A 72,089-nucleotide genomic window follows, 5' to 3' on the forward strand; every position below is an offset into this window, starting at 1 on the left:
TAGATTAACAAACAATAACAACAATTATTGATATACATAAATAAAATATGCCTCTTCTATAAATTGCTTTGCCTTACAATATTGAACTAAAATAATCAAGTCTTAAATAGCGTTACAAATAGTTTATAAATAATTCAACCTGAAGGTCAAAACGTTTAAATTATACCTAAAAGTGGTCATCGTGATCGAATCATTTTTCGACTACGTCACTATTCTATCAATGCAAGAAGTCCTATCGGATGAAGATAAACAGAAAATATTTCTATGTTTATTATTTATCCTTATCAATCTTCCAATGGCGTCCACATTGTACAAATATTTTTCACTTACGTCTGTATCACTATTCTGGACTGCTCAGAAACGCCGCACAATTCAGTGGCGGATCCAGAAATTTTTGTCAGGGGGGCATAGATCTTAAGGGTGATTTTGATATAGGATTTAGATTTTTGCACCTTTACGATTGATATGATTTGTGCCTCATCTAAGGGAATCATTTTCTCAATAATTATTTTAGGCGATATATTAAACCAATGAGAAGTTATTAAAACACAAATAGGTACCTTACGGGCGCAAAGAAGGGTACAATATTAAGGGGTCTTAAACTTAAACAAAAAAAGAAATAATTTAAACCCACATACTCTATGACAGTAAAATCAAGTGTACAAGACTAAACTAAAGGAAAGTTATTAAAATATAAATACTAAAAAATCAAAGACTGTCAATTTAAACTAGGTATTTTAAAGACAATTAATTTAAACCCACCTATCCTATAGCTACAAAATCAAGAACAAACCAAGGATAAATAAGTATAAACCAAAGTTAAGTAATTTAAATGCAATAACTCTTTGTAAGTGTAAACATTAATGAATGTATTTAACATTCCTAATAAACTCTATCTTATCGTTGGATATCCGATATCAATTTGTAAAAACATTCATTTATTCCTTATTGCTATACGAAGTGGAAACATGGACTCTCGGAATTACAAGTATGAGGCGCATAGAAGCCTTTGAAATGTGTGTTTTTCGAAGAATGCTGAAGATTTCGTGGACAGAGCACGTGAACAATAACGAGGTGCTGAGAAGAATGAGGACTGAGAGAGAACTCCTAAATATTGTAAACAACAGAAAAACGAGTTATCTAGGACATATTTACAGAGAAGAAAAATATAACTTTCTACGACTCATAATGGAAAGGAAAGTAGAAGGAAGAGGTCCAGGAAGAAAAAAATGTTCCTAGCCGAAGAATGTAAGAGACTGGACAGGCATGGACACACATTCGACACTAAGAACAGCTTAAGATAGAGAGCAATTTGTTGTAGTTATAGCCACCCTTCTGCAATGATGAAGAAACCTTAAGAATAAGTGTAAACAGCATTTTATTTAAAGTAATTTATTCAACAAAAAATGAAATTCAACTGAAAGCGACGGAAAAGGATTTTTAAAGAAGAGCTGCAGGAAGATCTAGGATCTAGGATAGAAGAGAAAGGATTACCAACGAACAACAAAGGAAATATTAAAATGGCAACCAGAAGGAAAGAGAAAACGAGGTAGACCGAGAAAAAGTTGGCAAAGTAGACAATCAATAAAGAACTGAGAGAGAGGTCCATAGAAGAAGACCTATGGAACAACCGGACTAAGTGTCGATTGGAAGTCGGAAAACGGCGGAGAACGTTATAAACCGACAAGTAGTAGTAGTATTCAACAAAAATCATAATATAATTACGGAATAGTTATTTCTATAATTAGGCATATAATTAGGCTATAAGTGAGTAAAATATTCTTTACTCGGTATTTGAAATTTGTCTCACGAATTGTCAGCAACAGCCGGCAATGAGTGGTAAATAAAAGTTCAGTGATTAAAAGTACTAAAAGAATAAGATAAGTAAATATTATATAATTTTATAAAAATGTATTCTTTTCGCCTATCCGATTTAATAAATCACTCTATGATTTCATCAACATCTAGAGAAATTTCAGGATGCACATTGATGAGTGCTAAACCAGTTAACCTTTCTAGTTCTAAACAAAGTCTTTAGACGCTTAAGCGTAGAACGCTCTGTTGTTGCTGCACTGACTGGCAGTGTAATTAATATTTGCAGAAATATTCTGATATTTGGATACATATGAATATCGCAGTTTTCTAATACTTCTAAAAACAATCTGGAAGTTTTCCATTATTTTGCACGACTCTTTTCCACTTTTGAATCCACAGTGAAAACTCTTGTTCTACTGCGGAATATGCAGTAAGTAGTTGGTTTAATAATATTCTGGTGTCAACAATTTTTTTAATGCAACTTTATCTTCTGGTGTGTGATCAGTTTTAGGTAAAATGACTTGAAGATTAAATAGATTCATAACTTTCGGTGAAAGTCGTTCTTCTAAATCAGTTAAGATATTGTCTAAAAGGGGCAAATAAATGGATCTTCGGAAATATTCTTCGCAAGAGTTAGCAGATTGGTTTTGACGACAGGTTTGACGAGAAACTATACGAGCCTCTGGCACTCAAATGAATTGACAAAATTTGAAAATCGCCTAACTCTGAATTCGTGGAAGTCTTAGTCGAGGTATTACTGTATTTAGAATTGTTGATTTTTTTTAAAGAGCAATTTAAAAAGGCTTCCGTATAATTCTACACTTACCCCTAGAATAAATGAGTTTGAATCATTTCAACTCTTGACTTTCTGCTTATAGGGTTGATGGGTTTTAAATGATTTTTTTTAGGATTATTTGATTGATATTTAATTTTGTTTTGGGGGTGGTCTTGCCCCCTGTGACCCCCCCTCTTGGATCCACCACTGGCACAACTACTGTTTAACCACTGGAAAAATTTCTAGGTGATCAGCTACAACCATATTATGCAGAGGATGCGGAAAATCTTAATCAATTATGACTTTGGCCAGGGAAGCATCCGATTAAAATTTAATTTTCCCACATTATTACTTTATAAAATATTACATAACAATTTTGGTGATTTTTTTACACAACATTAAAATTAAGAAAAATTTGCTTAAGGCATTGATGCTTGTATTTACTTCTTTCTACTTTATTAGTAAAAAAGGATTTTTCGAAATCGACGTCGATATGCAATGTTATTTTTTTATTTCAATTTAATAGTTATTATAATTTTTAAAAAATATATTGTTATTATACCTAAATATATTGTTAAATTCTTTTAATCTATTTACAAAAAAGATATACCTACTAATAATAGATTATTGTGTAGGAAGTAGGAGTACATGACATGTCTACTTTAATTGAAATAAATTTAGAATGTTGAACATCGCATTTGAACAATTAAAAGAGTAGGTTAAAGCTCAATATGTGATCATTATCGAGATGTTTAAACACAGAAAGATTTAAAAAGTATCATAATGAGGAATAAATTTCGAAGGTATTGCAAGGATTATTGCGAACACTCTAGCATAACTGGTTTCAATTATGTGGCCGAAGAAAGATCGAAAACAGAACGGTAAGTAGGAAGAACTTTTTATTCTCATTTAAATCTTGAGTTCTATTCTGTACACTTCTAATAAATTCTATGATGTTCTATTCTCTCCTGTTTTATTTGACTTTGTTCTATTTAATTCTATGTTTTACTCTGTTTCGTATATTTTGTTTTTTTCACAGGGTGTATTTATCACTATTTTCTTTATTTTAATTTAATTTATTTTAAAGCCTTGTATTCTAAGTTTTCCATATAATTTCAGAAATAAGTAACTTAGTACCTCTATTTTTATTAGTTATCACCAGCGATTCGGTTAAAAATCATTAGAAAGAGTTAAAATAAGCACTTAAAATGCTTAAAGTATTACTTGAAAAAGCATAGACTATGGACAAAAAATGCATAATAATTAAAAAAAAAAGCTTGAATTAAGAACAAAACTTTATTTTTTTCCAACAAAAAGAAAATCGTGAAATTACAAAATCATAAAATAGAACTAAGTTATACAAATAACAAATTTAACTTTTGTAAAAACAAGTAATAACCAAATGTTTGCTTAAATATTTTATTGTAAAATTTTGTCTTCTATCATTTAAAGGTAAAAAGTTTTTAGATAAAGGAGTTTGCGATCATCATGGCAATCTTTATATTGTTTGCAGCAGCGCAGAAAGAAAAGATGCACATATGTTGTGTTGAACCAGGTTCTGAGGTTCTTTAACCAGGATGTTCTTCTTTCTGGACCTCACTTTCTAAATATGTTTCGTTGCAGGATGGCTTGTAGGAAAGCATATCTGGAATTATTTCTCATAATGTGTCCTAAGTATTGTAGATTTCGAGATTTGATGGTGTTCAGTACCTATCGGTTCTTCTTTATTCTTCTGAGTACCTTCTTATTTATGACTCAGTCGGTCCACATCTCAAATGCTTTCAATCTTCAGCACATATCTTCGTTCAAGGTCCACGGTTTATTCATCGCCATAAAAAAAGGACAGATAGCATGGTAGCGTTCTTACTTTCATACCAAGAGAGAGGTTGTGGCAGTTGAAGAAGGCGTCTGGTTGAAAGTGGATCTAGCTTTTCCGATGCGCGTTCTTATCTCCTGATTGTTGGACCATTCTTCATTTATTATGATGCCGGGGTAGTTGTAGTGCGTCACCCTTTCTACTGGGTTTTGGTTAATGTAGAGTTGACTTTCTGTTCTTCTTTCTTTTTCTTCCTAATTATCATGGAATCCATTATATCCTTTTTTACGTTTATATTGAGTCCAGATTGTTGACTGTCATACGTGATTTTGTTCATAAGGATTTGTAGGTTTTCCAGGTTGTCCGCAAATACTATGGTGTTATCTGCATATAGGATGCTTCGCTACATATTCTTTCAGAGTATAGATTGAAGATTAGAAGAGACACAATACAGTTTTGCCTCACTCCATGCATGATTTTCACATATTTGGTGTGTTCACCTTCACTTCTGAGATTTGTGGTTTGATTCCAGAAATAGTTTCTAATTATTTTCAGATCTTGGTGGTTAATTCCTGATTCTTTTAGTATTTGCATGATCTTGGTGTGCTGTATTCGATCAATACCTTTCTCTTAATTAACCAGATATATGTAGACGTAACAATTGACATCTCTGCGTCTCTGTAATAAGACTTGTACTGAGAACAAAGCCTCTCTCGTACTAATAGCATTTATAAACCAGAACTGGTTGGGTAAATTTGACTTTTACACGGCTAGTAATTTTTTTATGGATTATCTTTAGGAACAATTTTAGGAGATGAATCGTGAGGCTTATCGTACGGTACGGTATTCTTTGCATTTATTGGCTCCTGCTTGTTTTGGAAGTACAATAAATTCAGACTTCAGTCATTCTTTTGGTCTTTCTTCAGAGTTGTGTATTTTGTTGAATATTTTCAATTTTGAAGTTGTGATTGTTGCTATTGATTCGTTGTCCGATAGTTTGAGTAGTTCTGCTTGTATGTTACTATCTGCTTTACCATCTTTTAACTGTGTTATTGTAGAATTAACTTCCTATTACAATATTCTTGGCCCATCATGTACTTGATCTTTTAGCCCAAAGATGTTGTGTCAGCTTCAGCATTTTATCTATAATCCATGATTTTTTCATGAATAATTTATCTGCTTTTAAGTGTTTTTACTTTACATTTTAAACTATTTCTGTAATTTGATCTTTTCTTCTTCGTTAGTTTCTAATCGCAGTCACTTTTGTTTAACATGACTTAAACCCATATTTTCTTATTAAGGTCTTTTAGCATACGTATATAATATGATCTTGGTTTCCTTTTCTGCACTCTTTTGAGTTTGACTCGGAATACTTCCACCAGTACAACGTGGTCTGTCTTCAAATCTGCTCCCGGATAAGTCTTGATAAGTGTGAAACTGTTTTGAAATCTTCTATTTACTAAAATGTAATCTATTTAATTTCTAATGATTCTTCAGGGTCTCTCATGTGGGGATTTTCATGTGTCAGCTTTCAAGGTGGTATTTGGAAGAGAATGTATTGGTGGCAACTAGTTCTAGGTACTAGGAACGTGATCTATCTCTATTATAGTTCTGAGTCTTCTGTGAATTTTTCTAGGAGGCTCTCTCGTTTCTGACTCCAAGCCCATGCTCTCCGATTTAATGTATCTTATCCCCAGCTCCAAGCATAGCATTAAAATCTCTCATTATGATGCGAACTTAATGTCGTAAAATTTTCTAAATGATACTATTACTTTGCTGATAAAACTCAATTGTTTTCTCCCTCTCTTTATCTGCATTGGGAGTACAAACTTGGATGTTGTTTATATTGATGGGGTTGGCTTGTACTTGTAGTAACATCTCTGATATTGGTGTAAAGTTAGTAACGCATTTGGCAACCTTGGGTGATATGACTACTCCGACTCCATATTCAAGTGATCCATCACTCCTCCCGAGTAGTATATGTTATGATCCTCTACTTATGTTTCTCCAGAATCCGGCTATCTCCTTTCTACTAGGGCCATGATTTTTCCTGCTTTTTATAAGGTTTTGATATTTCATGTGCACATCTTGATATTCTTTCTGCACTTCAATTTATTATCTTTTGGTGAACTCAAAACTGTCCTTCCCAAAGATCTGATCGGAGGACTTACTCCGGAATTATTTTAGTATTGAGCATTGTCATGATTAATTGACTACGGTGTATCGCTGTTGATCATTAATAGGGTGTTTGGCCTACGTAAGAAGCGGAAACCGCTTTGCACATCTTTTATTTGTGACAAAGCCTAACAAGGCCGCGGTATCTAAAACTCGGAGGGGAAAAATCAAAAGTATCAATCTAGGCATATAGAAAGACCCTTCTCAAGGCTGTGGAAGCTCATTAAGAGAACAGGGCTGGATAAAGAGCTTTAAGTGACAAAGGGACGCACAATATATCTGTAAAGGCCAAGAGCCGCTCTAATTGCAATCTGTAATCTGTAATCTTCTATCACTTAAAATGTTTTTATATGCCGAACACTCTTTTCTACATCAACACTGGTTGTGGACGCTTATTTAAATTTTACAATCATTCCGGGGTCATTTGTAACTTCGTATCAGTATTTCCTGCCAAAACCAAAGCACTTTTTTTTAATTTTTAAAAACCTTTATTTTCAATAATCATCATTATTAGCCATTTTGAGTCCACTGCTGACTATAGACCTCCCGTAAATAATTCCATTGCATCCTATCTTGGACACCTTGAATCCAGTAGTGCTGGATGCGCTTGATGTCCGACCATCTTGTTGGAGAACTTCCTCGATTACAAAAAGCATCATGTCTAGGTCTCTATACTAAAATTTTTTCGGTCCATCTCTATCTCTAACTCTGGCAACATTTCCTGTCCATTTCCATTTCAGCATTGTAATTCTTTTAACTGCGTCCGTAACACCAGTTTTTCTTCCAACTATTTGATTTAAAACTCTATCTCTGCGCTATATATTCAACATCGCCTTCTCCATTGCTCTCTATCCCACTTGTATTTTGTTGATTACTTTTCTGGTAAGGGTCAATGTTTTTGCTCCATACGTTAGAACTGGGAGTGCACACTGATCAACGACCTTTCTTTTTAAACATATGATCTAAAGACTTCCACTTAATTTTCCGTAAGCTGCCCATGTTAGTCCTATTCTTCCGTTCAACTCTGTTGTTTGATTGTTTCTTCCTAATTTGATCTCGTGGCCTAGATACTTATAGGTTTAATTTGCGTGCCATTAGTTGAAATGTTTTTGGCCAGTGCTAGGTTGATCATGGATTGTGTTTGGGAAAAAATAATTTTTAAGGCACTTTGTAATAAAGCGATGAATAGTCTAGGCGAGATGGTGTCTTCTTGCCTAGTACACTTCTCCAAGGAAAATGTGTTTGTGCCACCGTCGTGCATTCTGACTGCAACTGTTGCGCTATTACATATATTCCGAAGAAGCGTTGTGTACCTATGATCAATATTGCACTCTGTATGCAATCTTAACATGGAGTTGTTCTGGACTTATTCAAATACTTTCTGAAAGTTTACAAATATTGTATCATCACAATCATACAATATACAATCATGGCTTGTTGTATTCTATAACTTTATCTATTAAGGACTTTATTACTTGCAGGCTCCAAAGCCACTCTTAAATCCGGCTTGTTTTAGTGGTTGGTGAAAATATAGCTTAGGTTTCAGTCGGCTATAACGTCCTTCCTTGTTTCACACACGAAACTAAAATTACTCTTTAAATAAGCCAAATCGTTTTTTGCTTTTTCTAATTTAAGACCGTTGCTGACTGATTCGGGTAGGCCACAAACAACGTTTTTAAAATTTTTTAAAAATTTCTGCATAATATATTGCAGCATGCAACCACGTATCCCACCCATCAAAACAGGTTCAGATGGTAATGAGATGTTCAGGTACTCGTTCCTTAACAAAAACTGTTTTTTTTCATTTTCAATAAGTTCAATAATCAAAAGAAATTTTTGCCGTATAGTTTCCAACTCTATTTAAGCCACGAGCCAAGCACGTACAATGAATTAAATTTGGGTAAACTACAGATCCATGGAAGAAGTTATGAGAGGCGGCCAATGTCCAAACATGGACGATAGAAGGCTAAGAAGAAGAAAAAGAAATAAATTCGAGGTTTTTCGTATCCAATTTTCATATTTAAGATTTTCTATCTTCTGTTTTAACTCTGGAGAAATAGTAATTTTAAATTTATTATTTAATTGATTTATTTATCAGTCTTGTTGTAAATGAAGCGTTAAAGGCAAAGAAGATTTCCCAAAAACTTTGTAAACGATAGTGTAATTGGTTATTTTGACTTTTCAAAATAATAAACAAATATTTGACAAATATTGGATAATCTATCAAAGGTTTAAGAATGTTACTAGGGCGGTCCGATAAGTAAGGAAAACTAAAATTTAAAAAAAGTGGCGGTTTATATCTCAACATAGTCTCCTTTTATACACTTGACCCAGCGATGCTCCAACTTCTTTAACCCGTCTGAAAAATACGTATTCCCGAGGTCTGCAAAGTAGGCTTCCGTGGCGACGATGACCTCCCCATTCGACTCAAATTTCTGCCCGGCGAGTGCCTTTTTCAAGTTTGGAAACAAAAAAAGTCACACGGGGCCAAATCTGGAAAATTCGGTGGATGAGGCAACAGTTCGGTGTCCAATTCGACAATTTCGCCATGGCGACGGCGTAGGTATCTTATATATATATAGCTGTATCTCTTGTGGTATGAGCCGGTTTGTTGACATGACGGAAAAGAACTTTTCGTTAATTCGGCTTCGAATCGGCCCAATAATTCAGCATAATATAAACTCCTTCGAAATACGGTGAAATAGCGGTAAACACAGTTGCGCTAGTTGTTCGAAGTGAACAAACGCGGCACCCATCGCACCGATAGCTTTCTCATGCACAAAATTGTATGCTGGATACGACACACGCGGTCTTTTGAGATACCTACTATCTCAACTATTTCGCGACCCCTTTAGTGGGTGGTCTACCTATACGAGATCATGGATTTTTGTCACTTTATCCTCTATGGTAGCTATTTTCGGGACACCGAGGCATGTTTCATCAAAAACCAACATGCGACCACGTTGAAACTCATTAAACCAATTTTTTATGGTTGTCATCGAAGAAGAAGAGTCACCGTACACAGCGTCCAAGCGCTCTTTGATTTCGCTGCGTAATTTCCCTGTCAGAAACCACAATCGAATTACCGACCGATGTTGCTTTCATTTTTTCCATTTTTCTAAAATCCGCGGACACGCCCCCTTTCACAACGCCGTCAAAACAAAACTGCAAGTTCGATTCGCCTGAAATTTTGACATCAGCCATCTACAGGAATATATTACACGATCGTAGATTTCTCTTGAGATAGTGGAGCCATCTTGCGGTGAGGCTAAGTATTTATCGGACCGCCATGTAATACTTTACAAGAATGTTTTTAATTTCAATTTTTAATATGGTTATGAAACTGTTTTCTTATGGAATTTATACGTTATTTACTATATTTAACTTAAATTTTTAGAATAATATGGCTGATATTAATTGCGGTAGCATTAGCGTTATCTATCTATTTTATAAAGGAACAATACAACAAATATGAAGAAAATCCATTTATTGTAAGCTTTGCCACAAGAGATACATCTATATATGAGATACCGTTTCCAGCCGTCACAATATGTCCTTTTGCAAAGTCCAATCGTAGTATATTCAACTACACCAACGTTGTTCATAGGCTGTGGGATAATTTGACAATATCCAGATATGAGTAAGTACCAAAAGGCTTAAATATATTTTATATTATAAAATATATAATTAAATATTTTAAATATGTTACACTTCTGTATGGGAAGTAGTGTATATTATGTTATATATAGTACGTGAAGTAGATCGACAAACGCTGTTTGCGACATATGACGTAACGTTGTAGGCGGCGTACGGCGTTTATTGGATACCACAACCTTAGATAATCAATAACACGTTTAACTTACGCTGGGCAAAAAACCCAGTTAATATACTCAATATATAGATGGATCTTTAATGTTTCATATAACTTTAAGATTGGATGGAGCTTGGAGCAACCGGCGATTTTAAATGTCAGTTACGCGCGCGAAATTAAGTTAAAATAATATTTGTATCAATTCGATGGTAAAAATTCTATATCTTTTGATTACAGTGTCTTATCCGCAAAAATCAAAATGCGTTTTAAAGGTGAAGAATGTAGCTTTTATATGCAATTTTTGTATTTTACTGTAAATAAAGTCAGTTTCTGTAAATCTGTTTAATAAATAAACGTTGTCGATTTTTGCCATTTTTTACGATTCTCATGAGATCAATAAAATGTATCACTTCCATTGAGACCAGTCACAGTGGAATTTCCATTGGTAGAATCTAATCTTTAAAACCTATAACAAGAAATTTCGATTTTGTGTTTTGGCAACAATATTGTGTAGTTTCCAAAACTTTGTAATGTGAAAGTTTAAATTCAGCGTTTTTGGACATATTTCAAATGCATCATATTTGTTGCCAAAACTCAAAACCGAAACTTCATCATATTGGTTTTGAAGATTAAGCTCTACTAATTGAAATTCCATGGTGACCGGTCAATAGAATTATTATTAAATAAATCAAGTATTATTAAACAGATCAATAAAGATCTCATGAGAATCGTATAAAATGACAAAGATCCCTGGTAAATCGGTAAATTTTTTTTCTGCGGGGCGAGTTTTAGAGGGATGCCGGAGGATAGAAGTGATAAACTTTTTTGCATATTTTTTGGGGTCCCAAAATTGACACTCAGCAAAATTCAGCTTGTTCGTATGGCTTTTAGAGTTCAGTGGCATTTTCGTCTTTGACGACTAGAGTTTGTCTTCGCCAGAAGAATCTGAAATGAAGAATTAATCTAAAATCGATTCCAATTATCGGTAATAAATAAGTGACTACTCACCGTTTTGATGCTGTGTTATTTTACTATGTTGAGCAAACGTAAAGTACGCTGATTTGGAAATATTATACCAACGTGGCATAATAAAAATTACACCTGACTTCTTGATCTATAACGACGCGAATAATAAGTAAACATAATACAGATTCATTAGCAATTTTTTCGAAGTGATCTATGTTGGACTTGAATCGTTTTTAGTTTTGGCAAATATCGATCAGATTTTCGTCAAGATACTTCACCATGAATTTTGGTGGAACGAAAAACGGACGAAAGAATACGAATATATTTCTATTTGTGAATTTATTATTAACATTTTGGATATAATTAATCTTGGATCTAAGCCTTAGTAAATATTGTGGTTGCTTTTGTAATTTATTATATTTATTTGGTAATTTAAGGGATTGTTTATTAGGCAACAAAATGATTTTTGCTTTTTAACTATTTCCAGTTTTAAGAATACTGTTTAAGCATCACTTTAAATTAATGACTGAATAGTATATACTTTTGGTTAAAATATTTAATACTTAATCATTTTAGGATGGAAACGGCTCAATATATGTCTTTAATATGCAGTGAAAATCTGATAGATGATCACCAGTTTCCAACAAATTATACATTTACTAAGAACTTTTATAATAGACTTGACGAGGTAAGTGAGTATACACAATATGCAATTAATAACATAGGATATTTTTTTGTCAAGTAAATCTCAAATATTTTTTATAATTTATCTTTCAAGCTAATTTCTCTAGATCTAGTTAGAGCTAGCTAGTCTATAGAAGATGTCACACCGAGAGTGCAGTACGGCTAATATAGAAATGCACAATTGCCGGATTTCACGCCTTGTGTTTGGCGATACAAACAGGTCCAAGTGGTAGTCACAGAACCGTACCCAGATCTCTACGCCGGGCTCTGTTATTTATTATAAAATAATATATTGATAAAATAATTGCCTTCAAGTAACCAAATAAGAGGCATGAATGTGAATAAAAAGACCTTAAGTTTTTAGCGAGAATTTTATTATAAAACTGTATACTTTATTAAACTAACAAATTTATTTTAAATTACATTTCTTGATAGCTATAAATATACCGGGTGGAACCTCCGGTAACTCGATTTCCGTGCACCCAGCCCAATATCCAAGAAAAACTTTTTCTTTTGTAAATATCTGAAAAATTATCAGGAACGGGAATATCGAAAAAGCTTTGCAGATTTTTTAATCCCGGCGATGTTATTAAAAAAACAAGTTGCGCACTTGAATCACTGCGAAATTTTAACACCTACTATGAAATTTTTTTTTGTGGAAATCTGAAGTGCAGTTTTTGTCCTTGTTAAAACATAATGCAGTCTCGCATTTCTTACACACAACATAAGTTTACCTAGTTCCTTGGCATAGCAACCTGGTAGTTTTCAGCGAAACCTTGTGTTATTCCATATGGGATAATGGTTTTCCTTGCCCACACTTGACGAGATGAGCAGGTATAAGGTTTATAGTGTAAGTTATTTAACATTATATCATATTTATACTTTATTAAACTATCAAATATATTTTGAATTACATTTCTTGATAGCTATAAATATACAGGGTGGAACCTCCGGGAACTCGATTTCCGTGCACCCAGCCCAATATCCTAAAAGCCCATACTCTGATTGGACTGGTAAATGCATTTTATTGGTTATACAGTGTAAAATAATCGAGGTTACTCACAGATATTCAATTAATTATACTAAAGTCGTCCTCTACATCCGAGATGTCGGATTCCCTTTCGCTACTCTCCCCTGTGTTCGCGTGTATTATCAATTGGTCTACGTCATCTTGCAGGTTGTCCGCAGTTCACATCTCAGTTTCCGTTTTCTCAACAACATGAGTGACATAATTGCGCCAATTTTGCTCTGTGACGCGTGCGAAACCGTCGTCGATCAACTGGCGTACCTCGTCGTTTTTAAAAGTGGTATTATGGGTATCTGAAAGACTTAAACATTTTACAAAGGATATTGTTGGTCAATATCAATGCGGATTTACTGCTGGAAAGTCAACTACACATCAAATTCAAGCACATAGGCAGATTCTAGAAAAGTCCCTAGAATATAACATAGAAACACACCATCTCTTCATTGACTTCAAAGCAGCCTATGACAGTGTGAAAAGAACTGCATTATATAATGCAATGATAGACTTTGGGATCCCACCTAAGTTAGTTAAGTTGACCCACCTAACAATGCAAAACGTAAGCTCATGCGTTAGAATTGAAGGAGAAAACTCTACGTTCTTTGACATTAATAATGGTCTAAGACAGGGAGACGCGTTGGCGTGTCTGCTCTTTAATATTGCCTTGGAAAAGGCAATCAGACAATTAAATATTAGAATGAATGGAACTATTTTTAATAGATCGACGCAAATTCTCGCATTCGCTGACGATATAGTTATAGTGGGCAGAAGTATGAGAGACATGGTGCAGTGTTTTACAAGGCTTGCGGACGCAGCAAGTGAATTAGGACTTGTGGTAAACGAGGAAAAAACCAAATATATGTTGGTTTCTAAAAACCCTCTAAATATCCAACAAAGAATTCAAATTAACAACCATACCTTTGAGCAAGTCAAAGAATTTACATATCTTGGATCGCTAGTAAACGCAACAAACACGACAAGCGACGAAATAAAAAGACGCATAGCAATAGCAAACAGAACTGTTCACGGCCTCCAGAGACATTTAAAAAATAAAAATATAAAACGTGCACTAAAGCTTAATATATACAGGACCTTAATAAGACCAGTTTTGATATATGGGGCTGAAACGTGGATCTTATCTCAAAATGATAAAAGACTTCTTGGTATTTTTGAGAGAAAAATTCTTAGAAGGATTTTTGGGGCCGTAAATGAAAATGGGCTATGGCGTCGAAGATACAACTTTGAACTGTATCAGTTATACACCGATCCAGATATTGTGAAATTCGTTAAAGTGCAGAGACTGAGATGGGCTGGACACATTGCTAGGATGTCAGATCACGAATACACGAAGAGATTAACATTTTCACAACCAGAGGGCACAAGAAGCAGAGGACGACCACGAATGAGATGGATTGATGATGTGGAAGAAGACCTACAGATTCTAGGGGTTAGAAGATGGAGGGAAGTTGCCAGGAATCGACAGGAGTGGCGACTTCTTTGTGAGCAGGCCAAGATCCACAACGGATTGTCGAGCCACTTATGATGATGATTATGGGTACCTACATATCGCTTAACTTGGTTCCACACCATTTCTATAGGATTCAATTCGCAGTGATATGGAGGAAGCCTTAAAATATAAACATTATGTTGTGAAGCATACTCATCAAGATGATACTTATCGTATTGATCTTTAAAAGCACGCGCTGCTTCTAATAGCTCGGATTTCAAATAACACTCCTCGATAAAAATGTCTTTTTCCACTAGCCATTCCTTGATTGCAGCTTTATTCCAGGAATTGTAAGGGAATCTCTCTTTACGGGAGTAGTACGATGCATTGTCCATTACAATGACATTCCTGCGACCATTATTTGGTAAATTTGATATTAATGTCTCCTTAAACCACGACTCAAAATATGCGGCATCCATTTCATCGTGATAGTCTCCCTAATTTTTCTTTGCCAAAAAAATACGCTGTGTGCCAGGAAGGAAACCTCCTGAAAAACCTGCATGCAATAAAACATATCGTGGACCTCGTTTAGTAGGTGCTTTTAAGCCAGTACTTAAACCTTTGAGAAAAGAGTCACGACTGTTTTGTATCGTAGTATCGCACCAATTTATAGATTGGCCAACATTAACCCACGATTCGTCCAAATATATGATATTGCAATGGTCTTTTCGCAAACGTCGTATAGTTCTCAAATAATTATGGCGCCAATGAATAATATCCTCTCGCTCTAACATGATGCTTCTTCGGCCACGTTTCTTATAAACAAATCCAATATCTTTCAGAAGTCTGTATAAAGTAGAAAGAGACAACGGCTGTATATTCTCATTACCTTGTATGAAGTTATGTATATGCTTTAAGAATGGCGGCAAATTTTTCATGAAAAATTCACAATGAACAATTCTCCGTAGAATACTTCTTACACCCTCGTCATATGTGAATATTCTAGAATTTGATTGACACACTCGTTTTTTACGTTTTTTTGGCGATTTCAACGTTCCACTCTGTTCTTTTTCTTTTTTGAAATTGTAAATGCTTCTTTCGCTAACACCAGTCATCAACGAAGTACGTCTTACAGCAGCACTTACATTAAGTTGTTCCGTATTTTGTAAAAAACACAACACATTTAACACTACGAGTTTAGCGCAACCGTTAAATAATTCACCGGATTTAAACTTAGGGACTCCATGCTCTCTGTTGAAACTCGGACTAAATTTTGAAGTGTAGTTTCGTTTTTCAAAAGCACTTTCACCCCCTACCCATCCTTAGGATGGGTAGGGGATGAAATGGGGAAAGCTTGGAGTTTATCAAATACTAATTTTGACAAACAAGTTTATGGCCATATTTAGGTGATTATGTTAATGATGGTAATTTGTAGCAGAAGTTTTACAAAAGAAATGAAGACCTATTTATAGAAACAACATAACTGTATTTTTAATATTTTACATACAATAGAAAAAATCTAATTTCTATGAAAGAATTGGAAGTTTGAATATTATATATAATATCTATAAATAATATCATTTCCAAGTTTCCAAATTCTTTCCTAGAAATTATGTAGGTTTTTTCTATTTTATGTAAAACATTAAAACTACAGTTATTGTATGTTGTTCTTGTAAAGAGGTGTTCAAATGTTACTCTTATGAATATGATTCAATTGTATATCTCATGTTGACGTTTTATATGCAAAATTCATAGTTTTCGTTGTCAATAACTCATTAATGCCCTTTTATTCTACTGTATACGTATACATGATATAAAATATTTTACTCGTACTGCCGGCAGATGCATTTTATCCAAGCCGGTCCTGTGAGACAATGAGCAATCAACAGCTGGAGAAAACTGACAACCCTGCGCGTTTATTCTCCATAAGAAAAGCATCGCCGTATCTTACCCGTACTGCACTCTCAGTGTGACATTTTCTATAGTACAGCGGTTCTCAACCACCTTGTCGCGACACACTGGTGTGCCGGAAGAACCTATGAGGTGTGTCGCGAAATTTACGAATACGATATTTTTATTTATATTTTTTTACTTGTTATAATATACCAATCATGCATTCAACTATTTTTTTAACTATTAAGTATATACCACGTTATACCAATCAATAAAGTGCCAATCCGTAATTGTTTCCTCTCTGTTTTTAAAATTTAACCGACATAACTTGCGTTATGAATAGTTGCGCAAAGCGAGAGATCTTGTTTCTTATCTTTAAGACGGAGCAACACGTGACGTATGCCGACGCGATCCGATTAACCAGTTTTTGCTTTATGCTTTGCATTTGGAACAAAATCATCAAAGCGTTTCCCAAAAACCGCGCGAGTATTTTCAACATCTACGTTGTTCCATTCAATCATCCTCAGTTATAATGAAAAAATGAACAAAACTCCCAGATAAGGCACTTTTAGCATCATATAAAGTTTCTGAATTGATTGCCAAAAAACAGAAAGCCCATACTATTGGTGAAGAGCTTATTTTACCGGCATGTAAAGAATTAGTTGCTACAATGTTAGGCCCGGAAGCTGTTGAACAAATATCAAAGGTACCTTTATCAAATGACACAGTCCATCGACGTATATTAGATATGTCAATCGATATTAAAAGTAATGTTAGGGAGGTATTGGCAAATACACAATTTGCTTTACAACTGGACGAAAACACGGACATTTCGGAAAAGGCCCAATTGATATCTTTTGTAAGATTTGTGTACGGACCGGAAATTATTGAACAATTCCTATTCTGTCGTGAATTGGAAACAACAACCACTGGAACTGATATATTTTCTACTGTTGTACTCTTCTTTCAGGATCACGGGCTTAAGTGGACGGATTGTATTGCGAAATGTACAGATAGCGCTGCTGCAATGAATGACGGGAAATGTCAAAGGATTTTTAAGTTTCGCACTAAAGAAAAACCAGTTGATAATAATTACTCATTGCTTTTTACATCGAGAAGCTCTGGTAGTAAAAACTACGGATGGAAGCCAACTGGGTGAAGTTATTCATACTGTTGTTTCTATCATCAACCATATCAAAACTCGTACGGTGAAATCAAGGGTGTTTGAGAAACTTTGTAAAGACATCGGCGCAGATCATAAAGTCTTGTTATTTCATAGTAAAATTCGTTGGCTTTCGAAAGGAAAAATACTAAACAGAGTTTTAGAACCTAAAGACGAACTACTCGAATTTTTTAAAACAGAAGATGGCTAAAGTGGTTTTTGTAAAAATCATAAAAACCTTCTTTGGTGTGCTAAGTTGGCTTACCTTTCTGACATTTTTAATAAGCTAAATTCTTTGAATGCAACTATGCAAGGACGAAAGGAAACCATAATATCATCAACTGATAAAATAAGTGCGATCTCCAAAAAACTTACATTCTAGAACTCGGTTTTAGAAAAAAACGATTTGACTGCTTTTCCCGAAACCTCTATAACTTTAATTAATTTGAAATCTGAAGAACAGACTTTACTAAAGGAGAGCATGAAAGAGCACTTATGTAAAATGCAAGAAGGGATAACTAAATACTTTCCGTCTGTCTTGAGTGCTAACTGTGAATGGTTGATTGCATTTGACGAGAACAACGTAAGCAAGGCAGAAATAACCTATTCTGAAAAGGAACAACTTATTGAAGTGTATTCGGACACAGTTTTAAAATCAAAATTTAGAGAAGTAGCTCCGGATGTTTTTTGGATTTCAGTTAAGAATGAATATCCAAAATTAGCAAAGAACGCAGTATCCCTTTTACTGCCGTTTGCGACATCGTACTTATGTGAATCTGCATTTTCTACTATGAAAAATATAAAATCTAGCTACCGGTCTCGACTACTTGATGTGGACAGCGAGATGAGAGTGTGTCTGTCTACAATTCGTTCTCGGATAGATATACTTTGCAAAAGTCATCAGGGTCAAATTTCACACTAATTTTATATATTCTTTCTGTTTTGTTTTTTGCTTGTTATGTTCTTACGAAATAAAAAATAATATGTTTAATATATTCATCTGTACTTACCTACCACTAGCAAAAATTTGTACATATAAGGGTGTCGCGAATCTGTAAGGAGTACGTTAGTGCGTCGCTGAGTAAAAATGGTTAAGAACCGCTGGTCTAGTAGAACTATTTCAGAACAGAAACTTAATGGACGAGAAATTTAAAAAAATGGAAGATACCCTTCATATTTACTACAGAAACTCGGTCAGCAGAATATGGAAATCATATAAAATACACAGTAGAAAATGAATCAAAAGATGTGGAAGCTGAAGATTAATAGTTGATGCTGTTATGCATTACTGGAATTATTTTAAAAAAATTTCCGACAACAAAGAGATGCATTTATTATATGTATACCCTAGAAACGCTTATGACAGCATAGCTTTTTTTTTTAATTGCCGTATTGCCAGATTCCAGTAAGAGCCTAAGAAGGTACGGATTAACCGTGTTCCGGCTAAAACCTTAACCACCGTTCCAGAGAGGAGGTCTTGCCACTCAATGAACAATTAAAATAAAAAAAAATAAAAATTTATAAATAGCCATACCTGTTACCGTAAATCAGAAAATGTTTCAGACGTTAGGCCATAAACTAATAAATAATATTAACCATAAATTTCAGATACCTGGCTCAATTTCCTCCTCCTGCTCCTTTTTCCTCATCACCCCAGAAATCGGACAGTGTACTTCTCTCCATTCTTTCTCTCCCCTCAACATCATGTTTACAACGTTTCTATCATCCAGACTGAAACCCATTCGCCCCTCAAAATCTCCCCTCTCATTTGCCCATTTCTGGCAGTTAAAAATGTGGGCGGGAGCATCCGGTACCCTATAAACAGTACAGTCTGCCGAGATTTGCAGATTTGCCTATTCTATTTGTGAAGGTACCAAAACTACCATGTCTAGTCAGAAACTGCGCCAGGAAGTAGCCTAGTTTCCTGAACTTACATTCCCACCACGGCCTCAGATCGGGAATAAGCTCCTTCGTCCATCTTGCCTTTCCGCTATCATTCGTCCATTCTCTCTGCCACTCTACTATCGTTCTTTCTCTCTTATTTTCATCTACATTACATCCATCCTCCTCGCATACACCCTCGCTCGCTCTTTGCACAACAAAACGATCGGTATCACCGCTCCAATGACACATACATAGAGCCTCATTTGAAACTGTCCTTTATGCACTAGATACCCTCAGGAGCATTCGCCTTTGCGAAGTCTCCATCAGCTTAGCGTTTTTCGCAGTGTTTAGTACGCTACACCACATAAGCATAGCTTAGACTAAAAACTGTGGGAATCTGTATTGAAGATATTTTAAATTAGTAAAGGACTAAAGACTAAAGACACGTTATGAGAAATCAGCACTGTTACTCCCTGCTGCAGTCTGTATTGCAAGGTAAAGTCAAGGGTAAGCGAGGACCTGGTAGAAGGAGAATATCATGGCTGCGGAATTTATGAACATGGTTTAAGAAAACCTCAACGGAGCTGTTTCGAGCCGCAGCGAGCAAGGTCATGATTGCCAATATGATTTCCAACATCCGAAACGGATAGGAACCAGAAGAAGAAGAAAAAGAACTAAAGCAAGACTGTTTGTTATCTCTTATCAAAACTATTTAAAATATATTTGTGACAAAACTTAAAGCTTTGAAAATGTAAAGGTAAAAACATGGGCCTATCTATTAATAATAATACTATATTGAAATTGCTATTTGCGGACGACTAACTTGTATTACAGCATTATAAGCAACACAATTAGAAAACCTGTGCTAGGTGTGGTTCAAATCCCAGAAAGAATAAAAATGCTAAAAATTCTTTCTTTCTTTCTCCCCTTCCTTTTACCCTATCAGGGTGTCGGATTTGGGCTAGCTATTTTAATTTTCATCTACCCACCTCTTCCATTCTTTTCTGTTTCCTGCCATTATTTTCAATTCCTCGAGTGATTTTTGTTCAAGTTTTCCCGTCTCTACTACTTGCTGTATCCATTTTTTTCTTGGTCTGCCTCTTTTTCTTTTTCCGATGTTTTTTGCTTCATATATTTTTCTTGTTATTCTATTGGATTGCATCCTCATCAGATGCCCATACCAGTTCATTTGTCTGTTTGCTATTTTGTTCATTATCGGTTCCTGGTTGGCCATTCTCCTAATAGTCTCGTTGCTTAATCTATCCCATTTTGTCTTTCCAACTATCCTTCTTAGATGTCTCATCTCCATTGCGTTTATCCTGCTCTTTTGTTTTTCCAGAATTGTCCAGTTTTCACTTGCATAGAGCACAGTCGGTATCACTATTGTGTTGCTAAAAATTCAAGTGCCACAATATCTTGACTCGGACTAAAAAATAAATAGAGATGATGATTTTTTTCTTCCGGTTTTCATAGCATCCTCACGCCTTCGGGTTTCTAGTGTTCATTCTCGCCTCTCGTTCCAATCTTCATCTCAAAGATTCCTCTTCGAGATTGTTTTTTGAACGCCTCCTAACCATGTCTGTTTTTTGGTCTTCCGTTTTTCCTTCTTTCAACTGATACTCATTTTATTATTTGCTTAAGAAGCTCATTATCATCCATTCTTTGGGAATTGCCATACCAAATAAGTTGTCTGTGTTTAATTCTTTTAATAATAGTTGTTGAGACTTTCAACAATTGTAGATGTCGTTTTGGTCAGTGGGTATTTTTTCCACTCTTGATTTTCTAGCAGATCTTTGCAAGTCCATAGTGGTGTTTTCTTTCTGGATATATATCTTTGGACCGTGGTATTGAATTTAGACATCCTATAACCTTTTTCCTTCTTACTATCCTTTTTTCTATTTCCTTTTCAGTCGGGTAACTATAGTTAGTTGTTGTGCCCAAATATGTATACTCCCTACAAGCATTAATTAAAGTACTTTCATCCATGATCAGGTTTATTGTTGGGTTAGGTTGGGTTAGGTTGGGTTAGGTTCCCAAGGCACAGGTATTGTGTGTTTGACCAATTCACGTATATTCATTCATTCTTCATATTCTTTAGATAACTTTTTAGCCATGAATTCTAGAAGCTCTTTGTCTTGGTCTATAACCACTTGATCATCAGCGATATGAAGGGTATACAAAGTATTCTCCTCATTTATTTTCTCCACCTTCTCAGGGATTAGTTTAGATACATTTTAAAGAAAACCGGAGAAAGACAACATCCCTGTCTCAATCCTTTAGTTACTTCCGATACGGTATCTTCTATTTTAATTTTTGATTTAGATTGTAGAGTTGCTTTGCAACTGCAATAATAATTATTTATGGAGAATTTTCCACGACTTGTCATAGATTTTTACTGGTAATGTATTATAGGTCAACCAATTAGAGACAGATCTCTTGGTTCCTTCATATTTTTTTTCAGTAAGTTGAGTTATATTAAAAATATTATCGATGATAAGATGCTAGTTTACATTATTATAGGATTATAGGATTAGGATTACTTTGTTTTTCAGTTAGATACTACTGGCGAGTTAATAAAATCGTTTTTGTGTATTTATATGGGCACCATCCAAAATTGTTCCGAGATTTTTTCACCCATAATATTAGATGGAGGAGTTTGTTTTACTTTTAACATGCTAAACAGAGATGAAATATATAAACCTGACATGTAAGTAAATTCCAAAATTTCAGTTTATATACATCACTAGATACATGTTCTTATGTCTGAGATCTTACCTTTTACTTTATTACGTTTCTATTTATATAAATCTTACCAACTTCATTTACTTTTTTCTTGTACAATAACACTACCTGTATATTTATCTGCATACCATACCTTCATCATATCGATTTTTGGAATCATCCTGTGCTATTGTCAATTACCTTATTTTCTCCATTTAATCTCTTCTGAAGCTATCCTCTTTATTCGTCGTAACAAAAGATTTACTATTTTTTTAGTCATCAGGCGCTCTATTTTTTTTGAGATGTATTATACAAGTAACGTGACGTGGGAGGCAGTAGAAGGGCTAAAGTCTGTAAATTGATTAAAAATATATTAAAAAAAAACGGGTGTGGCATTCCAGTGGGACTGCCGGTGGAAGTTACACTTCTATACACGCATTCGCCGTTACAAATTTATTTGGGAGTCAATCTGCACAATCATTACATATGTAATGCTATAGGTAAGACATAGCCGAAAGAGAAACATAATTAATAAGACTACTAACAATTAATAAACAACTTTTGATCTGTAATAGGAGTATAGTAAATGTAGGATTGAATCAATATTTTGATGAAAATGTATATTTTTATTTTCATATATGTATGAAAGGAGTTGAATGCAAAAATTTTTTTACACATACTCTGCAGTAAAATTCATTGTTTATTTTGTTATTAATATAATAATACAATACAAATTAAAATGCAATATTCATAAGTATTTAAAAATGACAATAATATACATAACTTTTCTACTTACGCATATACGTTTAATTTACCATGTAATAATAATAATAAAAAAGTCCTCCCCGTCTGGGAATCGAACCCCGGTCTCCCGCGTGACAGACGGGGATACTGACTACTATACTACCGAGGACATGACACAAACGTATTTCAAAATTGACAGTTCTGAATCATACAGTGATTTATTGAGATTATTATTTTGAAATACAAAAGACTAATATAATTATGAACATTTAATAAATAATACAAAACATATCACATAAATAATAATATTAAGAAATATTTTATTATATATATAATATTATATGTATATATATCTTTATATAATATATATAATATTAAATTATATATACAAAAGGAACATTTTTATATTCGAGAGAGGAAGAGAGAGAAAATATATCTTCTGTCTCTCTCTCTCTCTCTTACTCATTATCTTACATATGTAATGATTTCACAGATTCACTGCCATACAAATTTTCAAACGTGGAGCCCGCGTATAGAAGTATAACTTCAAAAAGGAAAGAAACAGGAAATATAGACCAAATCCAGAAAAAAAGTGGAAGATTAACTACAAGCAACTGCAACATCTGTGCAGCTTTTCTGTGCTGATGAAAATAAGATAAAGATTGCTATGATGATCTTCAACATTTGTCACGGATAGGCACACTAGGAAGAAGAAGAACATCTGATGGAAAACAGGAAAGAGTTACTGGGAGAATTGGCGATGTTGACATTAATAACAAGGAGGAGATATAGTTAATAATTGAAAGTACTTAATTGAAAACCAAAATATTCCTACTTATAGAGTCATTAGCCAGTGGCGCACCGAGGGGGAGGTTTTGGGGGGTTAAACCCCCCGACCAAACCCCCCCCCCGAGTAGGTGTCATTAGCATCACTAGCTCGGTGGGAAGGATGCATGGCCGAATCATTAAAAAACGACTAGAACCAAGTACTACGGAGTAGGTAGTAGTAAACGTTGCTAGAAATCTTGCTCATTTTGTCTTCACAGATATCGAAAACGCCTACGACACAGTACCTTCAAAAATCTTTATTTAAAGTTTTGTAAATAACGGACCTAAAGAAAACGTATACCAGAGCTCTACACAAAAATTCCTTTTCATAACCATTTCTGCTAACAAAGGGCATTAAACAAGGATGTTGCCTATCACCTACTTCATTTAAAATTTATATTCAAGAGGAATTAAAGAAATGAAGACAAAAATGTCAGGTACGATAATCAAAGTCGGCGAGAGCTACCTGGTGACATTATTGTTCGCTGATGATTAAGTAATAGTAGCAAACTGTGAAGAAGACATTGGTTACATGCTCAGGAAACTTAAAAATAAATACGCACAGGGAATAATAAAGGTAAATGTAACCAAAACAGAATGTTTATGAATAGGGGAAGAAATTGAAGACCCAGAGTTAAAATTAAGACAAATAAGACGATGCAACGAATATAAATATTTAGTCAGAATTATATGTGACAAAGAAAATTAACAGAAAGTCAAAAGAAAAAAAAAGGCAATATACCAAGAATATTTGGCCATAAAAGAAGCTGTAAAATATTGGCAACATTTATTTCTTGGTAAAGAGTTTTTAGTATACTCAGATCACAAACCTTTAGAAAATTTAAACATAAAAGCTAGAACTGATGAAAAATTGGTAGACTTCACATTCTACTTATCTCAATATAATGTTCAAGGAAAGTATAATCCAGGAAAATATAACTAAGAAGCAGACTGTTTAAGTAGTAATCCAGTTCTAGAATCTTACGAAAATACAGATGAAATATTAAAAGTAGTAAACCAATCAATCTGGAAGATATAAAAAATGATCAACGCTCAAATTATGATCTACAAAATACTACGAATAAATAGAGGTTCACGAATGACATATATTATAAAAAGTCAAAAAGAAAAGGCAGAAGATTTAAGTAAAGTCTTACACTAAAAACTATACACGATACTCACCGCCACTTAGGAAAAACAAAGATGTTAAATAAAATAACACCATTTTACACAGCCAAAAATATGACTACTAACGTTAAGAATATGTGGAATAATTGTGATATCTGCATAGAAAACAAATCAAGAAGGAAATCTAGATATGGTTTAATGTCGCAGTTAGGAACAACGACATATAAATTTGAAATTATTTCCATCGATACCATTGGTGGTTTTGGAGGATCTCGATCAACAAAAAAATATTTACACCTTTTAGTAGACCATTTCTCAAGATACGCTTATATTTTAGCATCGAAAATACAAAATGCTGAGTTCATAAAAATAATTAAAAAGGTGACACAAGATCACGGAATTAAAACTGTGTTGACTGATCAATATCCTGGCATAAATTCCAAAGAATTTAAAGATTTTCTACAGAACAATCAAAGTAAAATGATATTCACTGCTGTTGATTTAGCATTTTCAAATGGTATCAATAAAAGACTATAAAAAAATGTATAAAACCTTAATTCGACCAATAGCATGCTATGGCAGTGAAAGAAATATCCAAAAGCAAACTCGATACATTCGAAAGGAAAGTACTGAGAAGAATACTAGGACCTGTGAGGGAAAAGGGAAACTTCAGAAGTCTATACAACAACGAGCTTTATCAACTTAATAAGGAAGCACCACTGTCAGACTTCATTAGAATACAAAGATTGCAATGAGCCCGACATGTGATAAGAATGGGAGAGGATAGGTTACCAAAAAGAGCACTGAATGCTAGAATGCAGAGAAAGAGACCGGTTGGAAAGCCAAGAAAGCGCTGGGAAGATACAGCAAACAGCGACGCACAAGCCCTTTTAGGAGTCCGTGTATGAATAAGATCAGCCACAGACAAGCAAGAGTGGAGGCAAAAAATAAAGGAGGCCAAGGCTCAATTTGTGCTGTAGTGCCGTAGAAGAAAAAGAAGAATCAATGAAAGACTAAACCAAACATTGGTTAATAAAATAAGATGCAAAATAAATGAAAGTGATAAGAAAACAGCATGGACAACAATTGCCCAAGAATATGTACAAAAACATAACGAGATACAACATACAATTACTGGAAATTATAATTCTTAATTAATGGAAACCGTCTAAACAGAAAGAAGTTAGATGTACTAAGGATTGGACCATACAAAACATTAAACAAGATTTCCAATTCTATCTACGAAGTTGACACTGGGTATAGGAGCATATGAAAACTGAATCAAACCTTTTTCATATCACTAAACTTGTGTTGAAAGAGAATATTCACTAAACAGTTGGTCGTTTTTATCCAAAGCTGGAGTAGGAGGGTAGATGTAAAGAAAAATAGAACACTGTTTTTGCAAAGAAACGCAACTGAGTTTTATTAATAAAACTTTGCTGATTGAAGACACAAACATTATTATGTCTATCGACCCAGTCTCCTCTTCGTAGATCTCTCTCTGATCTCTGATATTGCCTTCTGGACTCAATTAAGCTATGTTGTTTTCAGTCTTTCCCGTTTTTTTTACTCAGTGGCTCTCCAATATTATCATCCGTAGGCAATGATCTGTCATTCTCTATACATATCCGCACCGAGTAAGCTGTTTTTGTTGTATTTCTTCTATGGTGGTGGTTGTTCTCTCCAAGATTTGTCTTATTCTTTCATTTGTTGCGTGCATCACTCTGGATATACCTGCGTATCTGCGCCAAAAATCAATTTCCAGAACAAGGAGTTTTTGTTCCGTTCTCTTACTGAGTTGCCAGGTTTCGCATCCATAAAGTACAATACTTTTAAATAGTGCTATTATATACCTGTATATTTATATGTTTAGAGATAGTTTTTGACCAGAGTAGTGAGTGTAGTGCGCCTATTATTTTTTTCCTTTTATAATTCGTTCTTCTATTGCTGTTTCGGTGAGTCCATTTCTTTCCATCTATGCCTCTAAATAACTATATCCGGAACATGACGAAATAACGCTTCCATCTTCTATTCATCATATATGTGTATGATGTATATATGTATGTATGTATGTAACCATATTTTTTATTTTATTTCAGCTATCATTTTCAATTCTATCATTCGTTACAACCTCAAAGTGATTGGACGAATGATGAAGGATATCGGCCAGGTAGTGGCAAAGACGTATATCCAAGAAGAGCTTTACAATCAGGAGCGGACAATGCTTTAAATTTAATATTTATTGAAATGTCCCAAGATACAGATTATTTATGTTTTGAAGACGTTGGATACACTGTGAGTGCTATAAAAAATATAACACTAAAATACTTTTCACTTGACATTCTTAAAATTTGTAAAGGAAAGTGTAACTATAATTTATTTTAAAATCACAAACCCCAAAATTAAACTGCTATATTTGAGTTCCGCATATAGGATCTAAATTTTAACTTTATCGTTTCCTTGGTTGACATATCTTTAACAATACGTTAGTCCTTGTCCTTGTTTTCTAGTTCTATTCATATGTTGGTTCTATTTGGATCATTTTCAGTTGATTCTTTTGTGAGAAGGGCAAATAATTAATATCTTATTTTCCAGATTACTGTTCATGCTCCGAACGCAGTTCCACAAACACGTAAAGACTTTTTTATATTGCCTCTTGATAGTTCTTTTCATATAACGCTTCAACCGGAACTAATAACAACATCTAAAGTGGTAAAAGCATACAAAACCGAAGATAGAAAATGTTACTTTGCTGAAGAGAGAACACTAAAATATTTTGTTGCATATACTCAACAGAATTGCTTCTTGGAATGTGCAACCAACTATACGTTGGAGAAGTGTTTATGTGTTAACTTTTTTATGCCACGTAAGTAAGGATTTAGTAAGGTATCAATAGCTCTTCGACTTCAAACGTATATAGTTCATCGACGGTCTATATCAATTTTAAATATGCCGCCTTTGGAATTTATAATTTACATTTTTTAATGAACTTGTTAATTTTTGTTTCTTTATATAACAGAACTGACGAACTGATACAAATATTAAATTGACCGTCGAATAATAAAAAATAACTATTAATAACTATTACGAACAAACTGCAGCGGTTAGTGTTGGGGATCAATTAACGATGTAAAGATAAAAAGAGGTGTGCGACAGCGATGTATACTGTCCCCATTATCATTTAATATATATCTAGAATACATTATGAACCTAGCACTAATTGATATTGACGAGGAAATACTTATAAATGAAGAACGACTGAACAAAATAAGATACTCTGTTGATACTGTCACTTTTGCAGACAGTCTGGAAGGTTCGCAGACGCTTGTCTCAAGGATATCGCAAGTAACTAGTAGATTTGGACTTGATTTTAACATAAAAATAAACGACCGGTATCATAAATTACCAAATTGTGCTATTTGGCTGCGAATTAAAACGAATAATAGAAACACTCTACACTGAAATTACGATAAGGGTCGAGAAGACAAGATCAGCTTTCATTAAAATGCAAAAAATTTTAACGGTCACGATACAAAATTGAAAATAAAAATTGGTTTACTACAATGCTACGTATTCTCGGTTCTTCTATATGGAGTGGATTCATGGACCTTAACTGAAGAGACTCGAAGAAAGTGGTGCAATAGAAACATGTTGATAGATAAAGTTGCTATGTAAATCGCTATAATATGTGTTGGAACATTACGTCATCAGTGTTGGAGTAATGCTGTAATCGACGATTTTTTTTTAAATACGAACCAATGTCACGGGATATCTCTTTTGGAAGGTCTCCTAATCGCCCTTGCAAAGATGTATTATTCGAATATTTATTTCTACAAGGTTAACCAAAATTATGTACTTAGTTAATTAAAATGGAATTCACTAAATTAAATTACGTTAGGAAAGAATTTACTGCTCCGCTTTACATCGTTGTAAGGGCGATTAGGACGCCTTTCAAATAAGGTGTACCATCGTGACTATATATGTATATTCGAAAATGTTTATTTTCATCGTTAGGAAAAAAGTTATTGAGATTAATATTTCTAGGATGTTACACTAACATGTGACAATTTTACACACCACTCATAAAATGAGTTAAAAATTAAAAAATACATGGTGTAAAAAAATTTTTTAAATTGACAAATTATATAAACTGACACATTATTCATGTTTTCGGCAAATTTTCGCTGTTTTTTTTTTATTTTTAAGATACTTCGTTGATTAAAGTTACGTATTTTTTGTGGACTCTTTATTATCTACTAATTAATTAAAGATGCATATTTTTTATGAATTATTTGTGACACATAATAAAAAAACACTAATATGTTATGGATTAAATAATGGTATTAACTAAAATTAAGTCATTAAGGCATTCAATTTTTTTTTCTATTTCGAGCTCTCGCAATTCACATAATTTCAGAATTCAAATTCAAAATTTTACCAGAAAAAACATTTTGTCGAAAATTCAAAGTACACCACTAAATTTAGTTTTTTATCATTTTTTTTAAGTGTAGAATCTTTTTTTTTAATCTAATGTACAGGGTGTTTTTTTGAGTTGGAATATTTTTCCAATATTTTTTAATCCAATTACTATTTAAATGGGAATAAGCCACAAGGAAAAACATTTGTTAACATCTGTTTTATTAAAAAATGATTATCCTTTATCGTTTATAAATAAGGAATTTTCAACAATCGATCGAATAGAACAAAACACCTTAGAACGAGATCCTACAGCATATACAAGGAATAATACGAGGAAAATAACAATACCATACATAAAAGGATTATCGGAAAAGCTTAAAAGGATAGGAAATAAATTCAACATTTCAACAACATTCAAAACAACAAACACGTTGAGATCTATTTTGTCCAAAACCAAACCTAACAATGAACAAGAAAGGACAAAGAATTGCATTTATAAAATACCTTGTGAATGCGATCAGTTTTATTTAGGTGAAACATCAAGACGATTAAATGTTAGAATAAGTGAACATCAATCCTATATTAAAAATACAGAATTTGATAAATCTCAAATATGTAAACACGCATGGGATAATGAACATAGGGTTCAATGGAATGATTCAAATATAGTCCTAAAAAGAAACGGATGGTAAAAAGAGCAAAATCAAAGAAGCGGCTCTAATTATGCTAAATGAGACCAATTGTGTCGCGAATTCCTCGGCAGAATGTAGTAGGATCTGGTTACCCATATTGAAAGACGAAGTTATTAAAAGGAAAATACCAGTATTGGTAAGTCAGTAACATATAGAGAATACATCATTTATGTTTTTTAAATAACAAACATATAAAATCGAAATTTGGTGTTTATTGAAGGTAAACTAAATGCACGATCAAATACTTACCATGTCGGGATAGTATTATGAGGTTTTTTCCTGGTTTTTCCCTCATAATTTACTATGGAATCACTAACAGGAGAATTTTACTGTCATTATGGCATGTATTTGTCTTTTTAAAGACGAATTACATGTTATGATCTTTTCTGATGGATATTCTCAAGTTAAAGTTGATTTCATGTAATCGAATGAACTATCTTATAAGTAAAGTCGTCCCAGGAATGCAACTCAACAATATTGGCAATATCATTTTAAAGTCGTCTACTTTAAAATGTATAATGTATGTCTGAATTGTCAATATAGATGAGTCAGATAAAATTAAATTATTAGAAGAATTTTTCACTAAGTAACAAAAAACAAAATTTGTTTAATTTACTAATGTTTGTATTTTGAGAACGATTTCCGAAGTGGAAATTGAAATGTCAATAAACGTATTTTAACCTTTAATTGTGGCTTATTCCCATTTAAATAGTAATTAATTTAAAATGCCACAAGAAAATAGCTTCAGAACAATATTTTTTAATCCAGACCTGGATTTCTTATAATTATAAGTAATTTAATCGATTGGACACTTTAAAGAATATTCACGTGCCAAATATAAAGAAAATATACAGTGTGGTTAAAAAGTTATGAACCAAATAACTAGTTGGCAAAATAGATAAAACACCCAGTATCTTTTTATTAATGAGGTAAGACCCATTAAGTATGGAATTTTTAGATACCTAAGTGCCCCCTTCTTACACTTAACGTATGTTTCTTTCCCAAAGAAACACTTTGTATATAGAGTGTGTATTATAACCGTTTTTGTTGTTACTCAATGTCCTTAACGTTTATTCAATACATGCTTATAGAATGTGTATTTTAATTTTTATATATCGTTCTAGATGACAACACTACAGAAATATGTGGAAATTCCAAACTTAGTTGTCTTTCAGAAGCAGAACGTAAGTACATTCGCTTATAATATTTATTTTACGTTTGTTAACTCCTGAAAGTGAATTTTCAATTACATTTTTGTGTGAATTTCCTTAGTTTATCTAAATACCTAAAACTAACAGCTATCTTCACTCATTCTCTAACATTTGTTAACTCTACAAAAAATATTTACACTAGGCATCCAATTGTTCAATATATCCACAACTATATCCATTTCTTCACCTCCCTGGACAATCATATGAGAACACTTCCATATCGAAATTAAAGGTAACGAAACCGCTAATCCAGTTGCAGACGCAGCGTTAGGATCAATTATTCTGAAACAATCCAATCTGACAAAGATTCTAAAACATCTCTGTAATCTTCTTAACTTTAATTGCTGGCAAACTTACTAGAATAGGCGGCAATCCAAATTGAAACAAATCCAAGTACACGTAAGAAGACTACGAATTGGACATACCATGTAACACATGGATATATGCTAGAGTTTGAGATTTTATCTTATCTCGTCGTCGGTTATTAGCAAAGAAACTTTAAAATTCAGATCCAGATACGAAAAAGTAAAGTAAGTGTGCCAATACTTTAGCTGTCACCTTACTATCAAACATAGGCTTTTACACTATCCAATATACCAAAACTAACGACGACTACGTGGATTAAATAAATAAATAAATAAATAAATAAAGGATAATAGACCTAAGTTGAGCTCTAAATTCACCAATCGTACATCACTTCAAATTTCTTCTGGAAATAGACCTGTTTCATCAAATTTAAATATATATCTACTTATAATTCCATACTGTATTATTAAACTTTAAGTGATCTTTTGTATAACATTCATTGTATCTGTGTCAATGAGACCTGTAATTAAGTCACTTTAATCATAGATTTTTAAGTCACTTTAATCATAATTAAGATTATGTCACTTTAAGTGACATAATCTTCAGATTCAACTGCATCTGTATCTGAAAGGGAGTCTATATAAACTACTACTATAAGAACTACTTTGATTATAAAAATAAGGCTTAGAAAACACTGAAAGTTTTCCAAAGTAAACATACTTGTCTTTAAAAAACCTATAAATTTTTAACTTATTTAAGGAGAAATTAAAATTTTGGAAGTTAATACTGATCCAAAGGGTTTCAATACCCACTGCCATTGCTTACCTCTGTGTACCCAGCTGCACTACCAAGCAACTACATCAACATATAACTGGAAATGGAAAGAATATTTTCTAGCAAATAAAAAGTTAAAACGGCAACTTAACTACACAGAAGATGAACTAAATACAGTGTAAGTATAAATCCAATTTATTATAATTTGTCTAATAGTTGATAATAAGAAATCTGAAAGATCATGAATATTGTTTAACATTCACATACCTAAATATACGTGAACTGAAGGAAACTAAAATAAATATATGAAACTTGTTCTTAATTTGATCATATTCATGTCTTCAAAGATTTATAATAAAAATTTCATATATGTAAGATAGCAAATAATATTGTATCTTATTATTTAAGTTTCTTTTACTTACTATACTAATATGAACACATGTCGCTCGAGACAAAAAGAAAATAATTTTAATTACCAAATAAAACAAACCGTGGCGATGGGTACCAATTCATGTTCTTAATTTGATCATATTTATCTTTTTAAAGATTTATAATAAAAATTTCATATATCGCATTTATCTAAGAAACGTGTAATAAGTCAAAATAATAAAAATTTTCAGGAGAGTAAAAACAATTTTTGTCATTATTAAAAAGCGAATAGAAGAACCAGAATTAATTTATATATTTTCAAATAGCATCAGATAAAGAGTAAATAAATGATTATTTCTTAATCTGCCTAAGACTTTTTGTGAAACAAAACGGTTTTTGAGATAATGAATCATTTTAAATGTTACAGTTTTCTTCGAAAAATAGTTATTAACATATATAATCCACAAGGAAACTAAGTTCCTGTAGCAGGCTGTATACCATGTATCACATGTATCACAAAAATTTTTATTTAAAAATCCTTTATAAAAGGTATATAATTAAATACCTTTTATAAAGGATTTTTATAAAAAATTTTTACTAACATATAACATATTCGAATAATGATTTTTTTCTTCAAACGTCAAATAATGATGACATTACTTATCTAACTTGATCCTGTCAAAGTTTGATGTCTCCGCCGGCAGCATTTTTTTTCCCATTTCTTTACGGCGGAGGGAAAATGTTGTCATGGCAACAATATGAAACATGTCACAAAGCAACAATACAAATGTCATTAACAACAATTAAACATAATTTTTATTTATAGTAATATTAAAAGTACAATTAGTTAATGAGGCATTTTCAAAATTGAAACCGTGCAAAAATGTTCCCGACTCTTGATACGCATTGGTAATTGTTGATGATACTGATGGTCGAGAACAACTTTCAGCAATCATTCCCGATGTTGGCGAATCATGAGGGTTTAAAATTGTTTGAGCATTATCGTTCTTATCGGACTTGGAGGGCCCAAAACGTGCTACTGCATCATTAGCCGCGGACTCAATTTCGTTTAGGTTTTCCATTTTCGCACTTAATTTGCGCTTGCGGTTGCAACAACAATAAGCTGTCTTTAATAATTGCAAACAACTGTCAAACAACCGTAACCAGGAAGACGCAAATCCCACCGACGACTTAATTATTTTAATTTCTAACATCTAGACGACTTTGATAGTTGTCACAGTTAATTTCGAGTAAAAATAGCGTATGAATTGTACTATTTATTGTTGAAAATTGCTACGTTTGAAGAAAAAATAGTATACTTTATTCGGCAAAGAAGCGACTTTTCTTGACTTGCCCTCTATTACGCGCCTCACTTAAAAGTCATGCTTCTCCGCCTCATAATATACTATTATTATAAAACGGTTTTGAACGGAATAAAGAAACAGAATAAACTGAAATTATTGCCTTTTAAATTTTTTATGGATATTTCAACATAATGAACCATAGAACATTTGGTAATACTTAGGAATATATTCTTTTTTCATCAAAAACTGGAGGTCTTCTCTTTTTTTTCAGTCAGTTGTTTCGAATTGTAAAATTTTTTAACGTTTGTAACTGTGTTCGATTAGGTGAATTTTGAATGTGCTTAGCATTAGCACGTGGTCTTTTGAGAATATCGACTGCCTTGAAATATTTCTGAGAGAAAGAAGTTTTATGAAAAAACTTACATGGTTTATCGTTTTTTTACTCTAACAACTCTAAGGTCATTAATAGGTATCTGTTCTCCATCTGCATCGATATTAAAATTTGGTCTCAGATCAATCATCAACCAAAAACAAAATAAGAGCAACAGAGATGGAATTTCTAAGGAGAAGCTGCAGAGTAACAAGAAGAGATAGGATAAATAACATGGAGATTAAGAGGAGAATGGGCATGAACTCCGACATAATAGACTACATCGAACAGAAGAGGTTAACCTGGTACGGACATGTCAGAAGAGCAGACCAAAATCGGTGGATAAATAGAATAACAGAGTGGAGCCCGATAGGAAGAAGAAAGAGAGGCAGACCCCGAAGATCTTTCAGAGATGAGGTGGACGAAGCAATGAGTAGAAGAAACCTACAGGAAGGGGACTGGCTAAACAGGAAAAATTGGAGAAAACGGTTGAGTGAAGGAATACAGTGAAAACTGTGGAAATCCTTATATATATATATATATATATATATATATATATATATATATATATCAATCATCAACTATTTGATATTCACGAAATCTTCATAAGTTAACTCTTTGACTCGGTATGGCCCCCTTTTTTTCTTTGCATTTCTTAAAATTTAAATAAACTGATCTGGTACATAAATTGGTCCTGATTTGAGAGAACGCTTAACCTAAAAATGATATTTTTCAGTTGATAACTGATCCGTATATGGATATTATTCATTTCATACCTGTTTTTCAATAACGGAATGTGTCTCTCCCATTTTGGGTTTGGCCAACAATAAGGAACTTATGCGTAATTTCTCTAATTTGGAATTTCTGTATTGAGTACATGAGTGTTGCTATCAAAAATCTAAAATAAAGAAGAAGAAACATTAAGAGAATTCCGTTGAATTAAATGTGTTATTCTTACCTATTTTTTTGTTGTGCTGCACAATTGTCGCTATACAAGACCATTTCCAAATTTGTTGAATTGGTGGTTTTGGCCTTATGCTCTAGATACATCAAAAGACATGAAGCCACTTCGGTTACTCCTTTTTGCCTTGGCCTTTATGTCATACAAAGCACCATGTATTATCCGCTACCAATTAACTACACTTTTTTTTGTCATTTTCCTTTTCGACACTAGATAATATTTTTTCTTCTTGAGTTTTTTTATATTCACGCTTGAGATTCATTTTTTCAGCTTCGCTGGCGCTACTAAATAACTCTACTTGTTTCTCTTGAAAGGGAATTTCTTCCAAGCAATTATTTTCCACTTCGTCGATTTGATCATTTCGATCGCTGCCTAAGGCAGCCTGCCAGAAAAAAGCTTTGCTTGCATACTAATAAAATTCCAAAATTAGCTGTATTAACTAAAAACAAATCATAAATTTAACACAGAATTATTTCAAATAAATTTTTAAGAATAAGTAGTAATTTTGATCGCATTATTTTACAAATCGATTTTATATATTATTTTCGTAATTTATTATGTTTAACATCACACGGGCTTCCACTTCACTTGTTTTCAAGAAACCTATATATATATATATATATATATATATATATATATATATATATATATATATATATATATATATATATATATATATATATATATATATATATATATATATATATATATATATATAATGTAAAATGGGGTTACTTTGCACTATAGTTTTTAGTTTCATTTTCTTAGAGTGGATATAACGTTACTCGAAAAAAGATCTGAACTTTTTATTATAAATATCTATTCAACAGGTCGTAATATTATAGCTGTTTTTTAGTTATATTGCATAATTAAGAGATTACCCTAATTCTAATTATCTCAACATTAATATGAGAAGACAAATTGTCTCCTAAAACGACCTTCTTTTCCTGAATTTTTTTAAGCCTGGGCAATAGAGTAGTGTTAAAACTAATTTGCAAATGTCTGTGATTCGGACCAACCAGATGCAGTATTTGCATAACGCGTACCAGAGGGGCCATTTTCAGTCCAGGTGTCCCACAAATGCTCGGATTTGTACACCACATAAGGAGGTAGTAGCTCACCAGCTGCATTTCCACACATCATAAGAGAAATGCTACTTTTCGAAGAGTTACAAATTCAGGATATTTAACCCCACGTTTAGTTAATACTTTTTTGTCCGAGATCATCTGTTAAGTTCGTCTCGTCATAATTAAAAATAGCATGTGGCTCCACACCAGTTAATGTTTGTTTTCAATTTTGTATGTATTCAGTCATTTGGTCTGCATTGAGTGCTTCTCTACTTCTTTTTATGTTTGAGGCTATTCTTGCAGTAAGGTCTTTTTGACGACTTAAAAATGACTTGCCCAATCCATACCAGGAGTATTATCCTTAAAGCGAGTTATTTTTTTTTCCTTGGCGATTTAAATGAGTCTTGATTATTTGTCGTAATTCCATTCCAGTAACAGGAAATCCAGCATCACTAAGGCTATGAATGCATTGTACGAAGCACCTTTCCTCTTCATAAGAGAATATTGATGGGTATCCAGGTTTTCCAGCGTGTACTCATTTTTATTTGTAAAAAATACTTCTTCTTCGAATGTTAAAGGATTCAGCGGCAACTCTTGTACTCATGCCATCTTTTATTGCTGACAGACATGCTTTCAAATCTTCTTCTGAGTAGTCTGCATATTTGCGAGATCTCAGTTTTCTTTTATAACGTCTGGGCATTTCCTAAAAACCATTTTCCTATTAGCCTTTTACTCTTGGGGATACTTTGCACCACTTGCAAATTGGCGGTGCAAAGTATACCCAATTCCAATAATATGTTAGTTTAAAAATGTTTAGTTTATATATAGTCACTGATTTAAGTTTATATTCTGATCTGAAAAGCCTAAATGTCGATAAAATTCTCGATAGAAAAGTAAGGAATTCTCTAGATCACCGGAGATGGCTTTGTTTGCGAAATGGACTGTTCCAGAAAATTCAGACATGTAGGAGATGGAACAAATCGAACATGATTTCTTGCCAGATGATTCTGGAACATGGAAAAAGATATATACCCGGTGATTTGGATTCAAGGCATCAGTTATCAGTTACCAGTTCAGTTACAGTTACTATGAAGCCAGTCAGTTAGTAAGAAAGTTAGTTAGAAGACAGACACATTTACTTAGTGAAGTCCATTCTTCAGTAAGTCAGTCAGAAGGTCCAGATGTTCAATATAATAAGTTCAATGAAGATTAAGTTATTGAAGATTAAAAATTATGTTATGTAAAAATGGTAATTGGATAATGGAAGAAAGTATCAATTGAAAATTAAAATTATATAATATTTGGTGATTGGATATTGGTGTATTAAAAAGAAGAATAAGTATATATGCTGTTAAGAAGAAAAATATTTTAAATTGGTGGAAGCTGAAAATAGGAAAAAGGAATTTCACAAAAACAAGGATAACCGAGGCTGAGAACAAAGACATTGAGTGGTGATTAAAATCTATATAGTGGAAAACAGTTCATTTAGGCATTCAGTGACAGAAAGGTACAAAATTTTGTTAATATAATTTAGTTAGTGTCATAATTATTTCAATTTTAAAGATAGTTTGTTTAAATTTTACATTGTCTATATAATTTAATTAGTTTCATAAGAATTAGAATATATATATATATATATATATATATATATATATATATATATATATATAGTTTTTTTAGTATATATATAGTCTATATATATTATAGTTTTATTATATTATCAATAAAGTTAGAATTGCCATGCTAGTAGCCAACATCCAGGCACCACAAGAAGAAGATATATATATATATATATATATATATATATATATATATATATATATATATATATATATATACAGTATACTCCCTCTATAACGAACACGGTTATTACGAGGTTTCGCTTATAACGAGGTACATTAAATGTCCCGTGAAATTTCTATTGAACTGTAACCCTCTATAGCGAGGTAAATTTGCTTATAACGAGAGAAAAAAAGATTGAAAAACGTGTTTTTTACGTTTTGGCCCGGCCGTAGCTATAAATAAATATCCTTTTTAACTGCGGGCCGCCCGCAATAAACTTCTTACAATTTATGATTCTTAGTCGGAAATGTAAAATTTATGATTCACAAGTGTCATTGTATTGGGTTGACCATTCACACCTAATAATATGGGTCGTAATAGACAAGATGTGGAAAGTGTTTTAAAGGTTGTCAGAAACTTTATCCAATGACAAAACGCAAATGAAGAAGCATAAAACTGTTTCACATCTTTAGAAAATATGATAGATAGAATACTGGATAATTTAAAGCAGTCAAAAATGACAAAATAACTTTATACGCTTTATACATATTTACAGAATACAGATTTTTTGTTTTAACGTATATCGTTGACAGTAAAAGTAAACAACTCTTTTTTGTTTTAATGCATTTCATTGACAATAAAAGTAAACAACTTTGTTTTAAAAACGCCATTCAAACAATATTTATTAGCATCTTATATTGCTCCGAATGGCTTCACTATAGAAAGTTAATGTTTTAGAAAACTACATATTCATATGTATGCACAGTATTATTGTTGTTGGATATAACGAGATCCGCTTATAACGAGGTAATTAGTCTGCCATTTCAGTTCTCGTTATAGAGGGAGTCTACTGTATATATATATATATATATATATATATATATATATATATATATATCTGATGAAGAATTGATGAATAATTAAAATAATTATTATTTTTTGCTTTCAGGCGCTTCTCATCTCTAAAAATTTTCTTTAAATCAGAGCAGTTCTTGTCGCACGAAAAAAATGAATTGTATGGTATATTCGATTTTATTTCGAATTTTGGAGGTCTTCTTGGTCTATTTACAGGATTTTCCCTCCTGACAATAGCCGAAGTTATTTATTATCTTTCACTGAGGTTGTGGTGCAACAAAAGATTGTACAATGACGTCTCTGGACCATCAGATGATTCTGAACCTAAAATAAATATAAACAATTTACGAGATTTAAAAGAACTGGGATATTAAATTTTTTGTATATTTCTTGCATTATAATAAACATTTTTTAAGTAAATATAAAATTTTGTGTCGTTCTACTTACTATTTAATAAAGAAAGAGTATACATACATTAATAAGATCCTAACAATGGACATAATATTAATAAAAAATTATCATCATTTTAATCACAGTCATCACTATTTTTGTAGTTGTCCCTTTCCTTAACTTAAAACGAGAACCTAACTTCTAAGTGGTTGATAATGAAAGACTCCGAATAATTAATCTTCGCCAAAGCAAGGTACAATTCGATATTGACCACAGTCAATATTACAAACATATATTTTACATATGTCTTGAAAATATATAAGTTCAAATGACTACTTAGCTATGTCGAGTATGTATGTCTAATACGCAGTGAGAGCGAGATGTGTCCTACCAAAGACGAGAATGAGATTGTATAATTAGAGAGCGCGTGATGTGAGTGCCCTGCTAAGGACAAGAGAGATTATATTGTATACGGCATGCAGCATTTTATAGGGATTTTTAAAGCGATGGGAGATTTTACGATATTTTTTATGGCTTTCTAATTTGTGAATTCAAAAGCAATAAATGATCGACTATTAAAAAACCTCTATAGTGTATTTTTATGTATGAGAGAGTAATAAAACAATAAATTATGTATGCAAATCCCTAAACTGTTGATACGGGTGACTCAATGAAAAACAGATATTTGTCAACAAGTTTACAGAAGTATATAGGAAAACAATTTTAAATTGAGTATGACCACCAGGTATAAAGGTTGGAGCAGAATAGAATACAATAGTTGTGAGGGTTACTAATCCCTAAATAAGGTTGCCAGTGTCGGAGTGATGGAGGTTAACAGGTACTAATGAATTTGCAAGAAATGTAAGATGTTTATTTTATTGGTTATATATAACCAATAAAAGTTTAATAAGTACCTACCTATTTGCAAAATAAAGTTTAATTCTTTAGATAAAGTAAAACGTTTTATTTTATCTATTTTCAAAATAAAGTTTAATTCTTTGCCTTTTTGCAAAATAAAGTTTAATTCTTTAGATAAAATAAAACGTTTTATTTTATCTGAAATGAGTGCATTCCACGAAGTAAGGGTTTCAACAATCAAACATTTAATTCTTTAATTCCAGGAATCTACGACAGTAATTGACTAGATAATTACCTTCTAAACTTATTCCACAGAAAATGTGATAGTGGGTTTTTCCATTTTGTATATAGGAAGGTCCAAGTGGCGTATTCAAAATTCTTAACAGTTCACTAAAAGTAGGTACTTCAGTTGCAAGGTGCAGTTTATTGTGTATACTAGTGTTATGGAAAATTTGGAAGTGCCGTGTAAACGCCGAAAAATTGGTCCTCTAACAGTTAATGAAAAAACATTAATATTTAATTGTTTTAAATCATTTACAGACAAACGTTTATGTGAAAGTGTTGATGAGACCGTTGAGTTAGTTAGCAGTACACTTGGTGTTGGGAAATCTACGATTTACAGAGTTATTAAAGAAGAGAAATGTGGTAGTTTTCAAATGCCACGTAATGCTCCAGGGAAACCAAAATTTCAAATAGAATATCATTTTAAAGAAGGACTTCGACGGAAAGTGCATGAATTCTTCTTTAGACAAGAATTTCCAACATTGGATAAAGTTCTTGTCTCAGTTCGAGATGATAAGGATTACCCAGAAATGAGTCGAAGTACGTTATGGAAACTTTTAAAAGAAATAGGCTTCCGCTGGAAAAAGAATCCCAGAAAGTCTATTTTATTAGAAAGAAGCGATATTGTCATATGGAGAAGACATTTTCTAAGAACCATAAAGGAAATGAGAAACCAAAAAAGAAAAATATTTTATCTTGATGAAACATGGATCAACGAGGGTCATACACCAAATAAATTTTGGCAGGATGAAACTGTTACAAGTCAAAGGCACGCTTTTGTAAATAACTTATCTACTGGTTTAAACCCACCATCAGGAAAGGGACGCAGGCTGATAATAGTACACATTGGCAGTTCAGACGGTTTTGTTGAAGGTGGTTTATTAACTTTTGAATCAACTCGTACCGGTGACTACCATGAAGACATGAACGCTGTTGTCTTTCAAGAATGGTTCGAACAAATGATAGATCTTCTTCCTAAGAACTGTGTAATAGTAATGGATAATGCAAGTTATCACTCCAGACTTATAGAAGGACTGCCCACAACCAAGTGGTTAAAAAAAGACTTGCAGAATTGGCTGAGTTCAACAAATATTACGTACCATCCCGGATCTATAAGAAAGGAACTTTATTCGTTGTGTGCCCTTCATAAAGAAAAATTTAAAAAATACGAAATTGATGAAATTGCCAAAAATCGTGGAATGACAGTACTTAGATCCCCACCATATCATTGTGAATTAAACCCGATTGAACTGGTATGGGCACAGATAAAGAGTGAAGTTTCAAGAAAAAATACCACTTTTAAAATTCATGATGTTAAACAGTTGTTTTTGGAGGCCGTAAATAATGTAAAACCTGAAAACTGGGAAAAGGCAGTAAATCACACTATTAAAGAAGAGGAAAAAATGTGGAAGCTGGACAATATTACTGATAAAATGATCGAGCCAGTTATTATAAATCTTGGTTCTGAAAGTTCATCTTCTGAATCTGATTTGGATTTGTAACAAGTAGCTGTAAGTTTTATATTAATATTTTTATTCATCTATTTAACATACCTTAGACGGTTTTAAAAACTCTTTTTCTCTTTTGTAATTTTTAAAAATTAAAAAAAATGTGAATTTTTTAAAACCCTTTTTAATGTAGGCCAGTCAGTTCTAATATAGTGTGTGATAAAAGAGGTCACTTTTGTTTACATACACATAACACTTTATAACACTGAAATAATTCATTTATTTTTTACAATTATTCAAAGTAATTTTTCAATTAATCTTGAGCACGCCCATGGAGTGGTCGGAGCTACCAGTTAAAATTATGCTAATTACTCTCTCGTTCATAAAAATAAACTATAGTGAGGATAGAACGATAAAAATTAGGTATGTGGTTCAAACTGTTTTTCAAAACCATAAAAGGAATTTTAACCTAGATTACTGACGCCTAAGATCCACACTTCGGCTATTGTGTAAATAAATAGGATATGATTTATGCAGGTGTCATTAAAATTGTTTTTAATATCGCGTCCGGACGGAACACTAGATATTATGTAAATAATCTTTTAAGAGAATCTGTAATAATAATTATTTCTCCCTATTTACTATTATAAACGTATCGTTTCTTTTAGTCTGATTTTCTTTCCCATCCTTATCCATACTATGGCTCCATCTCAATCTTTCTCTACTGTCTACTCTTTGTTTCGTTCCCTCCTTTATTTAATTCGCTCGGGTTTTGCCAATACGCCTTGCATATTAGTTTTCACTAGAAATGGCTAGATGTCGTATCCAGTGCACGCGTCTACTTTTTATTGTATAATTATATCTTTGAATTCAATATGCTTATAGTTCATTGAAAAGTGTATGTTGTTGCTTCAACACATAAGTGTTACATTTTTGAGAGGACGCAAATTATATTTTTTTATGTGTAGGGGGGAGGGTAAGAATAAGGTTAAAACGTTTCCGTTAAAACGTGTTCCCTGGTCGCGATCTTGGAAAAATGGGTGCAAAGGGTTTTTACGCTATATCTCGTAAAGTAGCAACCCTACAGAAATTTTTCTTGAACATTATTTGTAGCAAATTAAATTGTCTATAACTTATTTCGATTATCTTGAATCATGAAATGAAAAGTAAAAAAAAAGTTATAAACAAAAATAACTAAAAATTTAATAAAAGTAACGGGAAAAAAGTTGTAGACAATTTAATTTGCTACAAATAATGTCTAATAAAATTTTTTGTGGGGTTGCTAATTTATAAGATATAGCGCGAAATCGCTTTGCACTCCTTATTCCACGATGGAGAGTATTCAAGAACCTGGCCAAATTAATGAAATTAACAAATTTGTAGTAGAAAAATTATTCTTTGAAAAACCCTCTATAATATTGCTTTAATGTCATTTTATTGTAAAATTACCAGAAAAAAGTTACAAGGCCCAATAAAAAATTTGTTCCAAAATGTTTAGATATTTTTGTTAATAACTTTTTTATTTTTCATTTTACGATAAAAAATAATAGAAATAAAGTTCCAGACAATTTAATTTGCTAAATAATATTTATTATAATTTTCTGTGGTACTGGAAGAGGTTGTCCAGGCCATTAAAAAGCTTAAAAATAATAAAGCACCAGGAACTGATCAAATTTGTAGTGACCACTACAAGAATAGTGGTGACGCCCTGGTACAAGCACTGTATAAACTTTTACTTCTCGTCTGTCAAAATGAGACCATGCCCTGTGGATGGTCTCAAGACGTGATATGTCCGTTACATAAAAAAGGCGATCAGCTCCAGTGTGACAATTATAGAGGTATAACCCTGTTAACAACTGCTTACAAAATACTAGCAAATATTCTCTACGAAAGACTACAAGTTTACACAGTTGGCATAGTTGAAAAATACCAGGCTGAATTTATTCTAGAAAAATCAACAATTGACCAGATTCATTCAATAAGACACAAACTCGAGAAAACATCGGAATTTAACATTAAAACCCATCACCTATTCATCGACTTCAAGGCCTCATGCGACAGTGTCAACAGAACAGTACTATACCAATCAATGCGTGAGTTTGGTATACTAGAAAAACTTATCCGATTAACCCTTTCGCTGCGTAAAACGCACATGCGCGCCCTCCTATTTCTTTGTAAAATGCGTATGGCGCACATGAGCGGCCTATGTATATGGTGATTTCCATATACATTTAAAATTGACTCACTTTCAGGAGATCAAGAAAACTTTGTCCGCATTTTATTAAAGGTCACTTCTATTCATAGGTGGCGTCGCGGCTCGGTGAATCATGTGGTTAGGTTTGCAAAGCCAGTTTAGTGTGATTATAAGTTTAATTATTTAATTTATTATTTATATATAATTATTTATATAATAATGGCCGATTTAAATAAAGCTGGACCTTCAGGCGTAAAAATACGTAAGACCGTGAAAGTGAGAAATGAAAAAAATCCGAGTGTTGAGGAATTGATGCAGTTTTTATATAATTCAGACTCAGATGAAGATTATGAAGACTCTGATGTAGATAACTGTAAGTAAATAAATGTAATAATAAACTTGTGGTCTGAAATTAATATTTTTAGTTGAAATTGAAAATGTTTCGGAAGACTCTTCTGGAAGTGATACTGAGGATGATGTACTACAGAACGAGTTAAATAATACCGTTGCAGATAATCCTGACGTACAGATTACAGACAATAAATGGACCGAAACAACTAGCGGTATGAAACAAATTCCATTTACAAAAAGAAGTGGATTGTTAGTCGATAGTCCTGGTGATAGTGCGTACGATTGGTTTAGGCTGTTGTTTGACGATGAACTTTTAAATATGATTGTCTTACAAGTTCTTTCTACCAGCAAAGGATGTGACCGTTCAAGGATTTCCCTATGGAAGGAATTAACAATATCGGAATTGCTAATATTTATTGGATTAACCTTCCATACAGGAACAATCCAATTGCCTAGCATACAAGACTACTGGAAGAAAAATAGATTATTTTCGACTTGTTTTTCTTCATACATGAGTAGAGACCGCTATTTACTTATAATGCGATGCCTTCATTTTGCTGAAAATGTAAAAGAAAATGAACCAGTTCCAGTAGATCGACTATATAAGGTAAGACCCTTGCTAGATCATTTTAATAACAAAATGAAGACGGTATACTATCCAGGAAAGTATTTATCTCTAGACGAATCTATGATCTTGTGGAAAGGAAAACTGGTATTCAAGCAATATCTACCTAAGAAACGACATAAGTATGGAGTAAAGCTTTATATGCTGACAGAAGCCGATTCAACAATTTTGGATATCCATATATATGCTGGTGCAGGTGATGCAACTGCTGGTAAGTCTCATACAGAAAGAGTGGTGCTACACCTAATGCGTAATTTTTTCGACCATGGACATTCGCTTCATATGGACAACTATTACAATAGTTATAATTTGGCCAGATTACTACTGGATAAAAATAGTTTTTGTACAGGCACTCTGAGAAAAGATAGGAAAGGCTGTCCAAAAAACGTGGTAGACGCAAAGTTAAAAAAAGGCCAGACCAAAAGTATGTACCTCAACAACGTAATGGTTGGAAAATGGCGAGACAAAAGAGATATCATTTACATTTCAACTGAATATAAAAATGAGATGGTAACCGTAAGAAATAGAAGAGGGGATGAGAAAATTAAACCACTGCCAATCATTCAATATAATAAATATATGGACGGAGTAGATCTTCAAGACCAAATGTCTTATTATTATCCGCCGACACGCAAAACTTTACGTTGGTACAAAAAAATTGGCATCCATCTGTTTCAGCTATATTTGCAAAATGCTCATAGATTGTATAATAAGTACCACGGAAATAACAAAATGTCATATTATAAGTTTCGATTGTCAATACTTGAAAAGTTATTACCAGAAAAATGTCAAGGAACAACAGTTGTAACGGCAGAAGTAGCAGTTACTTCGGGTGTAAACCATACACCTTCAAAAATTGAGTTACATAATGAACGTGGTAAAACTCTTAGAAAAAAATGGACATGCAATAAAAATAAGATACGTAAGGATACTATTTATCATTGTCAAGAATGTCCCGATAAACCTGGCCTCTGCTTAGGCAAATGTTTCAGAGAATATCATGTATCAATATAGAAAGACATTAGGAAAAAATTAATATTTTGTATACTTTTATTTTACATTATATGTTATTTGTTTATTTTACATCCTGTTTGAATGAATAAAATTTTAGTTTAGATAAAAAAAGTCGATTTAATTTGCTAAATACAAAAATTTGTATCAAGCGCACAAGTGCGTCCTCCGCATTTTTAAAAGAAATTCCTTGAAAACTGCGTACAGCGCACATGTGCGTCTTGCAAAAATTCAGAAGAAAAATTATAATAATCGGATTTAACATATGTACAAAAAACAATTGTTAAAAAAATATCGCATTTAGTGTTAAAAAACTACTGCCGCACTGGTCAGCGATATGTATTTATTTGACGCAGCGAAAGGCGAGAATGACAATGTCTAACTTAACCCTTTACCGCATGAATTTTTGTTTTTTGTCAAAAATAAATTTTCAGATAAGAATTTTAATTCTATTTTTACGTAAAAATATTGAAAAAAATCTAGCTACGAGGAAAACTTTATTGACAAAAAAAATGTTTGGTGCCAAATATGGAACATCATGCAACAATGTAATATTAAAGTCAAATTATTTTGAAGCTACAGTATACACTGTAAAGTATGAAACTGCAAATAACAGTTTCTTTCTTTATTAATACACAACGGTATTGTACATTTTGTGCACACTATATATGTTTTCCCTGTACAGCCTGGAAATTTGCATCTTGACCTAGTGCTCTCATCCCGAATCTACGACAAAAGGACGCGGAAAAAAGGACGCGCGAAAAAAGGACGCGCGAAAAAAGGACGCGTGGAAAAAAGAACGCATATTATTAATGAATTACTATAAATAGTTTATTTTAATTGACATTAGCCATTACCCCCTTTTTATCCCCATATGTTATTACAGAAAATGATTCAACCTAACCTAAAATCGGTTACGGTAAGAGTAAAAAGTGAAAAATAATTATATGAAAAAAACTTGCCCTCACATTTTATCGAGGCTTAGGACTAAAATATCTTAAGTAAAATAATAAATACTAATATAATGTTGATTCAAGATTTCTGGTATTGAAACAGGTTAGATTCCATATTATCAGAATTATATATGGGATTAGAAAAACCCAAGTACCAGCCCAGTAAGGGGTCTAATGAGGGTTTAATGCGAACCGGAAGGTTGGTAAATTCCGCAGGTAATGTTAAGAATGTAAATAGAAACGATTAGTACGCCAGCTTCTGCTGCCAGTCCTAAGCCTGGATAAAGTGTGAAGGCAAGTTTTTTTCATATAAATATTTTTCATTTTTTACTTTTACCGTAACCGATTTTAGGTTAGGTAGAATCATTTTCTGTAATTATATATAGGGGATAAACGGGGGTAATTGCTATTGTCAATTAAAATAAACTATTTATAGTATTTCATTAATAATATGCGTCCTTTTTTCCACGCGTCCTTTTTTCCACGAGTCCTTTTTTCGCGCGTCCTTTTTTCCGCGTCCTTTTTTATGCGTCCTTTTTTCCGCGTCCTTTTGTCGGTATACCTCTCATCCCAATGATCAAGCCCATCTTTACGGATGTCTTCTTGGGGTATTTCTTTAGTGGGTCCCTTTTTTAGTTTGTTCTCGTACATCTGCTGAATGCTACTAGTTGACGGTCTTCCTACTCTGTTCTATTTAATTGTTTTTCGGGCTTTGCATAGAGCATCGGCTATTGCTAGTTTGGTACCCAAAAGGAGTAAATCAAATTTCTCCGCTCTTTTGGCTAATAACCAAGAGTTCACGGCTGTCATGTCAATGAAATGAAAAAATATTCGTAAATAATATTTCTTCGACCTGATTTTTATACGATAAAATCCTAACATGAAATCAAGGTCTACACCTTCCATATAGTTGTTGTAGATTAGGACACTATTAGGACAAGGTATCATTTTATGTATACTTTCTTGTTTGAAAAATCTTCTTTTTTCTCCCTTTGGTTCACTTCCAGCATATGTTGACATTGTAGTAACGATTTTATTATCAAACTAGAACACTACACTGACATCCACATTGTCTATATTGGCTATTTTCTCTAGCATATGACCTCTGCCGTGCTTCTTCATTTCTTTTTCAACTGGCATCACAACTTCAGGAACACGATTAAGTCTTACTGTTTCCAAAGGTAAAATGCCCTCTTTGGTCAGATATATCATAAGAGGTATGCTGGTGAACCAATTGTCAAAAAACAACTTGTAATGTTGATGTTTTGGTATCGAATCTGCTAATTTTACAACCACGTTGCTGCTCATACTAAGATTTGGTGCTCCTAGAGGTACAATATTACCCTGGGAACCAGCAAACAAATTAAAGTCATAGCTGAATCCCGAAATACCACTCAGCACAAAGTTTTTGAAGCCCCACTTATATGGTTCTTTTATGTTATACTGCTTTAGCTGGCTTCGCGCTTTTGTTGGTATAATCTGTTCGTCTACAGCTAGAAATTCTTCTTTCGGAACCATGAGTAGTCGTTCATTGATTTGGCTCAGAACAGGTCTAATTTTGAATAATCTGTCATGTCCAGGCTGATCATTTTCAATCATGTCATTGTTATTAAAATGCAAGAAACGTTTTATTTCTTCGAAACTGTTACAGCTTATACAATAATAGAAGTTGTCATATTGAACCAAGTTTTTAGATGCTTAACCTTTTGTTTTATGTGGTATATCTTTGTGTTTTCTAAAGGAGTATTGAAGAGTTAGTTGGATGCCTCTACCCAACCTGGCTACCAAAGTTTTTATATCTAGGTTTTTTCCCACATCCGAAGTGTTTTTGTGTTACCGAAATCTCGGTCGTTCACCCCCTTTCGTGTGCTATATAACGCACAATCATTGTATGTCATGTACCTAGTGGTTACAAATACATATTAGTGCTTTTAATGACGTGACAGTGAAATTTGTTGGCACAGTTGACTTTTTTCCTAGAAGTCGTAACCCCTTTGATAGATAACAGTATACATTTCTCAGAGTTTCGTTACGATTGATTTATTTATAACAAAATCTATTTTGTATTAGTATTATTTAAAGTGTAAATAAATAACCATTTTTAAAATGTCTTTTTGTCAAACTAAAACGTATAGTACCCTTCGTATCTTTATATTTTACAATAGTTTTCCCCTCCGAATTCATACAAAATATGTTACCTATCAGAATCCTGGCTAATAAAACTGACGCATACTTTTAGGAATTATCTGATGATTAAATTGATATCTTACTGATAACGGAAAACGGTATATCTATTTATATAATACTAATAGTTACACCTTAATCTAAATTTAGTGTGATTTTGCCAAGACACGAGTCATGGCTTTAGCAAATTTATGCTTGTGTACTTTAATATTAATTTCCATCTCTCAAATATGTGTTGGGGTGAGTATTTTTTAATGTTAAGTGTTACGCCTTAGATTATAAATCAAATAACTGGACTCGTTAAATTGCATTATTTGTTATATGTTCCTTGTCTGAAGTTTCTGTAACTACAAGATTTAAAATGATGTGATTTGCCTTTCTAATTCTTAATAAAATAGGTATTGATTTTATAAAAACCTCAATAAAACGAAATTTTTTTAACTAAGAGAATTAATTATTCACTTTCACAATTTGAGCAAAGGAAGGTTGAATAAAAGTTATGAATAATCTGAGAAAATGGTATAAATGTAATTCCGTTGACCTGTTAGCGATGCACTATCAAAAAGAGCGATTTATATATATAACAATTTTTCTTCGAAACTTCTGAACAACTTGCGAATGGGTATGTAGACGCCAAGTAGCGCTTGCGTACTTTTATTCACTGGTTAGTATAAAACATATAGGCCACGCCATTTTTGCTTTCCAGTTTGTGCTTCTGCCTTTCTTAAATACAATGATGACCGCCATATAGCGCGAAAATAGGACTAGGTGGCCAAAGCGCATACTTTTAGAAATAAATTTGCGAAGAATTGCTTCATCAGTAATATGCTGCCAGATTAGAATAGATAAAATTAATTTTAGACAGGATCACTACAGGTACACCGCACTCATTTTGCAGAATTATTACTAGAAGATCCTCAGAGGAAACAAGCTGTAGAAATAGCTACCTCCGTTATAATATTAGTTGTAACTCTTGGAAGTAGGGTGTTGTATTTTGATGCCACGAAATGGTTTGCTTTCATGTAGATTCCTGCGAACACCATAAGTCAGAAATATCTATTTAACGTTGCTTTCTATCTATTTGCGTGTACAAATTTTCTTCATCTAGCTATATCCATTTTTCTGCTGTATTCTGTAATGATACAGCGAGTAAAACAGTATTGCTACCTGGGAACTATTATAAACGAACAGTGAAGCAATGTACAGGAAATAAAGTGCCGCATAGGAAAGGCAAGAACGGTCTTTAACAAAATGAGCGCCATCTTCCAAAGTCACAACATATCCCTAGATACAAAAATGAGACATTTGAGATGCTATGTTTTCTATGTGTTGTTGTACGGGGTGGAGGCATGGACGCTTACAGACACCACTATTAAAAAACTTGAAGCATTTGAGATGTGGCTTTATAGAAGAATGCTGATAATATCATCGACAGCAAGGATCACGAACAAGGAAGTTCTAGAAAAAATGAAGAAGGAACCAGAGATTGTGTTTACGATCAAACGCATAAAATTGCAATATCTGGGACACGTTATGAGAAATCAGCACCGTTACACCCTGCTGCAGTTTATATTGCAAGGTAAAGTCAAAGGTACGCGAGGACCCGGTAGAAGAAGAATATCATGGCTGCGGAATTTAAGAACATGGTTTAAGAAAACCTCAACGGAGCTGTTTCGAGCCGCAGCGAACAAGGTCATGATTGCCAATATGATTTCCAACATCCGAAACGGATAGGAACCAGAAGAAGAAGAAGATTCTATAATGAGCAACAATTTTTTTTCAGAAATTAGCACAGCCATATATATATATATATATATATATATATATATATATATATATATATATATATATATATATATATATAGATATATTATATATGGATATATTATATATGGATATATATATATATATATATATATATATATATATATAGTATATATAGATATATATATATATATATATATATATATATATATATATATATATATATATATATATATATACATTTAAGACAGATTAACTGGGATACACTCTTACTCTATATACGTTTTGCTATTGCAATTGCTAATAAAAGTATTTTATGTAACACTACACTTGACTATTATATATATATATATATATATATATATATATATACCTACGAGTATATATTTTAAAAAACAAATTACTTTTTGTCTGTGCAAATAACACTCATTGTTTACTTATTGATAATACTTGAGAAATAAAATCAATAATGATAAATTATATACTTATTTGAAAATAGATAAAAATACTTTGATAACATTTGTTAACAATACATATAATTATGTATATTATAGTGTATTAATTGTTTAACTTACAATGGGCTATATCTCACGAACAAAAGCTGATATCGAAAAATTCTTGAAACTGTTTCTAGGATAGTAAGGTGGAACTAAAATGACGTAAAAGAGAACTCACCCCCATCAACCCCCTTTACCCCACCCACCACAACCAAAAAAGTTTAAATTGCAAACCGCTACTTATGATACATCATTGAAAAGACTATAAAAATGCTATCCAATGGTATAAATAATAATTATACAGGGTGAAGCAATAATTGTGAAACTATGCCTTAAATAGAAAATTTACTGAGGCTTTTGTTGATTCTGTTGATGACCCTGTATAATTATTGTTTAATAATGTTTAAATATGATGTAGATTCCAGTCCTACTCTCACAGATTCATATAAAGGTTCATTCATTTTAAGGCCATTCTCATTTATCGAACGTTCCTGGAGCAATCTTACTAATTCTGAATGATTAACACAATCGAACGCTTTCTGGTAATCTATAAAGCATAGGAAGACATCTTTTTGCTGATCTCTGCATTTCTGAAGTAGGACAGTTAAGCTATAAAGTGCTTCTCTTGTGCCAAATCGTTGTCTGAAACCGAACTGTGTGGGGCTAATGTCTCTTTCACATCTGTTGTATATTCTTGTGTGAATTATCTTTAAGAATAGTTTTAGGACCTGGTTCAATAAGCATGGAATTGGTCCCAACTATTAGCGTTTGGCTTTTTTGAGATTGGTATAAAGGTTGATTGAAGCCAATCCTGTGGTATTTGACTGGACCCATAAATGTCATTAAAAAGATCTGCCAAGGCGTCTATATTGTCTTCACTCAACATTGATAGAACCTCTATGTATATGTAGTCTGGGCCTCGTGCTTTTCCCCATTTGTTCTGTTTGATTACCCTTACAACTTCTGACTTCAATATTTTGGGGGAGGGTTCACTTTTATATTCACTTTCAGAGTTTCTTCTAGTGTTGTCTGAGTATAGTTGCTGTGTGTAGTTTCTACAATATTGAAGTAGATCCTTGGGATCAGTAATTAATTTATTGTCCTTCACAATACTGTTAAAACTGCAAGGTTTTGTATGACCTGTCACTTCTTTAACGAGTTTATGTATGTTAAAGTGGTCATGTTTTCTTCCATTCCTCCATTTTTGCACACGTTTTCCTCCAAGATTACTGAATGAAGCATCCCAAATTGAAGTCCTTGGAAATTTTGTTGACGCACTTGACTTGACGTGTTAATGCAACCTACTGCATAAACACGTCAAGTACCTATCTGCAATGACAGATCTTTCACACGAGTCGGTTAGAAAGGTGTTAAAATTATATAAGTTTCATCCATACAAAACACAAATTCTTCAAGAACTAGGCGATGATGATCCAGACCGACGAATTGAGTTTTGTGAACTTATGACTGAAAGAATTCGCGTTGAACCGAGAATGTTAAAAAATATTTTTTCACTGATGAATGTACTTTTATGCTAAATGCTAATGTAAATAAACAACACTGTCGGTACTGGAGCGATGCGAACCCGCATCGATTCAGAGAAGGTCACATTCAATATCCTGAAAAATATAATGTTTGGGCGGGAATCTTACGCGATGTTATAATTGGCCCCTTGTTCATACCAGGCAATTTAAGTCAAGACATTTATCTCGATATGCTGGAAAACACCATTGAACCTTTAATTGTGCATGAATTAGAGAACCAAAGGATGATCAAGGCAACCTAGCTCTAGACGAAGATTTGCTGCACTTCCAACAAGATGGAGCACCTCCTCACTGATTGTATCTCAGGAACCACTGCTTGTAATTCAACTTTTTTTCTTTTAGAAGAAGTATCTTGCCGGATCATTCCAACACCGTTTTCTAAATTTAACTTAAGCTAATAGTTACCGAGATATTCTATTTGTTTATTATCCTGAAGCTATTTTCTTGTGACATTTTAAAGTAATTACCATTTAAATGGGAATAAGCCACAATTAAAGGTTAAAGTAAGTTTATTGACATTTCAATTTCCACTTCGGAAATCGTTCTCTACGTATTAGGAGAACTTTGGACGTGGAAATTGAAACGTCAATAAACTTAATTTAGTTTTTAATTGTGGCTTATTCCCATTTAAATAGTAATTATTCTATTTGTTTGTAAGCCAAAAAATTATTTATAATTTTAAAACATTCGTGAGGCCGCCCAAATAATCCGATTTTAATTCTATAAAAAACATTAGATAGGTGGAGTGCTTCTTTATATGTAAAATTGGTAAATTTTTTATGGTCTATTCTTTGTTGTGCAAAATTTTAAAGAATTTTAAATTTATAAAAATTTAGATTACTAAATTATTATGTAAAATCTACTAAATCGAGTCTAATAAAATTTGGTGGACTATTTTATTATACTATAAAGATTTTTTAGGCGAATGATGAAGGAAAGTCGAAAAAAACGATATTTTTAGTAATTTAGTATTTTAGTATTTTAATTTTTTTATTAATATTCCCGACCTATTTGAGAAGGAAGATAGGTCAATTATTATTACTGATATTATCACAAAGTTTTTTCTGCAAAATCAGAATGTCACCTCTCACATCCAAATACAGACTTTTTCCACAGATGCGCCCTGGTATAGCTAGAAAACCTGGCTCTTGGGGATCTTTTGTATCTATAAAATTCGCAATCTACTTCTGTACACATAGGCCATAGTCCTCGTTCATTCTGTAGTGTATCGTAGTTTTGTTGATTCTTGTTATTTTTGGATCCTTCATCAAGCTCGGACCTCATCCAATACTTCCTTAAACATCGATTAGTGCAGATTTAACAGGAGTGGAGAAACAAGACAATTCTTTCTCGTCTAATCCATATTCCGTATATCTTCCGATGATGTTTGAATATTTGGACTGTTGCCTTCCGTAATTGTGTTGGTAAACAGCATATTTATCTAAGATTGATTTAGAATACAATTTACTTTACATATGGGATATAATTTATATATTGATCTAATTGCCTTTTAATGTTTTAGGACTACAGAGCAGCTGTGGTGGAGTATCAGCCAGTAGAATTAACTGATGCAAATATTACTATGGAAAGAAACATTAAGGAATATCGTTCATTTATAGAGCAAGCAAAGGTAATATAAACTAACTTTTAGTCATGCAATTACTACTTTTCAATACAAGTTTTTATTAGTTTTTAATCGGCGAATCACCTAAAGCAATTTGCGTTTAATTTGCTCATTCGGAATCGACATTAAAACTATACACACACACACACACACACACATATATATATATATATATATATATATATATATATATATATATATATATATATATATATATATATATATATATTGTTATGATATGTAAAATCGAGAAAAATATTGGTTTGTTTAAAAATATTTCAAAGTTCAAAAACATTAAAATAATTCAGATAAGTAGGATAATATCCAACAAACATTTTGAAGAAGGAAAGTTATTAAATGCTTGGATTACCTGTACTAAACAAAATGTAAGCTTTGCATAAATTATTTCTTTGTTATACTTGAGTGACCCGCATAATTTTAAGTGAAATCCAAAGACAATTGAACGGGGTTTTCCAAAATACATTAATGCAGTGATTAGAGACAAATAGAAGAGATTTTAGAAAGAGGTTTTTGTTAGTTTTTAAGAATTATAGAAAATATTATTTGTAAATAAGTTTTAGGAAATTTTATAATTATAGGTAAAAATTTGTTTGTTATCGAAATGAAAAAATGGGGGAATTGTGACGAGTTTTGATTGGCGGAGATTGAAAAAGGTGGGATAAGTATGTAGGAAAAAGTTTAGCGAGATTGAGGAGAGAGAAAGGATAATCAGTTGGTTTTCCAAGTCTGTAAGACGAACAGTGATTGTTCTCTGGTGGTTCCCAAGAAGTAGCAAGCAGTAGTGTTGAATGTTAGTGAGTTTTTGTGGAGTTAGTGTATCTGACAGAAGCTGAAGCAGCAAAATATTGTAAGTCATATTTTCCTACTTATATTCCAAGAGTCACTGTTCAGGCCAACGAGAGATTCAGTTTATCGTAAAGAGAAGATATTCCAAGAGTCATTTTTCACTCGGGCCAACGAGAGATTCAGTTTATCGAGAGGAGAAAGGCTATCATAATTTGAATGATTGTTGCTTTTGAAGGAGATCATTAAGGACGATATACTTGCAACAATCTGTTGTAAGATTGCTGATTACATAGGGAGCGGTTGAGAGGAGATAATACAGTCTACAAGGAACAAGGATTTGGACCACTCATCATCAGAGAGAGATATTTTTGTTTTCTGCAGTTTTTTTCTTTTATTGATAACACAATTTTTACACGTAATTTAGAAAGGATATAAATATTTTGATTAGGAGAGTTAGAATAGTTTGGGATTTTGAGTTTTCAATTAATATTGTTTGTACCATTAATTTTGATTGTTCACGTACGGAGAACAAAATTTTGAGAATCCTTATATGAGATTTGTTTATTGAAAACTTTTGAGTGTGAATTATTTCATTATTTTTATTTCAATATATAGTGTTAGATCATATGTGTTTTTTATTATTCCGGTATTCTCTGGACCTTACCTTTCACATGTAATAGCATAGATATTGAAGCACGAATTTAACCCTGAGATAAAAGAATTAAAAATTGTGATAGAGTCATAATCATATCATTTAAATAATTTTAATTAATCAAAAAAATTAATTAGCTAATTATTGCTTGGCGCACCAAGACTTTAAATATCACAATAATATATATATATATATATATATATATATATATATATATATATATATATATATATATATATATATAGTCAGTACATATATATATATATACATATATATATATATATATATATATATATATATATATATATATATATATTATAGTTTTGAGTTTCTTGAACCGTACTATATTGAATATAAAATTAGTATTTCTTTGGTTTAGGTTCATTGAATTATATTAAATTTTGGAAATGTAAAATAGAAATTGGAGGCTACTGGAAACGGCAGAGATGAGAGTACTGTGAAGAAAGAAGTGAAGACATTGGAAAAAAATGTAACGTACAGTGTATAAATGAATAGATACAAAATAGAAAAAAATAATGAAATAAGCGCATAAGCAGAATGCAGGGAACCCGTGTCGTCAAAATAGCAAGAGATGCGTCACAAATCGGCAGAAGACGTATCGGACGACCGCGCAAAAGATGGAGTGACAACCTTCCATAGAGGTATTAATCCACCAATGAACAAGCAGAATTGCTTACAAAGAGGAAGAAGAAGAAGAAGAGTTCACAAGAATCCGTGTGATGAACCTTTGTCCTGTTAGAGTCCCGTCAATAACCACCAATTCCGTGCATCCACCTGCCATATTATCTGCCCAAAACATAACACTGCCACAAGCGAGAGGAAGTAGGGACGGACATGTGCTAGTTGTGCAGCTCTTGTTGCCTCTCGCCAAACACGAATTTGCCGGCTATCACTAAACAGATTCTGGACTCATCTGAAAAAAGCACAAACTTCCAAAACTATTGAGGGAGCTGTATGTGTTCTTAAGCCCACTGAAGGTGGTGCAAAATATGTCTAGGCTGTAGCTGAGGAACTCTTATTGGTGACTCCTCAAACTTGACTCTAAAACTTTTCATCTTATTGTAGCCAACGATACTCTGACTTCTGTAGCATGCCTGATGTCTCTTTGAAGGGCTGGTAACAAAACAAAATAAAAATATAAAATACTGAAAAGTACAAATCTTTCTGAGAATTTTTTATATTAAATGTAAAAGATTTAACTCAATGGCCAGTCATAATATGAATACAGGGTGAAATGCCATAATTTATGACAATATTTAATAAATACATTATCTACAATTTTTAAAATCTTAATATTTCATCAATGGTTGTACATAGGATTCCGGTAATAACTATGTTAAACTAAAATTTTGTCGAATATTAAAATATAACATAAAATGTCTGCATTAAATCCTCCATTATACATTAAAAGCAAAATTGTAAATACCGATGTGATCATAAACCATCAGAGAGATATTACTGAATCAACTATTAGTATACTGCGATTTTGCTTAGATTAATATTATGTCAGTCTGCTTTAAATTTAACACTAAGTTATGTCTTCACACTTTGTATCCACATCCAAATTCAAGGGATAGAAAGATATGCGCTTATTTGATGCCTACTGCTCCACTATTTCTATTTCCAATTGTCCAATATTGTCCAGACAATTTAATTTGTAATTATTTTAACCAAATTTGTATCTCTTTTAGAAAGATGGAGTTCTGATAATAGTCTTTCCCGAGTATGGATTAACAGGTTATAATCCTAACGTGACGGCATATGCACTTGAAATTCCCGATGTAGGAATTAAACCCAATCACACCAACGGTTTGGTAAGTATAATAATATCATAATATCCATATGATTTTTACATTTTTAATTCTATCGATAAAGTAAAATATTTTCATAATTTGCTATATACAGAGTTTACGTGTGTAGTAAAACGGGGCTTTAGAGAAAAATCCGAAATATTATTATGATGTTTTTTTTTAACTATTTTTGTAGTAATTCGTATTTAAAAACCTATCGAAGTAAGTTGTTAGTTTAAGCCAGATTTTCAATAAAGTTCTTTGTAATTAACTTGCTAAACGTAGGCCTCCCGTACATTAATCCACCTATTTTTTATCTTAAGCTTCTTGCATCAAATTTGTGGTGATTCGCTTTATATCATCCCTCCATCTAGTCGGTGGTCATCCTCTGTTTCGATATGTCTCTTGTCTTGGACGCCATTCCAGAATATTTCTGGTCTATCTATCATCCGTCAATATGGCAACATCGTCCTGTCGAAGCCCATTTAGTTACGGCTATTTTTTCAACTGCATCCGTGACTCCTGTTCTTCTTCTTATTTCTAGATTTGGTACTTTATCTTTGGTTACTGTGTAACTCTTATTTTATTTACTGTTCCTTTTGCCAGAGTTAGTGTTTCCGCATCATATGTAAGGACCGGTAAACCATATTGGTTAAAAACCTTTCTTTTTAAACCAAATGGAGTATTAGACTTAAAAATGTTGTTCAATCTACCAGAGGCAGCTCATGTGAGACCTATCCTTTGTTGTATTTCAGTTGTCTGAATATCTCGGCCTAAGCGAATCTCATGCCTTACATATTTTTAAGCTATTACTTCGTCGATACTATTATGGCTTTCAATCTAAATTTTATCGCTGACTACAAGGTTGATCATAATTGTTTTTGACGCTTTATAGAGCGTTTCCATCATTCATTTTTGTAGCTTTATCAACTCTATTAGTTATTACAATGATGTCATCGGTAAATCTTAGGTGGTTCAGATCCTCTCCATTTATATTAATTCCCATATTATCCTCTCGGTCCATTCGCTTGAACATATATTCAAGTACAGCTGTATTCAAGTGATGTATACGATTAAAAGGAGAAAGTTAGAATATCTCGGACACATAATGCAAAACAGCACAACAACTTGTAAATACAGATTATAAAGTAATCCTTTAAGGCAAAGTATTCGGAAAGCGAGGAATTGGGAGAAGAAGAATATCATGGATAAAAAACCTGAGGAAATGGTTCTCCACAACAACAACTAATCTATTTAAAGCATCCGTTCATAAAATAATTATAGCCAGAATTATCGCCAATTTTCGAAACAAATAGGTACCAAAAGAAGAAGAGAACTAATTTCGAGGAGATAGTATCACCCTGTCTAATTCCAAGTTCTATTCGAAACTCTTTGGTATCTTGACAAGCTGTACCAATTTCATAGATATTCTTAATCAAGGCAATATATCGGTAGTCGATGTGGCAGTCAGCCAATGCTCGAAGCATTTTATGATGATCTATAGTATTAAACGCCTTTTCATATTCTGCAAATATAAGGAAGATAGGCTTGTTGTATTCTGTGCATTTTTCTATTAGCGTTTTAATAACTAGTAGATGTTCATTTGTTCCGTATCTGGAGTCGAACCCAGCCTGTTTGAAAGGTTGATATTATTTAGTTTGTTCACAAGCCGTTTTGTTATTTTCTTCATGAATAGATTGTATGCGTGGGAAAGCAAACTAATATGTCTGTAAAATTAAAAAGACAGTCAAGATCGAAACTATTTTACGGATTTAATATGTCTGTATTTCTTTAGGTCTGAAATGTCACCTTTTTATGCATTATGGTTATTATTGCATTTTGCCATTGGAAGGGTGTTACGTCTCTTGTCAAACAAACATTGAACATCTTTTTCAACACATTTATTAACGTTTCTCCCCTTTCTTTGATTTATTCTATGACTATCCCAGCTTGTCTAGGTGATTTATTGTTTTTCATCTTCGAGAGAGCTCCTTTTGTTTTCCCTCTTATGATATCTGGGATGTCTTATGAGCCCACACTTTTGGTATTTGACTTTGATTAGGAAGTTCTTCACGTTTATACAATTCTGAGCAAAAATCTTAAGTAATTTTTAAAATATCTTCATTCTTTGGTTTAGTTTCTTCCTTTTTATTTACAAGTTTGCAAATATTTTTCCTTTAGTCATTTCTCGGCGCAGAACTTTTAAACTTTTATTTTTATCAATGGTTTGAGCCATGTGTTCAGTGTTGCAATTCCCGACATCTTCTCGAATTGATTTTTAGATATATTTGTTTAACTGTCTATGTATTACAAAATTATCTGTGTATTTGTCTTTCAATTCTCTTCTTCTGTTTATAAGAATTTTAGTAGCTTGTGTGAGTTTATCCTTTTTTTCCTTTTTCCTTTGTTTGCCACCTATAATATGTCTCATTCATTTTTATTTAGATGTTCTACTTCTTTAAGTTCTGAAGTTATAAGATTATAATAAGCTACTCTATCTTCTTTTGATTTCGATTTTTTAGAATGCTCTTCTGTTATCATTGCTCTTCTCTCTCTTCTAATGTTGATCAATATTTTTGCTGTAACCAACCGATTGTCACTTCCAACAGTGATTTTATTAATTACTGGACATCTTGGAATGGAATAGCTGTGCTGAGATCTTTCTATACCATGCTCTCAGGTTAGCAAGCCAGGATATTCTTCTTCGCCCTGGAGTTCTTTTCCCTTCATATATACCTATATATTTACATAAATATATATATATATATATATATACATATATGTATATATAATTTTAATACCTTTACGTACATCATGGTTACTTACTGAAATTTAAATTTTAACAAAATTTATTTTAGATATTAGAAAAACTTACCGACTTGGCACAAAGCTTCGAAATGTATGTTGTATTAAATTTATTAGAAAAGAAAACCAATACCAACAATAAAACTTTTTACTACAGTACAAACTTAGCATTTAATCCCCAAGGAGAGATTGTTGCAAAGTGAGTATATATTCATTTTCCGTTTTCATAATATTATTATATAATATCATGGTAACCTTAGATTTAAGTTTAAGATTTGACTTTATTTTATATATTTATAACAAAGTATTTTATTCTAAAATATGTGGAAACAGAACAAAAAATGAAAATCGAAACGTAATACATTTTATATCAGCTCTCTCATTCTTCCCAAAAACCTCGTAACAGACCTTTATTTTCTTTCAAATATGCATAGCCTTATAATTCGTTTTTGAATTTTGTGGCATTAATAGTAGTGGCATTCAAATAACCATTACACTTTTGTGATTTGTTGACAGGAAATGTCGTGTATTCAGTACACACGAACTTGTATTATTACGGTAGGTCCTTCATTAAGACGATCACATACAAACATTCGACAGGGTTAAATGGTAACACTTATGGCAGATACTAAAAGAAGTGGGCGTACCACAACACTTAATTTTGCTTAAACCTGAACTATACGAACACTACTGGAAGAGTTAAAGTCCTTGACACACGCACAAACGAATTTCATTCAGAACAAGGTATCAGACAAAAATGTATACTGTCTCCACAATTATTTAATATATATGGTGAGCAGATTATGAGAAAAGCACTTAAAAAATAGGAAAAGAGCCTCTCAATAAATGACCGAAAAATAAAAAACCTACGTTTTCAAAAATCACGTAGATTCTTGAACCAATAATTCTACCTTTGGTCAACAGATTTTCTTCCTTGAATCTTTCCCTGTATTATGAGTCTGAAAATTTCATATTTTGGTCCCTTTATCACGTGGTCTAGGTATTCCAGTTTTCTGGTTTGTATAGTGATGATTAATTCTGTTTCTTGACCAACCCTCTCCAGTATTTCTTTATTTATAATTCTATCAGTTCATGATATTTTTATTACTCTAGGGTATAACCAGAGTTCGAAAGCCTTAATTTTATTTAAATTGCATTTTTTTAATGATCAAGTCTCAGCGCCATATAATAATAATGAAAATATATAACATCGAGTGGTACGTGGACTGATTTTCAAATTAGGATTACTGTAGGTTAGAAGTGGCTTCATTCGTATAAATGCTGGTCTGGCGCTGTTCGCCTGTTTATTTCTGCAGTATGATCATTGGTTTCATTGATCAAAAGTCCCAAGTACTAATATTTTTGTACTATCTACTTCTACTATGTATACTATCACGTTACCTTCTTCTTGCAGTACCGTCTCCTATCGGTTGGCTACCATCACAGCAATCTTTAGTTTGTTGACTGCAGCTCTGAACAACTGTATTGAACTGCACCCATACCACTCCCTTAAATTTCGCAACCAGGAAATCCTCCTACGTCCCACATTTCTCTTTCCCGACATTTTTCCTTGGATTATGAGTCTAAGCAGAGAGTACTTTTCTCCTCTCATTATGTGGCCCAGGTATTCCAGTTTTTTCGTTTGTATGGTTTTTATGACTTCGCATTTCTTCCCCATCTTCAGCAGAACATCTTGATTTGTTACTATTTCTGTCCATGGTATTTTCCACATTCTCCTGTAACACCACATCTCGAATGCCTCAATGTTTTTGATGTTTATCACGTTACCATTAATTGTCAATATATGGTGCATATTTTGTAGATTTTTTATAATTAGCATATATTTCGTCTTTTAGTGTTTATAGTAATTCACATCTCAACACCATTTATACTTTGGTTTAGATGTTGTAGATCTTCATACTCGTTGCAACGATCAGAGTGTCATCTGCATATCGTAAGGTGTTAATACATTTTCCATTAACGGCAACTCCCGCTTTGATATTATTGAGCATGTTTTTGAAAATTTTTTCACAATATAAGTTAAACAAAAGTGGAGAGAAAACGCATCCTTGTCTAACTCCTCAACAGATATTTCTGGTTTTTCGATACTCGGTTATATTGGTTATTTTTATTAACCACTTAATTAAATAGTAATAACTTAAGGCGGTATCGTGAACCTCTTAAAACTAAAGACTTAACTTTATCGCAAAAAATTTATTCAAGCATATTACTTTCAGACAATTTTGTATGGAACTAAGAAAAATAAATATTTAAATTAATTAATAACTAATTAATAAATAATTAAAAAAAAATTAATTGATTTTTGCAACCTGTTTATAAAAGTCCTCAAAATATTAAAAAAAAATAGTTTCAATTAATAGATCTCTTTTGGTTTTTATTCTGATAATTAGCCTCTCCTGTAAATTTAAATATTAAATTTTACACAAAGATGCCAGCCTACAATTTCGGGTCGATGTATGTTATAATGGTCTTTTTAGGCCTTCTATCAGGATGATTAGGTTTAAGTCCTCTATCTATTTGTACAGTTAGTCTAACTTTTGTCTTGCATAAGTACCGAAATTTTCTTTAACAACCAATTAGAATAAATTATTAGTGTAATATTTACTACAATTGTCAAACTATTAATACAATTTATAATTTGATTATACACTGACATTTAATATGTTCTTTGTTCATTTCGATGTTATTTAATTTTATTTTAATTTAATTTTTAGATCACGAAAAACACATCTTTTTGACGAATCAAATTTGACGGCTGGAAATCCTTCCGAAAATACTAATACTTTTGAAACTGTATTTGGTGTTACATTTCAATTATTTTCCACCTACGATTTGATTTGGGTAAAACCCAATTCCAACGTTAAGGATATCGTTTATCCATCATCTTGGATCTCGACTTTACCTTTCTATCACTGTAAGTAGATCTATAGATTATAAAAATAGATATATATTTTAATATTACAATATATATATATATGTTCAGATAAGTTTCCGCGGTCAGATAAATGAAAATTACTGAGTTCTCGGGAAGAACCGCGTTGAGAATTTAAATATTCTATATATATATATATATATATATATATATATATATATATATATATATATATATATATATGGCGTAGGAGCACAATTCGTTAACACCCTTGTTTGAATCGGTATCAATAGAGTGTCATAATGTCATTTCCGCATCCCTGCTTCGTCAGGCACTCTGGTTGACACACAATCAGAACAATCAGAAGTTACAGGTGGTGTGACTGTTTCGGAAAAGCTCTTGTGCTCTGTGTTTGCAGTGTAGGTTCTGAACTAATTTGTGAAGTGAACAATTATTAATTATTGGTTTCTGATCCTGTTCTATTAACGTTTATACCTTTATCGTGGGCAGGTTATCGATTTCTATTCTTCGTTCACAAATTGTTGAGAGCACGAAATATGCCCCAAACTCATAAAACGGTCGTAAATCATAGGCGTTCCTAAGGTGTTTATTCATTAAATAATAATATAATGTTTTAATACTGTTATATATAATATTGATAATATTTTAATACTAATATATTTAGCAAAAAAACAATTAAAACTTTCACGACTAATGTTGGTTATTATATTATATTAATAAAAATAAGAATTTAACCATTAACAATTTTGTAAATTAGAATACCTTATCTCTTTGGATATTTCAATACTAATCTTCGCGTTTAATCACTTTACTAGAAAACCTGGAATTCATATCCGAAGGTACTATTCGTTGCAAGAAAATTAAGATGGAATTCCCCAGATTTTTAATAATATAATTATATTCGAAACTTAACTTGAAAGGGTGAAGTTATTACGAACGAAAACAATTTTTTTGTTTAGTACGTTTTTGATCGCATGTAATTTACGGCTCGTCGGTGTTTCCGCGTCTACGGCAGTAATTAGCGTCTCGAATATTTCTTTTGCGAATTATATGCAGTGCGTGAGTGATTTTTTATTCCATATACCTACGTACATATACGTACCTTTCGCTCGTTCTCGTTTTGTTGGATTGTTTGTGATGGCTTCATCATCAACATCATTAAGTTTTACACCGGTACTGTTGCGTACAGTCAGTAAGTCTGTCTATTCACCAAGAGAGAAGACTATTGTCCTAAAAGTTCACGATGCTCTGGTTTCTCAGAATCCCACAAACACTGTTCGCAACATAGTCGAAAGTTGTGCCAACATGACTGGCGTAGGAGAGTCAACTTTATGTAGGTTCCTATCAGAAAGAAAAAAACACGGTATAGCTAACCTAAACAAAAACGAACACTTAAAGAGAGGGAAAAAGCCTATTGAAATTGATGAATTTGCCAAAAATGGCATTCGAAGGAAAATTCATGGATTTTTTTTCAAAAAAGAAATTCCAAACCTAAACAAAATTTTACAAGAAGTTAGAGACGACCCGGATTTGCCTCATATCGGACGAACTAAATTGTGGCAAGTTTTAAAAGAATTAAATTTCCGGTGGGAGAAATCAGACCGAAAATCACTTTTGATTGACCGGGAGGAGAAGATGATGTTGGAGAAGAAATTATCTAAGATTCATACGAAAATTCCGGGCTGAAGAAAGGCCCATCTTCTACCAGGATGAAACGTGGGTAAACTCAGGTCATACTCTAAAAAAAATTTGGTCAGATAAAAATATATTAAGCTCCAGGCAAGCCTTTATGGAAGGTTGGTCTACTGGTATCTCCCCACCTTCTGGTAAAGGCAGTAGATTAATAATTTCTCACATTGGCAGTGAAAAAGGATTTGTTAAGCATGGTTTGTTGGAATTTCATTCCAAAAGCACAAAAGACTATCACGAGGAGATGACAGCTGATGTTTTCGAAGAGTATTTTGAGCAAATGTAGTATTAGATAATACACCTTATCGTTCACGACTAGTAGAAAGACTTCTAACGAATGCGTGGAAGAAACAGGATATTCTTGACTGGCTGCGGAATAAGTATCTGCCTTACGAAGATGGAATGGTAAAAGCAAAACTTTTAAAAATTGCCCGGCAACACAAATCTAAGTTCAAGAAATACGTAGTTGACAAAATGGCGGAAAGGCGAAACATCACAGTCTTTAGACTTCCACTCTACCACTGCGAAATAAATCCAATTGAACTCATTTGAGCACAAATGAAAAGTTATGTGGCTAGAAAAAATACGTCATATAAAATACAAGTTGTACGTGAATTGTTATACGAGTCTTTATAACATATTACAAAACAAAACTGGAAAGATGCAGTAAGACATGTAATATAAGAAGAACAAAAAAATGTGGGATCTTGATAACATAATTGATGCGACCGTAGAGATTATTAACCTAATTATTAACCCTCAAGACGACTCGGATTCCGAAGTTGATCCTATTTATTTTAAATTTGAATAGTTTTCTAATCGTAATTATATAAGGTAAGTAATAGTAGTTGTAATCGTAAGGTATTAAAGGGGAAAGGCGCAAAATGTCGCCTGTCAAAATGTTCAATGTGTTTTAAATGTATCCATTTTTTTTTTCAAATCCTGAGAAAACTAAAAAGCATTTTTGAAAAATTTAAAAGCAGAATGAAATATTTTTTAGAATAAATAAAAAGTTTCTTTTGCATGCAATATTTTCAATTAAAAATTATACTATATTTTCTCTTTTATTTTCACCCCTGTTACATAACATATTAAAATAAACACTGTAGAAGTTTTCAGGGACTTTCTGCCCTGAGTAATAATGTAATCTTTCATTCTGCGTTTAAATTTTTCAAAAATATTTATTAGTTTTCTCCGGATTCGAAAATAATGGATACATTTAAAACACATTGTAAATTTTGCCAGGCAACATTTGGCGCCTTTTTCCCTAATTAAATAAATGTATCTTTTACAAATGGCAAGAAACTTTTTATTTTTGAATAAAATAAATAAGTTTTATAAATTAATAGTTCAAATAAATGTTTCAATCATAATACTCTACGACACTGGTCGTTCATATCTAACCATTCAAAATACCCCCGTAATAGGATTATAAGGTATTGTATTCCTTCAGATATAAGGTGGGTTAGTCGAAAACGTCTTAAACCGTCAGTTTTAGGTTGGTTTTTACTATTATATCGTATTACTTATCCTCTCTGTATTTCAGTTTTCTAATTAGGGTTAAACTTGTAGTGAGCTATCAACAAATTGTGAACCGGGTATAGTCTTAGTTTATTTAAATCTACATCTTTATTTGTGTGTTGTTAAGATTGAGTGTCTTCTACAAAATAATTTGGTTCTCAATGGATTTGTGGTCATTGTTGTGTTACGTCAGTTATAATGTCTTCTGTAGTCACTGTGCTATTTATTATTGAAGTGAAGTTATTATGTCAATAAAGTTAAGATAGCGAATATGGTAGCCAACATGATATCCAACGATCGATAACGGTCATGGAACTAGAAGAAGAAGAATGAAGTTATTATTTTTTTGAGGACAGTTTGAGGAAATATTGTCAATATTTTTACAAATATAATAGGAGTGTTGGTTTAAAGACATAAACATTCTATAGTTTGTATTGTCATGATAAATTAACAGGGATTCAGGAAGTATTAGGAAGTTCAAATTCGGGACTAGATGTGCCAATTCTAAGGAATGATATGGGAGACATAAGATTAACACCTAGTTTCTGTAGTTTTGTTTCTAGAATATTATGTGGAATTGTTGGGCATACATTGGATAATATTAGTGATTCACTAGGAGTAATTAATCTTCTTCCTTGTTTTATTTGATTGATTATAATGATGTATTAGGAAGTTGAAATTTGAGACCAGCTGTGCCAATTCTAAGGAATGATATGGAAGACATAAGTTTAATACCTAGTTTCTGTAGTTCTGTTTCTAGAATATTATGTGGAATTGTTGGGCATACATTGGATAATATTAGTCATTCACTAGGAGTAATTAATCTTCTTTCTTGTTTTATTTGATTGATTACAATGATTTTTTCTTGATGAATATTGATAAATTTGTCAACTAATTTTTCTTTAGAGAAATAAATTCAAATTCTATTATTAACTATACGTGAAGAGAACATTGTATCTTTTGAAGATATAACTGATCCCAGAGATACAAGATAATCTTCTAATTTTACATTTTCTAATGAACTGAATACAGTAGCTTGCTTTCTGGATGGAAAATTAAGAGTACTGGTTACTGATGAGTACTTTTTTCTAGGTGTTGGTGGTGAAATACAGCTCATTTCGTGAGCTAATTCGGAATTAATATTATCCATTTAAATAAACTTTGAAACTAGTCATTAGATCTGATTGCGGTCCTGTTTCAAAACTATAACGAGACAATTAAGCTGGTGTAAAAACAAAAAAGATAAGAAATTCTTGTTTTTATTTAAAATATTCGGTGGTTTTTTTTTGTTGTCGAAAGATATTTTGTTATTACTGATAATTATTGATGTATAATATCTGACTTACAGAGCCTCTAATAACTCCTAGTCAGGAACTTTACCAACTCACTCTTGCAATTTTTAAACGGGTATATTTAACTTAAAATTAACTTAACTTAAGAGTCGATATTTTCCTACTATACTGGTTAACTTCCAGGTCAGGATCCTTTAAGGCGTGTATTTTTTTCGAATCTTATAATGATTCCGTGTGTGTTGTTTTGTTTTTTCCTATATTATCATCGTCATCAGCCGTTTTAAGTCCACTTCTGGACATAGGCCTCCCGCAAATAATTCCAATGCATTCTATCTTGAGCACCCTGAATCCAGTTGTGCTGAATGCGCTTGATGTCATCTGATCACCTTGTTGAAGGACGTCCTCGATTACGATAAGCATCGTGTCTAGGTCTGCATTCCAGAATTTTCTTCGTCCACCTTCCATTTTTTAATCTGGCTACATGCCCCGTCCAGTTCCGTTTCAATGTTGTAATCCTTTGAACTGCGTCAGTAACACCAGTTTTTCTCCTAATTATAGGTAGGCTTTTTTTACATAATATCTACTTACTTTTTTAATCAAGATGTTTTCTTTCTGTTAAGATATGTTAATGTTCGTCATTGTCCTCTTTCCGATATCTTCTATTATATGAATTTAAAAATTATTCCTTACTATTCGATTTTCTCTTGGGTCGAGTCGAGTTTTTGTTGTAGTTTATGTTCATTCTCAATTTAGGTAATAGGAAACTTAAGAGACTTCAGTTTATTAAGAACTGAATAAATTAATAAACACATAATTTTTACTGATTAATTCACACAAATAATTCGACCTCCTGTATCTCCTCAATAAAAATGGATAGCTCATAAGCACACCACTCAAACATTTCGTTTAAAAAAGTTATGCTGCTACCTGTTTTTATGTTCTAATAAATAAATAATTAATACGTTTTCTTAATTTGTAGCTCTGTCAATTCAACACGGATATGCTGAGGCGAACAAAGTAAATCTTTTGGCGGCAAATTTGAATAATCCATCTGTGGCACTTGGAGGTAGTGGTATATTTGGATCAAATGGTACCGCTTACCAATACTACATTTCAGGAAAAACTGCTTCAAAATTGTTAACAGCTACTGTTGTTAATACTGTCTACAATGCTTCAGCTACTAGACACTTTACGCAGAATAAATTCTTTAAGGTAAAGCAAGTTTATTTTACCTATTTTCTCTTTCCGAATTTTGGCGGCACCATAGTATTTTCAATAAACTTCGTCAGTAAATCCGTCTTTTTTAAAGTATGATACTATGATATTGAAATACGTAAAAATTCGACAATTTTTTGAACTGTGAAAACTGTAGTTGTCTAAGTGTGATGACAGATTAGGCAGTTTTGAAGGAGTCATTTATTGCGGCGGTTTTTATGAGCCTGTGACACTTGGAATGTTTAGAAATTTTCTTGACGTATCTTTGTTAAATTCAGTTGCAATCTCCCTACAGTGTCGATCGAGTGTGCATCCTTTTACAAGGGGTGCCATTTTCTAACTTCTTTTGTCATTTTTAACTGCCCAGTAGTGACTGTTTCGCCAATTAAAAATTCCGCGTCTGATAAATGTTGCTTCATCGGGTGAACATAAAATAAAATATCTATCAACATTATGTTTACTCAAAATACTTTGAGAGAACTGTAACATTTGTAGAAGATCTTTTGGAAGCAAATTTTAAACAGGAGTGAAGTGATAGGTATGTAACGGTGTTTGAACATTTTAATAATAGGCGAATGAGTTCTACTCTAACCAAAATTTCATGTTCTTGAGATTAGGTGCGATTTATTTCGGTCAACCACCTCGATTTTTAGCGCGAAATCCCCGGTTTGACCTAAACGATGTAATGAATTTTAAAAAGTTTTGTGATTTGGTTGCTTTCTGTCTGCATGTAGCAATCCAAAACATCGTGCATCTGGCTGCCGAACAACCGCAAACATTTTCTTACACGTATACACAAATCAGGTTACGACAGCTTACAAAAAGTGCAGCAATATACTAGACTGTCAGTTCAAAAATGTCTCTTACAAGAAATGGTATTTACGAACAAAAATTATCTGAGAGTCCAAATGACATTTTACAAAAATGAATTAATATTTGAAATCCCATTTTAGGACTCATGTTTAAAGTATTCCTAAACAAGAGTACCAATACTACATAAAAATAATGTTTGCGTCATATTTTCTAATTAAAATCCCAAAAAATATTGTCAAAAAAGTTTCGACCCAATTTCATCATCAGGAATGATGCTGTAATGTTTTGCAACCCATATAAACAAGAATTTATAAATATACACTATAATTGTTACCAAAGAATGAAAAAAATTTAAATTTAACACAGTGTATATTATAAATATTATTTGCTTAAACGTAAACAAATTATCCAAGTATGAACGTCCTGCTCTGAATTCACATTGTTGTTTTGTTTCTCTATAGCGATATTCGTCTTAAATTAATTCTTATATTACTTTTGCATACATCCTGCTGAACATTGGTGTTACTGTAATGCCTCTATAGTTATCGCATATGATATTATCTTCTTTTTAATGTATTTTTAATATATTGTTTGTTAAAAATATCTTTTATCATATTTTTCTTGTGTTATCAACACACACGTTTAATTTTTTTCCTGATAAATATTGTTTTTGTAGATATATCAATTTTGTTTTGTTTTATTTTTATTTTGTTTTTTGATTCTTTCTTTTATTATTTTATTGTTTTTGTTTATTTTACACTTTTAATTGAAATGGTAAATAGCTATTCGCTAATGTCAAATTCATTTTGATAGCTGATCTGATATCTATCAGTACAAGGATATTTAAGCGGGTTTAAACCTATTTTTACCCACTTATATCATTTGTACTCGTTAAATTTTATACAACTATTTTTTACATAAATTATTATAATATTCCAATGTTTACAGGGTGGTCTTGGAAGCTTTGACTTTGATGATGATAAACCAGAAATTCTAAATTACAAAAGTAATAGAATATTTGAAAACAAAAAATATGCAACGAAAACGCTAGATCTTTCCCAACATAATATTCAAGAAAAAATATGCCACAGATCTTTCTGCTGTCAATTTAACATAAATGTAACAACAAATTCCAGCGCGGATATATATAAGTAAGTATTGTTTAGTGATATTTTAAAGTATTTTTATATTTTGGATTCGTATAGTATGACATATACTTAATATACCTATTTGCTATTATTGTTATTAAATTCAATGTTTCGAACAATAGATCTATGTATAAAGCAACGATCTAAGCGAACTGTTGATAGGATATAAAAAAATAGAATGCGGAGCCAGGAGCTAATAGAACAAGAAATTATAAAGTCAAGAGATTACCTTCCTATGAGGAAGCAATTTATTATAAGAGAACAGAAGCAATACTCGGGATGGAATCATTCTGAAACTAAACCTAAATAAACCAGCTATATGAAAAATATGAAAAACCTCAAGGACTGAGAAGAAACCCATCCCTTCAATACACGGAGAAAACGGGATAATATAAAAGATTAAAGAAAAAACGGAATCGATGAAAAACTTTCTCGAGGACCCTTCAGAATGGATGATCGTCAAGACGAAGATATTAACATGATAGTAGAAGTAGAATATAGTCACAGACGACTTTCTGCAGACCCAGGAATAACTCACACTTCCCCAGAAGGCATCAAAAGAATAATAAAATATACTAAGCCAAAAGTCACCAGGGCCACAAACAGGGCACTAAGGAATCTGCCTAGAAAAAGATAGTATATATAACATCAATTATAAATGCAATATTCAGCCTAAGATTACCAAAGAGATATAAGGAATCTGAAGTAATAATG

General features: G+C 32.5%; 2 protein-coding genes across 2 annotated transcripts in view; both read left to right on the forward strand.

Moving 5' to 3' along the window:
• The first annotated feature begins 3,300 nt into the window (after positions 1 to 3,300).
• On the forward strand, positions 3,301 to 39,388 carry LOC140433282 (pickpocket protein 28-like). Its single transcript, XM_072521310.1, has 9 exons — positions 3,301 to 3,471; positions 9,979 to 10,221; positions 11,935 to 12,046; positions 22,005 to 22,159; positions 26,973 to 27,168; positions 27,469 to 27,739; positions 31,109 to 31,168; positions 32,261 to 32,453; positions 39,078 to 39,388. The coding sequence occupies exons 1-9, from the start codon at positions 3,374 to 3,376 to the stop codon at positions 39,355 to 39,357; spliced, it is 1,608 nt and encodes a 535-aa protein (XP_072377411.1). The 5' UTR covers positions 3,301 to 3,373; the 3' UTR covers positions 39,358 to 39,388.
• A 9,973-nt stretch (positions 39,389 to 49,361) lies between these two features.
• LOC140434470 (pantetheinase-like) overlaps positions 49,362 to 72,089 on the forward strand; it is a 24,768-nt gene continuing 2,040 nt past the window's right edge. Inside the window, exons 1-7 of the mRNA XM_072522767.1 lie at positions 49,362 to 49,519; positions 54,607 to 54,714; positions 57,880 to 58,002; positions 60,837 to 60,982; positions 63,519 to 63,718; positions 69,179 to 69,411; positions 71,176 to 71,378. Of these exons, the coding sequence (XP_072378868.1) occupies positions 49,454 to 49,519; positions 54,607 to 54,714; positions 57,880 to 58,002; positions 60,837 to 60,982; positions 63,519 to 63,718; positions 69,179 to 69,411; positions 71,176 to 71,378 (1,079 nt within the window). The 5' untranslated portion in view covers positions 49,362 to 49,453. The remainder of the gene's footprint in view (positions 49,520 to 54,606; positions 54,715 to 57,879; positions 58,003 to 60,836; positions 60,983 to 63,518; positions 63,719 to 69,178; positions 69,412 to 71,175; positions 71,379 to 72,089) is intronic.

Source organism: Diabrotica undecimpunctata, chromosome 2, assembly GCF_040954645.1.
Source record: "Diabrotica undecimpunctata isolate CICGRU chromosome 2, icDiaUnde3, whole genome shotgun sequence".
Classification (NCBI taxonomy): domain Eukaryota; kingdom Metazoa; phylum Arthropoda; class Insecta; order Coleoptera; family Chrysomelidae; genus Diabrotica; species Diabrotica undecimpunctata.

Coding starts and splice junctions, on each gene's coding strand:
- LOC140433282 (XM_072521310.1), top strand. CDS start 3,374: ATGAGGAATAAATTTCGAAGGTATTGCAAGGATTATTGCGAACACTCT. Junction 27,740..31,108: donor TGTTAACTTTTTTATGCCAC/GTAAGTAAGGAT, acceptor ATATCGTTCTAG/ATGACAACACTACAGAAATA. Junction 32,454..39,077: donor GAAGATGAACTAAATACAGT/GTAAGTATAAAT, acceptor TTTTGCTTTCAG/GCGCTTCTCATCTCTAAAAA.